Raw genomic sequence first — 72,089 nt, 5'->3', positions numbered from 1 at the left:
TCTCACCCCTTCTCTCCTCTCTCCTCCCTTCCCCTCTCATTCCCTCCTCTTCCCTATTCCCTCCCCTCCTCTTCCCTATTCCTCTCCTTTCTTCTCTGGTCTTCTCTCTTCTGCTCTCCTTTCCACTCTTCTGCTTTCCTTTCCTCTCTTTTCCTCTCCTTTCCTCTCGTCCTTTCTCTCTTTCTTGCTCACTTTTTGTTTATATATCTCTCAATTTCTTTCTCTTTCTTTGTCATCACATCACTGGGAGAGGAGAAGAATCAGGAAAAGTTTCTGATTAAAGATCCATCACAAATTAATGAACAAAAGTGCGATCCTAGCACTTCATGATAGAATGGAACATTTTAAGAAATCATGAAGTGAAACATAAGAACACTACAAAAGTTTGGATTGAGGTATAAAAATTATTTGGTAGACTGTGTGCTAATCAACAGCAAATGTAAGAATCAGGTTGATAGGGCAGTGTATGACTTGTATTTTTTATATTGGAGTTTTTCAATCAGCATTTTCTGAATGTAGTTCCTCATTATTATAATGATGAGATTAATTATTACCATGAGAACAAGTGATAACGGTACTTTGAACTGTATTTGTCACCATATGACACTATTACTTTTTTTTTTACATTCTCCAGGATGTATGTGAATTGAGAGATGCTGACTTTCTCACTGAACAATGGGCTAGCTGGGGAGGAGATGTAAAAGGAGGGCTAGCACTGACTGGGTAGCATGTCTGCCCTTTTACAGAGTTATGTGGTTGCATTAGGATATCACCAGGAAAATCATAGAAATTAGTTCTTGGGATTAACATTCAGCTGCAGCAAATACTTCAAACATGATATGTAAGTGAAACTACATGATTACCTTCTAAGAAATAATATCCATACATAGATCAGATTTCCAAAGGCCATTTACAAAGCAATTACCAAATTGAGAAAGTTTCTTCTAGCTCATATTGGAAGGGGAACATAAACCAAAGTGGTGGACAAAGTGAGGCAAAGTAATGTGGCTACAGCAAGAAAGTGCACCTTCTCATCACTGGGAATATATCCATGAGTCTCAGACTGTTTCTCTGCAGCAGAAGCAGTGTGGAATGGCCAGCATAGGAAAAGACAGGTTAAACCCTGGTTTTTTTGTGCTTGTGAGCTTCATCCAATGAACATCTTACAAAAGCATTTGAACAGAAAGTGAAAATACAGTAAACCACTAAGAGTGTTGGGAATTAGAAATGTGGGATGGGATGTCCAGCTTTATAACTAAACTGTTCTTAAGTCACAGTTATAAAATATAGATAATTCTGAAAAAAGCTAACTTCTGATTCTCCTATACATACCTAATGAGTTTACTGACAAAAAATAATAAAAAAAACCAACAACAAAAAAAAAACAACCAAACCCCCCTCCCCAAAAAAACCAAACCCAAACCCACAAACTTCTAAAACATACTTGAAATTTTTTCTGTGTAGTTTTATCCTACAGTATTCCTTATGTGAATTCCAGAAGCCATTTTTTTGTCTGAAGACCTTACTGTTTGTTACAATTTGTTTTTTCATGTGAATGATTACCCATACAGAATAATGTGCTCCTGAACTTCTTTCCTGGTAATTAAACTTATTCAAGGGATGTTTAAGCATCTTCTAGTGCTATTTAGTATCTCTTACTATACTAACTAATTAACGTATAACTGACATACATGTACTCTGCTTTCATAATGTTATCTGATTAATAAGCAATAACCACCTCAGTAAATCAAAATTAAGTGCCTACTTACAACAGTAAGTTTAGAATCTTCCTGCCTAGAGACTTTACATTGATTGATTCATTAAATATTGCATTGTCATATGAAGATCAGTGAAAAACCCTTGTGAGCGGCTTTGCTTTTTGGTTTATATGTAAAGTTTTACACCAATGTTTCACTGAAGAAGTAAGAGCTCTTGGGTAAGCAAAAGTGTCTTGAGGTACTGTCCACATCAGTTGTCTACCAGGAGCATGCCTGACAGCTGGCTGCAGGCAGGGATGGGCTGTCCTCCAGATACGGTTAGAGACGGAAGGAGGGATGTCAGAGTGATATATCATTTCCATGAATTTATGAGCCCATTTTGCAGCTAATTAATGCTCCTGATAGAACTATCCAAAATCCTTCTGGTGATTTCATAAAAGATGCTGGAAGCTTGATTAGGGGTGAAGAAATAAAATATCTTCAGGAGACTGGAAGAAAAGAAAGCCTTCTTTTGCAAAGCAAATGCCTCTGGAGGAGAAATTTAAGCACTTACTTCTCAAGAAGATTCATGAAGTCCTGATTTTCCCATGGACCTCCTAGGAAGCAGTGTCAGAATGATATGACAACCCTCAATTTTAGGTCACAGATGAAAAATCAATAAAAAAAGCAATTTTGAACCTATTCCTTTTAGTGTAAAGTGTTCTATTCCAGCTATACTAGACTATTTTGGCTACCTTCCTGATGTCTAATAAAAAATGTACTTGTTATTTATGTTTAATGAATATGTAGTTTTCTAGTGCAATGAAACTACCCTCTAGAGAGATACACATATTCAGTATTATATTAATTGTTTGAAATACATTTCTCCCAAACTTCCAGATGTACAGAAAGCTTCACCACATAAGCATTAAATTTGTTAGCTATTCCAGTATTTTTTGTATGTTCCAATTCACATTTTTTCTATTTTATACTCATTAAACTTTTGCAGACGTTGCACAGAATGCAACTTACACGAAAATACCTTGAACACTGAAGGCCAAATTTACAGGGTGATTAGTTCATGGAGATATAGGTGGGTAAGTGAAGGAATGTGAGGAAACGGGAAGTCAGACGATTAGCATAATATCTTACTTCAGTAATATAAATGGGTTTATGAAGAAAATGAGAAAGAATTACAGTGATAGGTATAGTTCTTTACCTTTCAAATGTAACAAGTTAAAAAATAAAAATGTTTTTTACTGCCTTGGTTTCTAATGTTTCTATATCTTGGCATTTATTTACAGTTTACTTTCTATCTTTAGTATTTTTATCTGGTATTGAAAGCTATTCCTTTTGAAATAGAATAAAAATTAGGGAAATAAAATATGTAAATTGCTTTCAGGTCATGGTAAGCCTCTGCTTATAGTAAACTTTTGTATAATAAAATGTGTTGGCCTTGAGCTTACTTCTACATTAATGAGGTTTTGGCTGTAAAAAAAAAAGCTATTCTAAGGACAAGAATCTAACACAATGATTATTCTTTTACTTTACTGCAAAACTATTTTTTGTCACTGTGTTAACCTGAAAAAGATGAAGATACATCTTGGTTTTCCTTTAAACTTTTCCCAGTCATTTCTTTTTAACTCATTCTTTTAATAGTCTGTTTTAAGCAACAACTCTGACAGCAAAACCTATGAGGGTTTTCAGATTCAATAACCAAGACTGGAGAGAAGGCATCCCTCATCTCAACTTTAGCTGAGTAACTGCAGATTCTTAACATTACCCTCTACACTGGAGGTCTTCAAAGTCATCAATCTGTTGGAAATATGCTGACAGCTCAGAGTGGTTCTGTAGTGTCTAAAATGTGCTGTGCTGCTCAAAGAGTGTTCTTAGATCACTTTGAAAGAGATGACTTATGAAGCAAAGGTTGAGCTGTCTGTTTCTGCAGCACCTTATGCATGTGTTTGGTAGCACTGTGTACACGGTTCCAATGTACCATGCTCTGACAGAATGGTTTGATTTTGGTCCATCCCTCCAAGGTTAGGAAATGCTAGGTGGGAGGATGGGACCATGCAAGTGCACTGGTCACCAGTAAGAAAACAGAAATATTTTTTAAAAATGTGTAAAATATAAACCTATATCCAAACCTGTGCCTCCTCTTTCTCATCCTCCTACACCTGCAAGAACACTTTCAGCATTCCCATTTTCCTTACATGGAATTACTTTGAGATGGTTTGAAACAATTACTGTGTGGATTGTCTCTGGGTCTTTTATTGGACAGACTGAGTTGCCTGTCTTCAGAATTATCGTTTCTGTTCAGCTCTGCCTTTCCCTTCCCGCTTAGAAGGATTTTGCCTAACTCACAGGGTACTTGTAAAGATACAGGGATTACTTTGGAATAAAATTTCTATATTTTTCAGTTGGAATGGTCTCTTTTTTGTTATTTTACAAAAATAGTTTTAAACAATGCTCTTAATTAAAATAACTTCCTCATGTAAGATAGTTATTTTTAACTATGCCAAAGGAAGTTGTGTACAGGTGCTCACAGTACGCATATTATATGAATATATTGCATTCTTCATATGTGAGTGAATTGAAAAGGTGCAGGATGTGTTCTGTAAAAGTGTATGTATCTCTTATTCCTTTGTGTCTCTAGCATATGGCATGGGTCCTTTCAGGGTAATAGGAAAAGGGATTTCACTTAAAGCTTATCTCTTTTCATACAGCCGAAGTATTTAATTTGTTTCGAGTTCTACTTGTAGAGGAATCTTCTAACAATTCTTGTCAGTGCCCATCTATAAAAATATTTGTTATGTATACACACAACATTATTTTTTTGTTTGTTACTTGCTAATCACTGTTTTTTTCTGTGGTACATTTTAGACTAAGCTGCCAGTTGTTTTCCCCAGTAATAATGAAAGACCTCTGGGTATTTACATTCTGGTAAGAGATACATTTTTTTTCAATGTATATGTGTATGTGTGCATTTAGGTAAAGACAATATTGCCTCTTCTTCAAAGTATTTGCTATAATAGGGAATAGACTGATATTTTTTTCATGAAATGAAATCTGACATTTTTTATTCTTTACATGTAAAAGGCCTACATCTGCCAGGAGGAGCATCATTTGGTGGTCTCTCTCATGACAACAGAAAGAGCAGACCTGCATGAACTTTCTGTCCATGATTTCTCCAGGTCAATGCAGTTGACAGCTTTAAAAGTCAATCCCATGTCAAAATTATTGCTTGGTTGAAATAGAGTTAGGTGAAACAGGGTTCTATCCTGAAGTAATATTTTGGCTCAAGGAGAAATGTTTCTGCCTGAAGTTCACCTCTTCCACCATGGTAGAGGGCCACACACATGCAAAATGCCGGGGGATATTTGAGGTAAGATGCTAGAGAGCTGTTTTCCTAAGCAGAAAGCTGATGAGCTGTGGTAACGGCTCCTTATCTCTAAATAGGATCACATCCTCATGACTGGGGCAGAAACTAGAAAATAATTCCAGCTCTTGAAAGGTTTGAGTTCTGCATGTTCCCCAGGGAATGTGTTGAATCTTGATAAGACTTCCAGATTAGTTTCCAGAGGAAGCTCTGGCTATTTGAGCTTGCTTCTTTCTTCTGTCAGCATCACCCAACGTGGGGGTTGTGTACATAGTTGGCAACTGATCTTCATTAACTTCACCTCCATTACATCTCTTCAGATTATTTGTGTGTGAATTTTTAGTCCTCACAATATCATCAGCTAATTGTCAGTTTTAAAGGAATGTTAAGATTCTTTATAAAAGTTATGATAAACAGGATGGCGATATTCTTTCCACGTGAAAATTCAAACGTACATTAGAATATTGCAAAAAAATGCCTTTAGAAAGCAAGATGAGGATTCACCATGGGAACTTAAGGTTGTTCCTTTCTGAATATTGCATTCATGATGTTGATCTTCACTGTAGTAAAGGATCACCTGCTCCTTTTCCATCAACAGAATATAATGATATTCATATTTAATTGTGTCCATTTTTAGCTTGAAAAACAATGGGTTCTCTGTACTTTAAAAAAAATCACAGGTGAAGAAAGAGCAATATAGATTAAGCATTATCAATCTCAAAGTGTACCATTTAGTCCTGGAGCTGATTAACATTTCTCTTGCAAATATCTGAAGGGGATGCATTCTGAATGTTTCTTACCTTGAAGAATAAAGCCAGAAGTCTAAAGCCATGTAAGTCAGTTAGATACCCAAGAAGTATCAAAATGTAGTGGGAATTGGGTCTTTAAAGCATGTCAATTTCATTTTTCATTTGAGGCTGCTTGGTAAATTCCACCACATATCAATACTTTCTGCCAAACAGGAATACTTCTTAGGCTCAATACTTTTATGATATTTCTCCTCCCCCCACCCCCCACCCCGTGTCTCCTTTGCCTTTGGTGTCTTTGTCTTTAGTTTGTCATTGGCCACCAAATGTAGTTTAATTTTAAGTTGCCTTATACCTGCATCCTGCTCCACAAAACACATATCTGCATTTTGGGCCAAATTCTGACTGCCCTAGGTTGAAAGTCAGTTTTCCTATGTGTAAGACAACTGTTATTTTATGTCCTCTGTGTAAGGTCATATGGATGATATGTTTACGATATGCTAATACTATTCTCCAAGTCAGTGGAGTTTCGCCACCAGAAGCTACAATACGTAAGTAAGTGACACACTGCTGAAATACTGGTTCTGACCCCAACTCTCCAGTATATTAGTTGCTTTGCTGCAATACCTTTGGGCAAAGCTATTCAACCATATCACAAACAACTTGCTTTAAGACGTGCACATACTGTTTACTGTATAATTCTCTCTAATGCTCCCTTTTTTTTCTTGAGAAAAGATTAAAGGACAGAATTACACTGGAACTGGTGGAGGCATGATCCATGCCCCCTTGATTATATGGAAACATTAAAATATCATCAGCATGTTAATTTTATCAACTGAACTGTGTGAGATTTATTCATATCTCTTATCTATTACATTATCTGGAAATACAATTTATTCTGATGGTGGGAATGTCAGAGAGACCAAAAACATCTGGACTTCTCAATATGAAACATATTTTCTAGATGTAGATTGCCACTTTAAAATTAATTCTGCTAATAAGGAGGCAGAAATTTCACAGCCTATTGATCTTTCAAAATAGGGCCCCAGCCCTTTATTGGTGTAAAACAGGTAGATGCAAAAGAAAGGTTCCTTTGAGGATCTCTAGTTCACATGTATTCTGGTACATATTTGAATATCAAATGCGATAGATTATTTTAGCATCCTAATATGAAATAGATAACAACATGTAAAACCTAGTCATTGCAAACTACAGGATTAATAAAAATCAATGAAAATTCTCTTAGAAAAACAACATATCTTAAATATTTTCCAGGTCTCAGTTGGTGTATTTCCTTTATAAACATGTAAAATCAATATTAATTAAAACCCACCATAATAAAAAACCCTTGGCCATTGAAAGACACTTTTCATTAAAGAAATATATTGCATTACATAACCTAGATTATCACAGAACCTTTTCAGCCATGGAGGAGGGTGAGTAACATTTCTCCTCTGATTACATGATACTTAGGGGTACTTGTGCTGGGAAGCACGTGGAAACAAAAGGCATACCTGCGGCTCTGTGCCTGACCAGCATGCTCTGATTCCCATTTTACTTAGGGCATTGAGGAAAAAGCAGAGCAGTGATCTGTAATTCAAAATATCCCTTTCAGACTGCTCTGGGATGGCTGCATTTATATGCAGCTTCCCTGGAAGTTCCAGGCTAGCCCATAGCAATAACTTGATAATTGTTCTGGGAAGAGACTCAGAAGAGTTATCTTACGCACAAGTAAACAGGCATCTATAAGATTAAGAATTATATGCCAGGGCTTTGACACAACAATCAGTTATGCCAGATGCAAATAATTTATTCTTTGTCAGTTCAAATATACAATCTTGTTTGGATGGCTTAAATTTATACTGGCATCAAAACGCAGTAAGCATTATTATTTGTGTGGTGTTGAAACCACAGATATGCATCTCAGATGACCCAGAAAGTGGAAGAAAAATGTTAGTTATATTTTCTGAGAGCAACTCATCATGGTTATGTAATAATAGCTGATGTAATAACTTACCCTTGTGGACTAATATGACATCAGATGTTGGGAGATGTATCCTCCTTGACATAAAATCATAGAATCCTTTAGGTTGGAAAAGACCTTTAAGCTCATCAAGTCCAACTGTTAACCGAGCATGGCAAAGTCCACTTTTAAACCATGCCCCCAGGTGCCACATCTATGTGTCTTTTAATTGCCTCTAGGGATGGTGACTCCACCACTTCCCTAAGCAGCCTTTTCCAATGCTTGATGACTGTTTCGGTGAAGGAATTTTTCCTAATATCCAGTCTAAACCTCCTTTGGTGCAACTTGAGGCCATTTCCTCTTGTCCTATCACTTGTTACTTGGGAGAAGAAACAGACTCCTACTGTGCTACAACCTCCTTTCAGGTAATTGTAGAGAGCAAGAAGTTCTCTAGAATGAAGCCTTCTTTTCCCCAGGCTGAGCAATCTCAGTTCCTTTCCTCAGATCTACAGACCTGCTTGGTCTCTAGACCCTTCATCAGCTTCACTGATCTTGTCTGTACCCACTCCAGCACCTCAGTGTCACTCACCTCACTGTTGTGTAGTGAGAAGTCCAAAGCTGAACACAGAATTGCCAAGGTCAGGTTGACAGGCCTGTAATTCCCCAAATCCTCCTTCTGGCCCTTCTCAAATTAGCATCACATTTGCTAACTTCCAGTCAACTGAGACCTCCCACGTTCTCCAGGACTGCTGATACGTGATGGAAAGCGGTTCGTTGAGTAGTTCCGTCAGCTCCCTCAGTACCCTTGGGTGTATCCGAACCTTCCCCATTGACTTGTGTGTGTCTATGTGGTGTTCATTCTGTTCTCCCCATCCCTGTCTTCCAGTTTAGGAGACCGGGTACTTAGGGTACTCAGAGAACAACTTCTCTTACTATTAAGGACTGAGGCAAAGAAGACATTAAATACCTCAGCCTTTTCCTCATACTCTGTTGCTATGTTTCCCTCACATTCAGTAAGGGATAGAGCTTGTCCTTAGCGCTCCTTTTGTTGCTAACATATTTATAGAAACATATTTATTGTCTTTTGTGGCAGTAGCAATGTTAGGTTCTAGTTGAGCTTTGGCCCCTCTAATTTTGTCCTTGCATGGCCTCACAAGATCCTTGTAGTCCTCCTGAGTTGCCTGCCCCTTCTTCCAAAGGTCATAAACTCTCATTTTCTTCCTGAGTTCCAGCCAAATCCCTCTGTTCAGCCAGGCTGGTCTTTCCATACATGAGGACAGCCTGCTCTTGCTCCATTTTCTTCTTGAAGAATGCCTGGCCTTTCTGGAGTCCTTTGAGTTTCAGGATTGCCTCCCTAGGGACTCTGTCAGCCACTCTTCTAAACAGGCCAAAGTCTACTCACCGGAATTCCGAGGCAGCAGTTCTGCTGACTCTGCTGCTTTCTTCTCTGAGAATCAAAACCTATCGTTTTGTGATAACTATGCCCAAGAGGGCCTCCAAAGTAAATGATAGCCAGGCATTATCAGGTGCTATTGCTACCACTGTGATGACTCAACAGCAAAAGGATTGCTTCTCTTCTGGCTTTATTTAAAATGCAAAGAAAGTGACAGTAACTGATAGACACACCTTTCTTCTTTTGACTTTACTAGTTTTATTTTGGGGTTTTGGTAGCTGTTGCATCAGAGCTTTTGGATATTGGGCATCATAAATCAAAGAGGCATTTACTTTTGGAATGCAAAATTGTCAGTTTAGGTTTTCCAAAGAAAAGCAAAGCATATAGAGAAAGAGCATGAAAGAAATTAAGGCAGTTGCTACTGAAGAGCTTTTTACAAGATGAAGCTGTGTTGGATACTCAGTTTGCTTGAAATGTGAAGAGGTTGCTCTGATGTTGCCTTAGCTTTGCAAAACAGGAGAACATAGAGATGTTCAGCAAAAGTATATGGAACCACTTAACATTATGCACAGTGAACAGTCTAGTGTGCAAAGTGAAAAATATCTTCAGAATTAAGGCCTTCAGCTTTAAGTAGTACCTAAACCATTTAGTTTATGTTTCGTGAGACAGTCAAAAAAAGTGTTCCTGTGGCATCAGCTGAAAGTTCTGCTAATTTTATAAGGTTTCAGCTTACATGGATTTACTGGACAACAAAATAAGTGAAATTTAAGACACACATCTTAAGCTGAGTTCATAACAGCCCACATTTCCAATAACAAAACTAGCAGTGACAGTGATATATGGCTTTTTTTATGAGACCTGATAACTGATGGATATGTGATCTTATAAATGCTTAGACAAACTAATGCACATAATTATATTTTCCATTTGAAGTCTATTGCTAGGCATTCTAATACAATATCATTAGTCGAAATGGCCACAATGATACAGCTTGGGCACTTTGTCACAGTAATTACGGGGTGATTATTTTTGACTGGAATAAAGATTTCAGTTTTAGTATGGTAGAAAGCATAATCACAAATTAGAAACAGTATCAGAATAAAAAAAATATCAGGGTGAGGGACTTTAAATATGGATTATAGTGCAATTTTAAAACAATTTCTTTTTAAAAGTGCACTCATTTGGCTGAATGTGTGACTTTTTTTTAGGTTTATACCAAGTTCCTGCCCAGAAGGATGACACTTAGCTAATTAACAGTTCCAGTGCGTAAGGTTTTTATAAAAGGAAAAATCTGTGCATCATGTGGAAGGCTTGTCTTATAATTTACGTAACAGCTAAAATAGGCTTTCTTTTTTCAATCGACAAAAAAATAGATCATTTGTCTTCACCATTTTCAGGATGGTTGATTAAAGTAGACAGTGTCCTAACATCTGTATTGAAAACTATATTAATCAATTGATTAATCACAAGGCATTAATCAAAATCTTCCTTAAGTGTTTTAGTTTTGGAGCAGCTCTTAGTATTTTCTATCAGATTCCTTTTAAGGTGTCCATTATAAAGATTAAATTTGGGTGGTAAATATTGAGGGGTTGAAGCACATGTGGCTTTCTACTTGAAGGTCATAGCCATTGCTCATTAGTGTTACTTTTAATGGGATAAGAAGCAAAAGTTTTTAATATGTGACTACATCAATTAATCAAATATGCATTTGATTTCCTTTCCAGTAAGCAGTCCATATTTTCAGCATATGTAAAGAAATTGCTAGTGATATAAAACCTTGAATACTTCAGGCTGTACTGGAGAATATTCCATGTATTTAAGGAACTTGAACATGCAAATACAATGAACCAATGCACTAAATATGATTTTGTAAATTATTCTATGCTTTACAGAAAAATCATTTGAAGGTATGCTGGTCAGTTTTCATTAAGGCTGTATTTAAATAGCCTCATTTTTCCCATACAATGAATGTAAAACTTCAGACTATTGTTACAAAGTAGAATGCGAAAGTTATTTTGAGTATTTAGTTGATTTGAGTGAACTGTAGAGGACCTATGCAATGAAGCTGATCATCTGAGAGTTTAAGTCTGAGTTGTTTTGTTTTGCGTTTTTTCTCATTCCTATTTGTTTTTCCAAGCTGAAACATTAAATACTGGTACTCAAGTAAATATTTTTGGGTTTGTTGGTTTTCTGTTTGATTTTTTTTTTTTAAAGCATCACTTACAGCACAAAAGAAAACCACTCATTACACATCTCATCGTGTCCATAAAAATGTTTCAGCTTGCAATCTCTCTGTAAGGGATTTTTAAAGAGAGATTTACTGAAGTCTCATTGTGGTTGCTCTTATGACAGACTAGAAATACTTAAACTTCTACTAAATGCTTTCTCCACAGGGGGAGGAATGGGAGGAAATACCAAGACCAAGCAAACGTTACTTATATTTATTTGGATTTTAAATTATACCAAAATAATGTGCATCTGGCATTCCCATCACCTTTGGCAAAAGTTTAAAGAAACAAGAAATCAAAGCACAGCAAATTAAATCCTTCAACCACTTTCCTGTGCCTGAAGAAGCTGCCTGAAAAAAATTCACACAAAAATGCTTTTCTAGGTAGTCCAGTTTTTGTTTCTGCCTGTAGATTACCAACTATTAATTTTATAGTGCTCCTAACTGTTCATTTTTAAGGTGATGTATTTAAGGTGATATATTCAAGTTGAACAAAGTACAGAGGTCTATTAAATCAACAGCTCTTTATTTATTTGAACAAGAGAGGCCCCTGAGGTTGTGCAGCCTCAGAGGCCCCTTTGTGCTGGTGACTCTAGCAGGAGACCCTGCCTGGCCTTGAATTTTGGTCTGCAGTGGTGATGGCAGGTGAAGATCCCAGCATGCCACTAGGAAGCTTGGCCAACCCAGAGATGTGCACCAACCAGAGGAGTGGGATTGGGAACCAGCTTTCACCCTCCTTAAGTGCTCTGGAGGCAGAGCATTTAAAGTAGCACTTCCAGTCAGATTAAGGAAGCCAATCACTACTGATTTGCACTACCTACTGATTATGTTATAATTCTTAAAAAACACTTCGATGTGTGTTTACCGGTTTCTATATACAGCAGTAGAGTTATGTATTTAAAGCCATTAAAATGCACGAAAATTTTTGTATGCCTTTAAAAATGATACTGGACTGCTTGTCATATAATTATGTAAAAAAGAAACATGTGTCTTAAAGTCTTGAAATAATCAACAATACACAATTGGAAATAAAATAAAACCTGTGTTGTTCTTCCACAGCTGAGTTCTGTTTTCGTTTTGCTATTGATGGTAAAGCTTGGTTGCCTTCAGCAGGAAAGGAAATACAATCTGCATAATTCCCATTAGTTCTTCATTGTGCAAATATATACTGATAATAATTCTGTAGTGGGTAACTTTGTGGCTAATCATGTTTATACTTAGCAGCAGGTCCTGTGGTGGCATTGGAAGAAGTATCATGCATTTTAGAAATTACTGCTGTACAATTTATCTATAATGTACCTTTCTTTTTAATAGAATTATGTTCAACAGTTCATCAGTTTAGCTCATGGAGAACACTACTGTGTTCTGCATGTGCCATGTAGGCTTTATCAGTAATTTATTACTGAATGCCACTGGAGTTTTCTGTGGGGTTTTGTTGGGTTTCTTTTAATTATTATTGTTTTTATTTTATATGGAAACATGGTCCACAGAAAGGAGTTATTGAAATATGTGAATAAAGTCAGTAGCACAGGCTATTCTGCATTTTAGATTACAAAGAAAGTATAAATGAAACAGTTTCAGATAAGACTAAGTATATGCATGAGAAATAACTTTGTTGTTTAAAGCCAACATGGTTTGCTCAGAAAAATCTTGGGAGGTGAATATAGGCTTATGGGGAAACAGACCTGATCACTCCACTGCTGTTGCTTGGAACAATTTGGAAAAGGGAATATTAGAGGAATTCTTTCATCAAAAGCCAGTGGAGTAGTTTAATAAAATCACAAAAGTCATATGTAAATTCCCCGTCCCAGCCCCACTCACCCTTCCAAAATTCTTGCAGTGCCTTCAATAATCACTCTGGAAAAATCTGGAAGCAGTGCAAGACAACTGAAACTTCTAATGTTGCCCTCGTTATGATTTACAACTCTCCTCCTAAAACACAAGCTGCCTTCATTTCTTCCTTGCTTTCTTCCCCAAGAAGACAGCAAGAGACAAGTTAAATTTAACCTGAGCACCAAAGTATATGACAAAGGGAAAAAATGCAAAAGAAAAAAAAGAAAGCTTGAGAAGCAAATAGGAAAGTGTGCATTAAAACATTTAAAATACTAGGAAATAGAAATATAAAATAAAATTGAAATAATAGTCAAAAGAAAATATGCAAAGGTTTTAGGTAATGAATAACGGTGCTGGCTAGAGGGGAAGCAGTAAAGATACAAAAAAGGAAAAGATAAAAGATTAATTAAAAGTGTCAAAAAAAGAGAAAGGTGGCAAAAGTAGTGGGCACAGTATGAGTTTAAAATTATTTTTAGCAGAGCTACCAGCAAAATATTTTTTGTAACATTAAAAACCTCCTTAGTCCTGTTGCACCCATATGCAAAAACACATGCTGAGTCTGCATAAAGCATGTACCCTTCAAAACTGAGAACCTGGAGTTAAATGGTTCCATTTTGTTTGATGAAAGCTGGACAAATGCAGTTGTATTCAGAAAAACTTTCCATAAAATCTAAACAGGTTAGAAAAATCTTATTGAACGTAAGTTGCTTGGTTTTAATTATCTGAGTAGAAAATTTCAGCTGCCATTAAAATACTGTTTATCTAAATTGAAAAACTAACACAAAAGTAAATAAAAAAAACTTTTATAAATTTTTTGTTTAAAAGGATTTTTGAATGAGAAAAAATATAAAGGAAAACAATATCATCTGCTCATTCTTAATCTTCATTTAAATACAGTTTTGTACAGAAAATAATTGTATCAGAAAATTATATCAGAAAGTACTGACTAGTCACTGTGTGCATTTAAAAATTATTTGATTTCTGAGATACTGTTCAATGATACCAGCTGCAGGTGGGGTTCTTGACATTTCTGAAATCCCAACTAGATAATTTGATAATGAAAATAGATAGAGAAGCCTACATTTTGGCACCAAAGTGGAAAATCTAGATTTTTTGTATAAGTTATAGATCAACTGGGACCAGTTTTATGAGAGATCTTTCTCTGAAGATTGAAAAAATATGTGTTTTTTTAAGAACATAATATTTATCTAAAATTTTATCCTGAATTGATTTTATTTTATTTTGTCATGCATTATACATTAATTCTCTTCTAATCTAATCTAATCTGATATGATCTATTCTTTCACATGGCTTTAAAAATATATAATTATTATTTAGACTTCATTCTTTTCAATTGCTTTTAAAATATTTCCTTCTAAAATACTTGCTTTTAAAATACGTGGCCATGTCTATTTGCAGAATGCTAATAAATGTACTCCTCACTTTATCTGACATAATTTTGAGCATTTTTTGTTAGTTCTTTGCACAAAGCAAGCAATCTGGTTAGGGTTGAGGGCCTGCATCAAACAACTGGTTGCGTGTTGCTTTGAATGTCTATCTCTCAGATTCTTTTTTTGCTCTACAGGTAATAAAGATATGTTCTTTAACAGCAGTGATATTTATTTAAGCCCTTGTTAGTTTTTTTTGTTGTTTTTTTTTAAGGATCAGAAACAATATGGATGCTTATGGTTGAGCTAGAAAATCTCAATGTAGACTGTAACTAATGTCATGCAGCTAATTTAGGTGTCTCTGTATTTAGGTCTCTTACTGAAAAGACCACAACAGCGGAGGTGGAGATGCTGTTTAGTGGTATTGATAGAACTACTGACATTTTGTGGGACAGACTGTTTAACTGGAATATTAAAATCAATTGCTATTACCCATTTCATTAACAGAAATAGGAGGAGAGGAAAAAAAAAAAAAAAGACAGGCATGGATGAAATGTGAAAATTCCCTCTCTGTGAGACAACATATGCTTAAACTGACTATTTCCATATTACCAGCTGACTTCCATTCAAGATTCTTAAAAGAAGCAGGTGAGGAACTCCATGAGATGCTGCGGACAGGGTGTTTCAAACATTTTTCAGTAAAGCCAAAATGAAGAAAATATGCCTGCAAGGAAATCAGGCAGTCTGGGACATTGCCCGGACTCTTTGACACAGGGACCTTGAGGCCTCCCAACCTGACCAACCAGCTGGTTCACATGAGCCCTCAGGAGAAACTTACTGGAATTCCTGAATTACAAAACGGGCTATCACCCAGAGACAGCAAGTGATGTTAAGAGGGCTGCAGGGCTGCTCTTTTATTTCTAGTGTCTGCACTTCCAGGAGGAGCATGAACTTGCACACAATGACTACAAATACAGTTTTGTTTGAAAATGAGCCTGACGATGTGAGGCTTAAGGAGGTCAGCCTTCATGTCACTGATGGTTTGGAGGTGACCTGTGTGCCTTCTGAGCTGCTTCGGAATAGAAAGATACTAGCTGCTCTTTGGAGGTTCTGTTTCTTGTTTTTTTTTTTACTTTGCAGACAGTATTGGAAGTTGACGTTAGGCCACCTCAACCTGGAATTGAGACTCAGCTTTCCTGTAGAAGGGGTGACTGAAGTCTGAATCAGATCACAGAGAGGTGGTGGACTACCCTTTCCTTCACATACTTAACAAGAGCTTAGTTGCTTGTTTTGGTTTTTTTTAATATAAATGTTTAGTTCAGTTTCTACAGAAAGCCCTAAGGCTGGTGTTTGCAGAAATCTAGTTGTCCTATCAGTTGGTTACTGTCATTGCTGTGGTATGTGGAGTAGGTATTTAATAAGTGAATCCAAGGTGGGATTAAGAAAAATGGGAAGTAAAAAAAAAATATGTTGTATTTATATTGGAAAACCTTTTTTTTTTTTGCATTGCCACTGCATATAGTGTTTATCAGGCCTTGTAAAGAGCTGTTGGGTTTATATTCTTTGTAACTCAAAAGAGAGAGATGAATTTCCTGGAAATGAGATGCTTTTGAGATGATTCTGTAACCATAAATTAACTGCCTGACCCAGACTGATGTTTAATCTGGTAACTGAACAATAGGGCTTGCCAAACTCATGCTGATGGAAGCTCAACCCACCTCAGTCCTCGGTTTTATCTCAATATATATTCATAGAACCATAGAATCATAGAATGGTTATATGAAAACTCATATTGTAGTATCAACACCTGGTTCCTGGTAGGCTGTGCCATCTCTTCCAAGTTAAGCATGGACTAGTGTACAGACCTGTATTTGCAGAATGGCTACAATATTGAAACCCCAAGCAAAAAGTAATTAGAACATATGTTCTGCGGAGAATATTTATTTCTTCTTGAAGTGGGTTATATGAAGATAGCAAAGGAACCTAGAAATGGGGCGAAGACCATCCACACCACAATTATAAGAAAGCCCCAAATATCCTAACAAATAAAATGTTTCATATGGCTGTGTTTATGGTTATTTTTATTCACAGTGTAACTCATAGGAACCATACCAGTGATACCAGCTAAGGACCCTTCCTGCCCCTGTGGTTCTCTTTCCTCCAACATCTGGATGAGCAGAAGCATTCCTCTGCATGCACTGAATGCTTGTGTGTTATTAGTTCTACTAGCGACTATTATTATTATTACTAATTAATTTAGAGTACTTCTATGGGATTATTTCAAAGTTTGATCTAGCTCAGCACCTTCTATGGCCAAAAGAATATACCAAGGGAAGAATCTATGAACAAGGCAACTGTATATGATACTATTTTTTACCCATTTTCAAAATCCAGAACAAACCAAAAAAAAAAGATTTTTTTTTTACTGCTTAAAAAAAAAGTCTAGGTGTGTGCCCTATTTCAGCTTGGAGTATCTTTAGAAAGCAAAATTATCAATCCTTAAAAATGAAGACTGCAAACGAAAAAAACCCACAGATACAACTTTAATAATAGCATTGAAAATGTCAGAGGAATGATAGAGCTACTGCACTTGCTATAGCTGCTCCTTGACTGCTCTTCTTTATTGGCATGTGTGCCTCAATTGTTCAAAATACAGAGTGTCTTAACATTGATGTCATATTTTTGTTATTTCAAAGAGCCTACATTTGACCTTTCTCTGTAACTGTGACACTAGTTGAATTCTGCTTCAGTTCATGGCAATTTACTAAATCCTTTGAGAGTTCACTAGTTAATTATTGCCAAGTGAATTTTTAATTTGCTCCTATGATTACATTGGTGAATACAGTCATTAGTGGGAAATTTATTTTAGAAATTGGCACTAGAGGGAGCTAAGTAATTGTATCATTTATGTATCTAGAAAGGAAAAAAAAGAACATTCATTAAAAACTTGCTTTTTTCTGAACCTGCTGATTTTACAAATATGGCAGCTATGCCTCAGCAAATTATAAGTGATAATGAATTAGTTAATTTTCCTTACTGAAAACTGCTATGGTAAGATTATTAAATTACTATATCTCTGTTTAGTGAAACTAGCTACCAGTCAGTAAATTAGGATTTCTAGGACTCTTTTGGGAGGGGGAATTTTTTTGTGACTATTATCCTTGTTTATCATTATTTTGATCTTAACAGAATTAAAATGCTCACAGATACCCTCCTGAAGTCTAAGTTTTTTTTCCCAAATGCACTGCAGGACGGATGGCCTTGTCAGATGCTGCAGCTCTGTAAAAAGGAGCTGGAGAAGGTGCCTGCAGTGCAGACACTGAAGACTTTCTGGACTGTGCCACAGCTGCGTCTGGACACAAAGTGCTGTATTTTCCAGCCCAATGTCCACTTAGATCAGTAATCACAGGAGTCCCATCTTTATTTAGTGACAGCTGGCTCAGTACATTTATCTTCATAGCTCACCTGGTGTACTCCCCAGAACTGCTGGGTGTGTAGGTTTTGCTGGAGTTCTGAAGATCCCACAATTACACCTAAATCTTCATGCTGCTCATGCTTCATAGCTCTGTCCATCTGAAGGAATTGTGACTTCTTAGCACTATATCAATCTTCTGGTTCCATGTGAAAAGTTGTTTATTTGAACTGTTTTAGGTCACCTGGAAGCCCCCTGCGCTTCTGGGTTACAGCTGAATGACTTCTTGCTCCCAGTTTTCTACACCTCTTAAAGGAAATAAAGCTCCTCTGTTTCTCTGTAGTGGGATGAAGGCCACCAGAAGACAATCACTTTTCTCTGCCTTTGAGGATCACATACCTACTTCTTGATTCCCTTCCATGAACCCATCCCTAGTATGGGAACACTGAACGTGCAAAGGAATGGTTTTCCTGGTAGCTCCCAGCTTGCTGACCTTTGTAATGTCTGTAAGTGTGAAAACATTGCAAGAATTGTCCATCTCCAAGAGCTGATGCTTTCTTTCTTTAAAAGAAAGTAAACTCAGTACCAAGTAGACAGATAGTAATGCAGACAGCTGACTAAAATAGATGAAAATACTGAATCTGAGATATAGCAACTGGCCTTCTTTGACAAGGGAGAGCAACATCTGGCCTTTCTGTGAAATATTGTGAAATATCATTAAAACAAATCTGAAACATAATGTCTTTCTGATCCCACATCTCTTTATTATTTATGCCATGTTTTTTTTTTCTTGTCATCCTTTATTCGAGCACTGAGAAGACATCACCCCCACTACCACCACCTGGAAGCAGTAATGGTTTCATCTGCTGAGCTAATCTAGCCCTGCCAGAGAAGCATTTGTGCTATTGCTTACAAGTTAGCCACAATACCCATGGTGTTTTGTTTCCATCAAGGTATAGAATTAGTATGCTGTCCAAGTTGCATTTAATGATATGTCCTCTTTCTTGTACTCACAGAAGCACGTATAATTGAGGTCATAAATGAGGAAAACATTGTCCTAATCTTTTTTATTATCATTTTTTCTTCTTTTTTTTTTTTTTCTTTCTTTCATGGAATCTTAAGAATGTTCTGCACCTGCAAAGCTGAGCGGGTATGGTTTGCCATTCCTTTTGTCATTTACAAAATCTGTTCTTAGGTACTGTGGATAATTTTGCCAAATTCCTTATGTTTGTTGTAGTTCATTTCACTGTGCATCATGCTTTCCTGATGTAGTGATATGAACTGAAGTTGCCTGAATGAAAACTCATCATGCTTTGGAAGTCACTTTTTGAGTATAACCTCCTGTGAAATCCTGTGAGAAGTAAACACCACATTTTATACTTTTGACACTAGAAGTGTTGTTCAGTAGTTTAAATTAATATAAGTAATAATATCACCAATCCAAGGCTTTTCTTTTTTTTTTTTTTTAGTGTCATACGTGTATTGTAGGAAATCAGGAACATGATTTGGGGTCCTATCGGTTTGGGTATCTTTCCCCAGTGATATTATTTTCATACTTGGCTAGACCAAGACATCTTGCCTTATGTTTTTCGGATGTGAACTATGGATTAGGTTTAGCAGTCTGATGTTATTGCACAATAACAGGGTCCCAGAACCAATGCAAATTATTTATAGCCCCAATAAACTAGTTAATGTTAGTAAATATCAAGCCATTTCTGTCTTTCTGCCTTTTCAAGCAAGTGCAGAAGCTGTGGCCTAAAATCTGTTTCAGGAAGGGTAGTGCTGAAGGCATCTGTACCATCTATGAAAGACTTTTATTTCTTAACTCCTTTGCTTTAGCTTTATTCTGTACTAAAGGTCTGTACTATGAAGGTGAGAGATTATAGGCAATACTACAAATAGAGGGAAGAATATTGTCCTTCTGGTTTCTTGGTAGTATCAATGGCTCTGGGAAAACTTTGTAGTGCTGTGTCCAGTTTGTGCACTTTTTCAAAATTTCACTTGGAAATGAGGGAATCTTGTAGCAGCATTTTCTTAATTTTTCATAAAGAGTATCTCCTGATAGACATAAATATGATATGCAAGTATGCGCATTCCTAGAAAAATTATCTTTATTTCCTGGCATTAATCAGGAACACGGGGAAGAGTTGTGGAAGCTTTTATGGGCTACGTATGTGCTTCGTACTTTGCATAACTATTATGAGCTACTCCAAAACCCAGAGGGCAGCTTTCAGGCAACCTAGAGATGGAAAACAAGTGCATTAAATCTAGGCTGGGTGCATGGACTGCCTGCCAGGTGGGTGTGAAACTGGCTGAATTGCTGAGCAAAAATCATAGCACATGACTGCTCAAGGTGTAACCAGCATCTGACGATTTACCAGTGGTGTTCCATAGGGCTGATGCCAAGGCCTGTGCAATTCTGTAGGCGTTGTCCCCCACCTGGATGATGACATCAGGTGCATGGAGGCTCTTCTCAGAGGTTGTCTACCCTTGCAGGCTTTCAAAAATCATCTGGTCTAGGTTCTCAGCATGGGGGATTTGGGGGAGTTTTAGGGGTTTTGGAGTGAAGAAGTTATGTGAGGTGGAAAGCATGCATGTACCTGTTCTTTACAGGGGGGACTTAAGCGGGAAAAAGGACGATTCTTGCAGTTTAGCTAAAAAAAAAAAAAAAAAAAAAAATCATAAGAGGTATAGATTTTATATAATTTCTGCCAGGACAGGAAATAGAAGGGTAGTATTTTAAGAGACAGGTAGAAGGAAGAAGAGGCAATAATGCTGTGGAGCCGTCTTTACTATTACTTGCATTACACAACTAGTCAGACTGATCATTAATGCTATATTGTAGCACTCTTGTCATGTTGCTGTTACTTTCCTCAAAACAGGACAGCTTGGTTTTTATTGTTCTACAGCATAAGAACACAAAGCCTGGTGGTGTTTCTGTACATAATAAATTAACTAGCACTCTGTGTGTCCTATCATGCTTGGAAGGAGCATTCCTTGACTTTCACAATCGTATTTCAATATTTTCCTTCACGTCCTTCCTTAAAGCGGTACTTTTCCTAGCTTTCAGAAATGGCTAGGGAAACTTAATAAAGGTTAAGTCTGTCACATGTATACTACTGATGCCTCAGTGTAGTTTACTGTCTCACATCCAGCTGTACACATCGCTCCCCTGTATTTTATGTTGTATTTCTACAGAACCCAAACTAATGGAGCACTAGTCCTCATGAAAAGCCTTGGGGGCCTTGGTCAGGAAAATTACCCATTAAATATGAAAGTTATTCAAAATAAGTAAACAGCTCTATTTGTTAACTGTTACCACAACCACTATTTAAATACATTAGGTGAATTTAGTGATTTTTTTTTTCAGTAGTTAAAGTTGAATAGTTTCTTCTTAGAAAAACAAATAAGGCACAAGTGACAGAACAGATATGACTTCTTAAAACATGATGGTGGGTGAAGAATTTTATGCTACAATAGTAATGTTGGCATAACGAATATGTTAGGAGTTGGAAAGCCAAGGTGAGTGTAAAGGGAAACGCATAATTAAAATAACTTTTGAATCTACTTGGCTGTGGATAAATGCTGAAATTTAAAGAAAGAAAAGCAGTTAAGTAACAGCAGAGCTGTGCTGAACTTTGCTTGGGAACTGAACTCGCCTGATTTCAGATGGAGCATCTCCTGCTGATTCCTCATGGTGGACTGCTCTTATCAATAGTTGAGTCAGACTGAATTTTATTAGCAATAAAAGCATTTAAAGATGGAAATATTGCAAGATAGCAACAAAAGTGTGACGCTATTTTAGATGAACTTCCCCTTTTCTGTAACATTGACTTGTTTCATAAGACTCTGAACTGTTGTTCCAACCTATCTGTAGGCACTGCCAAAACTTTTTTCTACCCTGTATGCCCTGCTTATATTTTGAAGGGTATTTTTACAGCTGTGTGGACCAAAGATATACAGGTGGTGGCTTGTTTGGTTTTTTACTTCCTTCACCCTTTTCCCCCCACTTTTTCTTTTTTCTGTTAAGGTATGCTTGGATTGTGTGGCACAAGATGGCAGCATAAGGAAAATTTGCTAATCTCAGAAATAGCTAACTTGTCTAAGCTGCAGAAGTGTGTGAGTACTAGTTAAGTTTTTAAAATGATTTCTGCAGATTTAGAAAGATTTAATGAAGCTTCTTACTAAGACAATCACTTGATCATCTCAAAAAAAATCCTCTTTCAAAGCCTCGGTGAACTCATATCTTATAAAAAATTTGCTTTCTTAACTCAAATGTCATTTTTAATAAACATTTTTCCTGGTTCCTCTTCCTCCCCCCAGTTATTGTCTGGAGTAAGATCAGCAGGAAACTTAGACTTTATAGACTTTACCAAACAGCATTTTTGTCATAAAATGTCCTCCATATTCCCCTTTAGTATGTACTTGTCATGGCACGGTGGTCTGTTTCAAACAGAAAGCTAAATTATGGGAAATTAAACACTTCCATGCTGAATTTAGCAATGTTAGTCTCTGACTTTGTTTCACAAAATATGCAGCTTTGGTAGAGCCTTTGACTTTTTCTGGGTAAAAAAAAATAATGTAGCTCTTTACTCTCAATTTGCTTCATTTCTTTTGTCTTCCTAGCTATGATCTAAAATATAGGGCTTTACTGTACCTTTTCATGCCTCCAATATCTGCAGCAATGTGTTAAGCAGCATTTTGTTTCACATAGAATATATTTGAGGAATAAAAAAACAAAATGAAAAACCCAAAGAAGGTGATCCATATTCCCATTGTTTATACAAGTGTCTATGTATGTATAATGCCATCTTCTGAAGATGGAATCTGTCCCATTAACAGGCTTGGGGTATTCCAGAGCATACTTTCGTTCACGTTGCTTTCTAGCTTGCTGACAGAAATATGTCATGCATATTCTTCATGTAGTAATGGAGAGCTTGAAAGGAAGCCAGATTCAGTTATCTATATATTTTGCTATAAAATTCTAAATATTTATATTTTGCACAGTCTGCAAAGATACAGGGAGATTGTACTGGTGTTTTCATGCACCACTGAAGCTTTTATTTACTGTCTTTTCATTAATCCAAATGATGCTGCTTTTTGTTTTTAAGAAATAAGTTTAGTGAAACATTGTTGGCCTCTCTTGATGACACTGCAAGTCTTCTGATGTCTGGTGTCTCTTAATTTCAGAGCTATCCAATGAACATGTATTTCATTATGAGTAATGTAAAAGAGCAAGGTTCCAACCAAAACCTGGAAATGTGGCTTAAATATATTTTAAATACTCAGAATGAAGAAAGAGGATCTAATTCTCACCCTTGATCCCTGCCTGTTTCCTTTATGTGCATGTTTTCTCACTTCACTGGTAAACAAGCTGTAACTTCATGTAGTGAGAGGACAATGGGAATGGCTTTAAACTGAGAGTGGATTCAGATTAGGTATTAGGAAGAAGTTCTTCCCTGTGAGGATGGTTAGGCACTGGCACAGGTTGCCCAGAGAAGCTGTGGCTGCCCCATCCCTGGCAGTGTTCAAGGCCTGGTTGGACGAGACCTTGAGCAACCTTATCGGGTGGAAGGTGGGGTTGGAACTAGATGAGCTTTAAGGCCCCTTCCAACCCAAACCATTCTATGTTTCTATGATTCTAGGCTCTACCCCACTTCATTACAACACAGGCAGCTCAGCACCTTTGTCTGATCCACATTTCAAAGAAACAGAGCATATATGCTTAAGATGAATGCATTTATTCCGAACGCTTTGATTAACAGAATTGCTTAATTTGAACAATCTCCATACTTTATGATCTATATGTATAGAATGCAATAAAATGATACAGGAGCATCAATATTTCATGTAGAATACTTACACCCGCCTGTCATCTTGCAGCAACTTTTGTCCCCTTGTCTTATTTGTATCACTTCTATGGATGCAGAACCCATAGTTCACTTTCATACTTGTAGAGATGATAAAAAAAGGAGTTTCCCTGATGTCCTTTGCTTTGCTCCTTGTATACAAGCTCAGAAGCACACCACAATCTTAGATGTAATTTCAGAGGTAAACAGAGGTGGCTTCTTTTTTATGAAGCAGTTCACTACAGTCCTGTTCCTTCTCACCTGCAACTTAGACCTGTTAAAATAAGAACCTGACAATGTTCTTTAGATTTAATGTGTAATACTGCAGATATCTGCACATATTTATGGACGATATACATAGTAATAGCAAAACTTTATTTCCTTTTTAATTAAGCATATCCCACCCCAATTTTTTTCTTGTTTTCTTTTCTCCCCAACTTTAAGGCACAAACTGGGCACTTCTCATGGATTTAGCTGGGTGTCGGCAGCATAGCCAGTGAAAGAGCTGTAACAGTGATGAGAATGTACGTAGATCAGAGATGAAACTATGCAGCTATCTGTCTCATTTAGTATTTACACTTCATGTCCTAACAGTTTTTCTTTATCTACCTATGTGTCCAAAAAAGAAATGTGTGTGTCTGTGCATTTACACAAATACAAATGATACTCCTCCAAATCCAAAAACTCTAAAATTTTTTTTAGGGTTGGGGAAAGCTGAGCTGCTGTGAGGAGTTCACTGAAACCAGAACCAAGCTGAGCATAGTGCAGAACTTGATATGGTTTGGGTGAATTAAGGAATTAATTAATTCCCATGCTGATATGCATTTCCTGTGTTGAGATATCTTGATTTTTTGCTATGTTTGGTAAAGCTGGGTGTAGGTATCACCAGAATTTCAGAGAAATCTCTTTGATGTGATAATGAGCGATGACTCTAATAAGTGACTGTCCATCTCACACTATTGACCTGAAGGTGTCTATCTATAGCAAAATTGCACCAGATACGTTGTTTTTGTTTTTTTTTTTTTTTATATTGGTTCCTTTTATGACCTATACAGCAAAAAATAACTTTGGTCTTTCATGTACTAACTTTCAGCATGATGTGAAACGTAGATACTGATTTCATATGATGGAATTATGCAATTTTTAATTTTTGTACAATGCATTTTTTTATTTTTAAATTTTTTCAGATACTTCGTATGTTTCTCCCTTCACACTAAATGATAGTATTTATTTTTGTGGTAAGCAACCACAGCTGCTTAACTGTGTTCTTTCAACTTGGACAATCATCCAAAGTTTAGAGTCTTATTCAAAACCATCATTACTAGAGAGGGTGATTTGAACATGGAATAGAAGACTTGCACGAGTTTTTCAGTAGATAGTAGTAAATAACAGTTACCCTCAAAATATTAGGAGATCAGACTTACTTTTGAAATAAGTTTAATTTGTTGTGCCGTTATTATTCCCAATTTCATTGTTTTGTGAAATGTGCCTTGATTACGAATCCTTTAAATAGCAATGAGGGAAGGGCATACAACTTAAATACTTTCTTAATCAAGTACTTTTTTTTTTTTTTTAATGTTCAATAGATTATTGAATGCTTTGGTAGCTCTTTTAGCTGATACAGAAGAATTTGTATCTTTGGGCAAATTAAAAAAGCTGCTGCCAGCAATGAATCACAGCTGAACTAATGTTAGGGCAAAAACCATCCCTGTGGCTCCGGTTTATTCCTGTCTACTGCTAGAGTGGTTTATTCCTCTCTGTACCTTCTCTGACTTTCAGGGTGAATGAAGCACCCTGCAATATGAGACCTTTCCATTGGGGCTGGCAATACATTCTTCCCCTTTTAATTAAGAACTGTACCCCACTACTCTGCAGAAATTAAGAATGTTGACATGATGAACCATGCGCTGGGGCATTTTGTCAAATGAACTAAACCCTAGCATGTTTGGTATCACTTTAATGAGCATTAGTCCTGTGGGTACTTGAGGCTCCATCTACATCTTTGGCATTTTCAGATTAATTTGGGGTTTTTTGGATATTCAGGTGAGAGTTGTGGTTGCTGCTGCTCAATGGATGTGCTTCAACCACCTCCAAAAATGTAGGATAAGCTGTGAAAATGGGTGTTGCAGATGCTTAGCAGGGATGGGTGAAAGAGAAAAGTTTACAAGTCTCAAAGAGGCAATTGCTGGTGTTTCTTTAGAGCCTCCTGTTAGAGGATTTTATTAATAGAGGCAAAAATACCTTCTTCTATTCAAAGCTCTGTTGAATGGAGGCTTAGTAAAATCCTGCTTTGATGTGTGGAGACCAAACTCCCAAGTCTCAGTGTAAATAATGACTTCAGTGCAGCTAGACTGGTACTTACCCATTCAGTCAGACAGCTGTGATGGTCTTTTATAATTGTTTTAGTGTATCCAGCATATATGGGCACCATGACTATAGAATGATTGTAGCCAGTAATTTCCTCACATGTGAGTGGGTTTGTGTTCATGGTGTGTGTTCAAATTCACCCCATTTTCATTTCTGTTGAAATGCACCATCATTAGAACTGCTTTATTTGAAAGTGGTAAAACAGTAATCTCATAATGTAATCAACACCTTTAACCAGCAAGTTAATTGTAATTTATCTTCAAGGTTCAGAGAGTAATGCATTATTAAATACCTGCATGTTCTTATCAGCCTCGATTTTTTTAGCAGCTAATTACTGCAGAGATTAACTCTGGATTTCATGTTAAAATTTGTATGTAAAATACATATGAAATTTGGACATGAGTTAGCTTCCGATATATTTCAATTTAAAGCTAAAGACTGAAGGTCCTTTCCTTAGAGTGACTAAATATACTGTCTGCTCACAAAATCTGCATAGCAAGGTTTTTAATCTCCCTTTTTCTTTCTCGCTTTTTTTTTTTTTTGAAAAAAAGAAATAGAAAGAGCTCTCTTAGACTCTTTCCAGTTGATGCTCCATGTTGTGACATGTCATGTAAAACTGCATCTGTTATGTTGAAATGAGAACATAAGAAAGACACTTTGACATGACGAATCACAACACAACTTAACAGCAGGAACATTAAAAACGTAACACGGTTGTGTTGTCAGTAACCTCAGCCCTGATAGAGATGAGGTATTTAGCTGAGCTTCCAGCTTCACTGAATATCTGTTTCTTCCCTAATGAATTTCCTTGTAAAGTCAGGCCCAAGCCAGCCATTCTCATAGGCAGAAACTCCTGGTAACTTTTAAGTATTGAAGTTAAGGAAAGTTTTGCCCGAGTGGAGACATCAGGATAGGGCCCAGGAGTTTTTACTGCCTGTGAAGTATAAAATAGACTCAGATTAAGCTAACAGACTTGTTATTTGACAGTTTAGAAAATATTTTAGTATCTTTTTGGCAGTAGCAGTTTGAATGTTGGCAAATGTACACATTGCTTGCAGTTACAAAACCTTGTAATGAGTATTTTCCACTGTAATAGCAGTGAGTTGAAATTTGGATAAACCACTTAGACTTGTGAACTCTGACATGCATAGTAACTATGTCTTTGCAAAAGAATTTTGTCAAGTATTGGAGCTCCTACTAATAGCACATCCATCTTTCTGCACACTATAAATCTTAAGAAAATTTCTATTACTCTGCAATTTGTCTGGCTTATGCTATTTATTAGCCATTTTATTCTGCTGCTTTAAGAAGTAATGTGATGTTCATTTTATTGCTGGTTCAATAAATTGTTAATTATAATGCAGTGATTGCTGCTGACGTGATTTAAAAGCCACATTAGCACTATAGCATTAAGTTTTAACTATTTTACCCTTCAATTCCCTGTTTATACAACAGTAAAAGGAAAATAGCCTTAGACTAATTTAAAAAATGAAAGTACTTGTATCTATTGATCACATGATATGCTAGAAACTTTTGTTGATTTTTTGTGGTTTTTTTTTTTAAAGGTTACATGCAGGTCTAAAAATGAGAAAATGCATCCACTGAGTGTGGTCTTCAGCAAAAAGTGTTCTTAAAGCAAGATTAACCCCAAAGTTAAATTAGCAGAATTACTTAGTTGAATCAGGACAATTGGCATAATATATTAAAGGAACAAAATACCCAGATAAATCATAATCATTTTATAGTTATGCATAGCTTCTGGGGCCCATTTTGTATAATAATGGAGCGTAAGGGAGAATAAGATTGGAAAGCATACCTATTTTCTTCAAGAATATTGTAAATGGGATTGGGAGAAATCTCCATTCTGCTGATTTACAGTCAAATCTAATTGCTACAAGTATAATATATCCTTGGTTGAGCAAGTAGAGGCACTAGAATTGACTGTACCAAAAACCACACACGAGTATTGTGCAGGATGGACAGAACCATGGAAATACTGAACCTGGAGTGAATGGGAACACTAATTGCCTGTTGGAAACGTGTATTAGTATTAGTGCAGTACATCCAGACTTACGGACTGTAGTTGAAACTTTTGAACTTCTTTAGTTAAATCATATGATTTTTTTCCTTAGTTGAGCAAAATATACTTGTAGAAAAATGGGGCAGAAATTGAACAATGGAAACTAGTACAGAGAGAATTTATATTTGCACATACACATACATGTATTTTTTAATATATATAAATATGCATAAATGGAATTATTGGAGCTGAGTGTCCCATTATTGGAGATGAGTGTCCCTGTAATGTTCCTGTGCTTTTGCACTTCCACAAACACACCACCACCAAAACTAACGTGCATCTCTCAAACCCTGGAAGCTAGAAATCATTAATTAAACCAAAGGATTTAAATACATAGAAAAATGAAAATTTTAACTGCTCATTCCATATAAATTTTCTGACCCTGCCATAAAGCCATTTTTTTCTGTAGATGGTCACCATCACCTGCTGTCAAATGGTCAGACTTTAAGGATACAGCATCTCCAGTGGTGTTAAAGCATCATGTGATCCTGGGCTCTTGGATAAATAAGGGCAGGTTTAATATGTAATTAATAATACAAGGCAGGAAAAAACCCAGTAAGATGTGGTTTAGAAAATATACCTGGTTTGAGGTTCCCAGCTTGTTCCTCCCCTGGCCTTTATTGTGAGCTGCCATGATTTGGTGATAGACAAACCAGAAAATCACAACAAAAAGGCTTTTTTTACTGCTAGTTAGAGATTTGTTGAAAGAAAGAAAAAACCTAAACCTGTTAGAGAGTCCTAGGAGAGAGAAATCTTATCTTTAGATACCTAATTGCATTTAAAGATCTGTTTACAAGGGATCTTCCTGCTCCTTGACTATGTTAGAAATAGTTATAAACTTGATGATACCAGTTTTCAAAGGTGGACTCCTTTGAAACTGAGAGTGGGTTTGTCATAAGAAAGGAGTTTAAATTATCTTCTTGAAAAAGGGGTATTTTTCCAAGAGGGAATAGTTTCTGTGAGGACAGTTTTATTTAAAAAACACCAAATAATAAAAGCACAATGAAAAAGAAAAATATAAAAAAGGCAAACCAGCAGTACACCCCACATCTGAATTCTAATAAAGCTTAACTTATTTTATTTAATTGCCCCTCATTTGATTTGTATATAAGACACAGTGTGAACTGTTTTCAGCTAACGATGAGTCTTGGCACTGATCATGGTAAAAATTGCAGATACATGTAAAAGTTTGGCAGGCAACTAGCTCTAGGATTTCAGGCCTTGGGAGCAAAGATCTGAGCTAAAGAGACTGATAAAGCTTACTGAGCTGTCATAATATACTTAAAATCATATACTTGACTTAGTACAGCATGGCATTTTGATACAATAAAAAATTAGTGTACCCCATATTAAACAGATTTAAAACTGGTAAACTAATTGCAAAAAGTAATTGGGATGTTTTCAGCAACACCTCATAAGGATCTAGTCATGGCGTAATGCGTTTTCACTATGTGAATAATGACCTTGCAGATCATGGAAGAATTAGGGGAGTGTTAAATAAAGGGAATAGTTATTTATATAATAAACTAGATATTTTTGGAAGAAAGAGCCTTGTGATCAGATAGAGCTTCAAAGCTGACTTTGTGCTCCATCATTGCACACCGAGAAACCACTGGGGAAGGCAATAGTGCTATGAAACCAAGCCAAAATCATGTTCCGAAGCCTTCTTATGGAGGAAGAATTTACCCATCTCTGTTTTCCAGAGTGACGAGAAGCTCAGGGCTAGGGCAGCAGCATGGCCACTGCTCTGGAGCTTCAGATTTGGAATGCTCAGGGACTTGGCACTAATGCCAAGCTGATCTAGGTCCTCAGAATCTCCTCATCTGCCTGAATAGACCAGGCTCCCTGGCAACCTGCCGTGTGGGTTTTTTTTGCTTCAAGCTGGTTTGTGTTAAAGCCTTGTTGAAAACCCACACACTTGCAGAGGCTGTTTTGAATTTGTTTGAAGAATTCAGATCAATTCTACCTCTACCAGAGTCAAATAGGAGGTTGTGGGGTGGGAGGTGGCGTGGCAAGCTTGAGGTTTACAGTGAATGTAAATTCCAGTCTGGAATTAATCCCCACTACAGTTAATTAATGTTGTATTAAATGAGTGACTGGGTAACTGGGAGACAACATATCACTCCTGTGATCAGCACCAAAAAACTGATGAGCCCTGTTGTCTGCATTTGCAAGGTGGTGGTTGTGTTTGCAGAGTGACAGAGAGAGCTGCTAACAAAGGATTCATAAAACTTGATTAACAATCAGGAAGACCTTTTGCTAAAAGCGTCAAGACTAGACAAAACATAGCATACCTAAGAGCTAAGGGATAAATCAGATCTATCCCTAAGGTTAGGGATTCCCTACATCATTTATCCCTAAATAAAGGTGACAAAGCAGGCCTGAACTCATGAAACTCCAGAAATGAATAGCTCACTCATCTGTATAAGTAGTGTTGCCCAATACAGGAACGTGAACAGCCTGTAATGGAGAACATAAAAGAAGTGGTTAAAAATGTGAACTGAAAAGCAACCATTTAAGTTTACTGAAAACATCAGTTTCTTGCATGCAGGAAACTATCAGGAGAACAAGGAGAGTGGGACATAAGGTGACAAAGCCAAAACAACGTGTGTCTGCCGTAGTTTTTGAAAAGTGTTCAAACTGTGACGTTGGAAATGCCAATTTACTGTTGGCTCTAAATAGCATGTATAAAGTTATCCACAAAGCCATAAGAGAAAAAGAAACTTCTAATGAACTGTGAAACCAGATGCTTTATGCTGGAGAAGCACATTCTGCAGTCTGCATATTATTATTTTGTTTTGGGGAATGCTGCAATGTGCTAGGTAATTTCAAATATAGATGCAGGCACAGTTTGTACCCTAAAGAGTTTATGCTGGGAGGAATATTCCTATTCATGGCTGAGGGGGTGAGATGGGTATACATTCAACAGAAACAGACTTATGAAAAATAAGTCTATTTTTCAGACTGGTACAGCAGTTTTGTTTAGAAACCTCATACGGGATATTTTTGCATGTTAACAGTCAGCCACCATCTACTAGAAATGATGTGAGTCTCTACAGATGCTGTAAGGGGTTTGGGTATAAACAAGGTTCTGATGGTAGCAATAAGGAAAATGTCTGTATGGCCAGCACAGACCACTGGCTGGGCTGGACTGGAATCAGGGTCTTTTTATTCCTAGAAATGTTTAGGATAAATAATGCGCTCACATGGTCAGCTGTAGTAGTCATTATTATGAGAGGTTGAAGTAAAGTAATACTGGCAATGATGTAATAAGTTCTGTACATAAACATGAAGTAAATTTTGTTCACGACAAACATTATGATCCACAAGAATTTTGAGCAAAATGGGAAGAAAGTAAAAAAAAATCTGTGTCTTCAGTATATATGATTGAAATATCATTACGCCACAACTGAAATTTCTTGTGAGTTCTTGGAATTAGTTATGACCCAATCACACACTTAAAACAGGCAAATAAGGGCAATAAGGCTAAAGAAATACATTTATTTAAACAAGGAAAACCAATTTTATGCTGAATATGTTGATGAGCTGATAGGTAGTGAAAACCTGAAGTCAAGATGAATCAAGAATTACAAAAAGGGCTACATGAATTAACTGTAGAGTAGAAAAAGTGTGATACAGAAATATGTTCTGATTAATAAGACAAAGGGGAATAGTGTGAAACTGATACATGGCATCCCATTTTACCTTATTATGTATGATGTCATTACGAAACATTGGGATTTTTGTATTAGGTGATTAGAAATCAAATCTTAACTTTTTCTAAACTTCAGCTTAAACTGTATAATTTTAAATACTGTGTATAGTAGCCTCCAACGAGCAGTTCCTGGAGCAAATTCTGCAGTGGGAATATTAGTAGGAAGAGGAACTAAAATGGAAACATAAGGCATTTTTCTGATGTATCCCTTCTATTCTAATTTTTCAAGTCACTTCTGATGTGTAACTTCTGTTGTAGACTGTTTCAAAAATTAGGAGAAATACATTTTGTTGATTTATTGCTTATGTTCCAATACATTGGAGTATTTGCAGTAGCAAGCTAATTTGAGGAAGGATGAGGTAGGTACAAAGAAGGTAGATTATATAGTATATAGAAATAACAATGGAAATCTAAATATAATGGTGTGTATAGAAAAAAACAATTCTAAAAATTATTATTTTTACATTGGTGGAAAAAATGAGGAAGGAGAAAATGTTCAGCTCTAAATGCAAAATGGAATATGTTTGTCAAGCAGAAAAAAATCTGAATGTGAGACAGGCTTTGAAAAGCCTAGAAAGGAAGGATGGAGAGCTTGATTTGAAGTAGTTCCAGCTGAAGGAGGTCTGTGTGGCTAGGACTGAATCATTAAAGTGCCATTAATTTTATTTTATGCCAACACTTTGGGTAGATTGGAGGAGCACAGACTGAGAATTCACACAGGCAAGAGGGACAAGGTTAAAGAAATGATGATAGGAGCTTTTGAAAGCTCTGTGACTATTTTTGATTTTGCTGCAGTAGGAATATTTGCTTTCTTTGCTGTACTTGAGAATTGGGCACTTCTATTTCTGGAAATGCCCCGAGAATGTAATTCAAACTATTTCAAAATTCAGGAAAATTTCGTATGTAGTTTTTGATTTGCATTGCACTTTCATTTGTCTCTCACTTCCAAGACTGGTTTACCCATCTCTGGTCAATGCAGTATCATGTAGATAAATTCATGGGCACTCTTCACGGAAATTAATAGTTTGTCCTTTGAACAAAACCACTTCATCTATATCTTTGCATCTTCATTTTAATCTTTAGTTTAAATTAGGACCTTAGCAAGATTTCCACATCCCCACAGACCCCCCTGCATCATCTGAAAAATCTGAAAAAGATTGTCTGATGCCAGTTTCATTTTGTGTTTTAGTGCTTCTGGCATGTGTTATTTACTCATTCCATTCAGGTTTTATTCAGTTTTAATTTGTCATTTGTATGTCTCATTGAAAAATGTTTATTTTAACATGGGTGTTATTTGCTAAATGAAATATATATGCTTTACTGGAGACTGTACTTTTTTAAAAATACATACTTATTTCCTTGATGCTGAAGTGTTAAGAAAACAATATGAAGAACAGGAATATTTTTTTTGTGTACAGGTTTAAAAATACAAAACTATTCTCAGTTTAGTCATGGTAAAAGCAAAGTATGAATTAACAATACAAGTAGAGAGGGAAGAGCTTAGATATTATAGGAAATAGAGCTAGGAGGCAGGATCAACAATACCTAAATCGTTCATGGCAGATACTTGTCTAACTTACTCTTCATATCTTCGGTGATGGAGTTTTCACAGTCTCTATAGGCTCTTTCTGCTAATACCTAATCAAAATCTCCTTCTCAGCAGTTCAAGCCTGTTACTAGTTATTATTTTTGAAGTGGACAAACAAAATGTCTTTGCGGCTACCAACTAACTATGTGCAAATTTACCACTGCTTATTCTTCCCTTTAGGTTTAACCATCTCAATTATGAGTTTTTATACAGACCATGTTTTCCAGGTCAAACCAGCCTTCTGTTTCTTATCTCAAGAGTTAAGACAGAGGAAGAATTAATGGATGAAAAATTATGTAAAAATGAGCAATGTTTGAGCCAAGTAAATATATAAGCCACAAACAATCAATTACAATAATTTGAAATGAGTGCTGATATTTGGAGTTATTTCTGTGAGTGTATTTACTAGCTTTTGCTCTGAATATGTAGGGTCCAATATCATACCCCATTCTATCCTATAGTTATGTGGGACAGGGATGGAATAATTTGAAACTAGGGATAGTCTTTTATCTTTAAACCCATTGCTTTTACTGTGACAATGGCACTTGGCACAGGTTGTCCAAGGAAGTTGAGAATGCCTCATCCCTGGAAGTGTTCAGGGCCAGGCTGGATGGGACCTTGAGCAACTTGAGCTACTGGGAGGTATCCCTGCCCATGGCAGGGGGCTTGTAACTAGATGATCTAAAGGTCCTTTCCACCCCTAACTATTCTATGATTCATCGGCAAACTCAATGAGTCAGGCAGCAATGAAATTATATCTCTAAAACCATTTTGAAACAATTGCTTTTAATGTAAACTGGTTTTGCAGAAGTCAAAAGGATCTTTGCAGCAAAGCTGGAAGAGTAGAGTGCAGCACACTAGTCCTTTTTCTCCTGCTTTCCCCTCTCTTGCACTTTGTATAGGAAACCATTGCTAATGGCTGAGACCCGTGTTCTAAAGACTATAGAAGCCCATAATTTTAGGATTTGACAACTTTGTTTAAAATGGAAAACAGAGAAGTTCATGGCAGAAAATACCTTTTGTACCTTCATATATATGACACAGACCATAAACGTAAAAAACAACAACAACTTATCCATTTTTGGATCTTAAGGAAAAATAACAGACAATGATTATTGTACCCATATTAATCCCAGAAAAAATAGTTTGTGAGAGAAAAGCAAATTAATGTACAGTACTAGAAAGAAAATAAGATCTATTATTTTTTGTTTATGTAACACACACATATTTGAGTTACCAGATAAGCACTTAGATGTTGAGACGACCTTTGTTAAATTATTTTATTTAAAATAGGGGTTTGTGTAGGGTTTGTTGTTTGTTGTTTTTTTTAAAGTTCCCCATTCCATTCACCATCTATTTTTGACCACTGTTTTCTATTTAAATTTAGGTTTTGTTGTTTTTATTGAATATAAGATTTGTATTGCTGCCTCTTGTACAAAAAGTGTGGGTGTCTAAGACTGACAGTGTTCCATTTTGGAAAATCCTGAGCAATTAGCAGCATTGCATTTACCAAAAGTACATGTAAGAAACTGGAAAGTTATTCTAATTTATTTTGTAACTTCAGAATTATGTCTTTCAAGGCAAGTGCCACTTCAGTAAGGAAACCCAGCTCCTGGGACACAAAGGCCCTGCAGCATGCTCCTGGGCTGGCAGGGAGCAGACTTTGACTTTCCAGCTGTGGGCAAATTCATCTCCTGATGCAAGAGGCTGGTCTCCCCACCACCACATTCAGCACAGCTTAAAATTGTGTCCTCAAAAATCTGTTTACTCATCACTTTAGTCTTCCTAGAGCAAGCAAAAATAGATTATCCCCAGGATAGGATTTGCCTTATCTGACTTCTGGTATTTGCAACACAGACTTGTACAGCCAAGCTAATCACCCAGCTGCCCTCCTAGTCGGGCAGAGAAATGGGCAGTCCCTGAGCACGCTTCCAATCAGCTTTGCTGACTTTTCCTCTTAGACTCCTAGCTATGGTTACAATATGAGGAGATAAGTTTGGATTTTTGCTTACTTGATTTAAAGCAGATTTGCAGACAGGTGCTGACCTCATCTAGTTCATCTGACTTAATCAACATATGAACCTAAACATTGTTGTTGAATACATATGCAGAACAAAAATTTGGAACAACACTTCCTTGGTCCAGGGGTCAATGGCTGTATTTTGGAGTTCTCCCACAAGAAAAGAGAGTGCAATATTCCATTTCCCATGTTCTTGTATATAGCAGGTAGTCTTTAACCACAAATGCCACTGAAATGCATTAATAAGCAAAGTTCAATGGAGTTCCAATTGTAGATATGATTTCTAGTAGGGTGCAAAACCTAAGGTTGGAACCTAAGGACTACCTATAACCTAACCTAACCTAACCTAGGAACCTAAGGTTCCTAAGATTGCTTTACCTTAGAAAAAGCAACCATAAACCCAGGCTGAAGATAAAGTAACTACCCTCTTGCAGTGCTAAATCTTTTTGGACATTATGTGGTCCTCTGTTCTGCTCTTCAGGACAGTAATACAGTTAGTGAATGGGATGAATCCCTTTGCCATTGTAGGCATATTACCCTCTTATTTCAGTCCTCTTGCCTTCAGGATAGATGGGTTTATTTGCTTATTCCCAGTTATTAAAATATTTTGTTATTGGTCAAAATGCAGCTACTTCATTTGGGTGGTAGTAATGGACCGAAAACATTACAGACAAAAACACCTATATAAAACTTTTCTAAGTGTTGTTGACCCTCAAAGGTTTGTCCATTTATCATAAATGGCTTTGTCAATATATGTCATCACCAGCACTTAACTTGCATTTGCTTTAATGCTTTGTTCAAGGCTGTAGCCCAACAATAACAATAGGATATAAATACTTTATAAGACATCTATTGTCATCTATTGTCATCTATTTATCATTTATAACGCACAGCAAAAGCGTTATAAAACATTTACTATGCATTTGTAGGTAGAATTTTGTCAGTAGCACCATGCATTCAGGATGCAGCGCTCCTCTTTGACACACTGGCAGGTAACCTGCCTGCTGCAGAGGGACTGGAGGAAGAAGGAGAAGATGGAGAGCCCAACTGCAACAGGGTAGCATTGCAAGGCAGTGCCATGGAGGGGAGAAGTGGGAGGCTCTGGGTCCATCTTAAAACATTATGTAGATAGGAGGAGAGGTGTCTGTGAGAGAGAAGATTTTTATAGAGTAATTTTCAGCATGAAGCACACTTTCGTTTTGAATACTGTTATGGCAATGATCCTGCTCTGTGCAGGATGCCATCCCAGCACTCCTGCTTGTGCAGTGGCTGCTGGACTTTGCTCTGGCTGTGCACTGGACACTGCTGTCACAGAAATGCACTCAGGAGCTTTGGGAAGCAAAACTCAGGGGCCATTTGGTCAGGAGAGACAAATAACATTTGACTGCTCTTTCTTACTTACACTGCAGCTGTTTCTTCTGTGAGACATGGTACCAAAGCACTCCTTCAGAGGAAAAAAATCCCTACTATTATAATTTTTTCATTACAGCTTAAACATTTTCAGTTAAAAAAAAAGATAATATGCTTGATCTGATTTCTGATGCATTTTGTTCTGTGTTATGTAGCCACATTTTTCTGTAGGAAATTTGATACATTACTTTAAGTTAACTACATACAAGAGAATACTAAATAAATTCACTTTATGTGCTTTCCTAATTAGTTTTCAGTCATGTAATTCTCTTCAATATAGAGTTGAGAAATCCCCAAGTCTACCTTGATGTAGTTAGTGTCACATACACTGATCATGTGAAATTGAATTTGAATTTACTACTAATATTTAAACACTAAAGCTGACTTGAACCATATTTCCCCCTTGGATAGAGATGTCACTGCTCTCTGTAATGAGTAGCATTATGTTGAATACTTAAGCCAAGAACAACCAAGTTACAGGAGCAGGACATTAATCTTAGGAGAACTGTAGAATTTCATGCCTTAGACAACACAGTGTCTTAGCATTACTGCTTACACTTTAATTACTCAAGACAACTATTTTCCAGTATGTATTGCTTGAATGTACATTATGGAGTGGGAATATGGAGAGTGAATATACAATCGAGTGGGAATATAGATATCACCAGGATCTCCTGGATAACTGCATAGACTGTATCCACAGAACTACAGGATTTGTTGCCTGTAACCATCAGCTGTTGATGTACGAAGCCTAGAAAGTTTTTGTAAGAACTCCCTGATTTTGCCTCAGATCTGTAGGTGTGGGGTGTGTTCATGCATGTCAGACCCACGTTTAGGGTGAAAGGGAGATGTTGAGGTCTTGCTCCCTGCAGGGCCTCGTGCCTGCTGCTCCAGTGTCTTTCTTGCAGTCCTTCTGTATTACTCAAATAATTGCATGCTTTAAAATCTGAAGCTCATTTTCACCCCTGGGCCTCTCCCCAGGCTGGTGTGTGGGGAGCAACTGAGGCTTTAGGGAGTCCATCAGAAACCATCTGCAAAGACTCTGACTAAAACAAACTTCTTCTGGAGTTTCTTTCTGCAGCCTTGGGGGTGCTGTATTTGGAGAGATCGGATGGGCACTTGGCACTTGTTGCCTGATTCATGCTGCTGCTTGATTAATTCCTTAACTGAGTGGATATGAAATACCTGGATGACTTTAAAATACTTTGCAGTACAGAATTTCTCAGCTGTGTTGGTCTCAAGGGCAGATCAGAGCACCAATAGGTAAACTGCTGCATGCTTCAGCTGCTCAGAAAATTTCCCTCTGACTTCAGCAGAGGATAAACGAAGGAGCTGGATAGGCTGTTTGCTGTGGAGATCTTTACACTTCTCCCTGCACTGATCAAATAGGAAAGAAAGAAAGACACAGAGGAAATGCTCAAAGAACTATAAAATGAAGAAAAAAACTTTTCACTGTATGTGTAAAAGGAAAGTCAGGAGATGGGTCTTTTATTCTTTATGTTTTTTTCTGTAATGTGTCTTTAGAAAAGAAGACCATATGTTTATGCATATAAAATATACAAGGTATTGCATCTTTGTGGGAAATATGTATGTTTCTTTTTCCCACATGTGGTTGTGAAACTGATGATTTTTTCTAAATCTCCAACAACAGGCTGGTGCTGATTGCATTAACTCCTTGCTTAGAAACTGCTCTTACAGAATCACAGAGTAGTTTGGTTTGGAAGGGACCTTTATGATGATCTAGTTCTAATCTCTCTGTCATGGGGAAGGACACCTTCCACCTGACCAGGTTGCTCAAATCCCTGTCCCACCTTGAGCATTTCCAGGATGTCCACAACTTCTCTGGATAACCTGTTTCAGTGCCTCACCACCCTCATTGTAAAAAGTATTTCCCCTTACAAGTGAAACAGGGGAAACTCATCTGGCCCCAGCCAGCAGAAGGCATAGCATGTCTTGCTAAGATCCTCACCCTGTATTTTCTGTCCCTGAGAATGCCAGGGCTGGCCCAGGCTGGAGCCAGGTTTCCCCTCCAAGCATGTCCTGCTGCTGGGCTAAAGAGCTGGCTTTTGTTGTCCCTTCAGTGCAGCAAAAGGAAGGCTTAGGTGCAGCGAAACAGCTTGGGATGTTCACTTTCTTAGTAGCCCAAACCCCTCAAATTTGTTCCACTCTGAATATCATTACCAGACTAATGGTACTACTAAGAGTACTACTGTAGGTAGGACTAATGAGAAAGGTAATTAATTATTCCTTCAGTCATATCTGGGAATAAAACTCAATGTACCACAGTGGAATAATTCTTTTGAGAAACTAATGCAGAGTACACATACAGAGGCTTAATGAAAACAGACAATATATTTGTGTGGTTTACCAGTCATTTCTCTGTCCATCCAGATTCCCCCCTTTTCTTTTGTTTCTTTTTTTTTTTTTTTTAATGGGGCATGATAGATTTGTTCCTAAATGCCTTGAGTTTGCTTACCTACTTAAAAAGTTTTAAGATGTTGTTTACAAACTAATTTACTGAACCTGCATAAGATTAATAGCATAGCCTCTTTGCATGACAAATCATTAACAAGTGACAAAAAGTAACTGCTAAACAAGTGGATTGTGACATGTTCATGGAACCCCCCATCTATATATTGATGTAGATTTTGTTGGACTTGGCTTCAGTGGCTGAAGTAATAATGGCCCTTTGTCTCACACTTTAAGGAAGGAGTTTGTCTGAAATCAGGGAATGAAAGAAATTTAGCTGTTTTCTAAAGCGGAGTGAACTCTGAATGCAGGAAGTTGTGTTTTTCTATATTAGGGCTGCATGACTGCCTTCCAGGGTAACCCAAGAAGTTGGTTGGTGAAGTTGGCTTTTACCACTTTTGAATGGATGAACTTCTCTTGCTCCTGTTTTCTCAACAACAGCTGTGCTGTGGTGTCTGCAGGAGGAGGATTACACTGCATCTGGCAAAGGAAATTATGGATTAACATGTGTTTTAAGTAGGGGAAACATTACAGGAAAACTGTGATTTGTATTTTACAAGGAAATAATCCTTTAAGTCCCTTAGGGCTGAAATAACTCCTTAGTTTTCCTACCCTTTTTGGAATACCCTGTGAATCCTCAGGTCAGAATTAGTAAAATACAAAAAAAAGATCAGAAGAATCTGAAACTCTTTTAACCAGAAAAAACAATTCTAGAAAAGAGATTGCAGAAATATTCTAGCAGTGACCAAAAAAAGCCCCACACAGTTGGATGCTGGGCTGCTGGGCTGCCTCCCTCCCTCTCTGGCTAAGGGGCTTGGATTCTGGGAAGTTATACTCCAGGTGCTGAGTACAGTCTGGGTATATCAGGATGCCTTTCTCCTTTACCATAATGAAAGCATGGAGTAATGACAGAGGAGTTATATTGGTTGCATAAAACCTGAAAGAAACTGGCTTATATCCCACAGGTTCAATCTATAATTTTGATCGTTAATGCTGCCTAAGAGGAGTGCTGCTTGGAGGTCAGGAAATATTTTAGAGCTAGATGTACTGAAATATCCACTCTCTGTTGTTCTCCTTAGCTCCTGAGGCAGTTTTCTATTTCCAAATCATTGGATGCTGCTGCCCGTAACTGCTCAGGTTTGCAGAGAGAAGATCTTGCTTTCATCACCCAATTTCTTAGATTTGCTCAAAGCACCTCTTCTGTATTTGCTTCCCCTACATGTGGAATAACGTTTTTAAAACTGCAGTCATTGAGTAGCAGTGGGAAGTGCTGCTGAAAAGAGTCATGGACAGTTGCTCTATTCAGTCCTTGCTGTGCAACTGTCCAACATCAGTTGAGTCATTGCTCTGAAACGGCTTGTCCCTATGGAAGTGGGATGTTGTACCCTGATGCAGAGCATCCTTGGGAGAGCCATTCTCTCTGTGGTGTTGTGCCTTTGCTCTTCAGCAAAGATGTCTCTGTAACATTTTCCCTCTCCAGGCTGGGCATTACAAGGAATGGTCAAACTTACAGCTGTACAGTGCTTGCTGTTCTCACCTATGTGCCATGTTGTGGGATCTGTGAAAAGTTGAGAATTAAGAAAATAATCTTTAACAATCCTCAGAAGTGGCAATATGGCCTCATTCTCTAATGGGGACCCCACGGACCAAATAAATATTTTAACATTAAATCCAAATCTCTGCCCAGCTCATTGGTGAGGTTAGGTTTACACGCACTTACTGCAGCTGCTGTCTTTGCCCTCATGCTTGAGGCTGCCAGCTTGAGGCTGCCACCTCCTTCCAAGCAAAGCACAAAGCTGAAAGGTAGTTCTCAGAGAATACCAGTTGTCAGATTGGGCCACAGATCTAAATTTCAGTATGTAAGGTAGAAAGCTGACTGGCAATGCTGGTCTGACTAAAACAGAACATGACACCAAAGGATGTTATTTTCACAAGTGCACCTTTAAGCAAGAATTTTTATTTTTTTAACAAACTCTACTTTGACATTAATTTTGGGGGGTTTGCCTTTTTTTTTTTTTTTCTTTTCCTAAATTTATTCCTTGGCATCTGTTTTCCAGCCTAACAAGAAACAGTTAAATGACTGAATCTCAAAGGCTTGAGTACTTCATAGGGAGGAAAATTAACGGTTCTCTGTTAATGACTCATATTAGTCCTCTTTGGTGGTCCAAAGCGATGGATTATATTTCCCCTCCTCCCCCCCATTTCTTCCATATGCCTGTCATGGGGCTGCTTTTCTGATTGCTGGTTTTGTTGTTAAAAATGTCACTCTCTTTATTCGCCCTTCTCCCCATAGAATCTTTAAAACTAAAGGCAGAAAAAGTGGAATATACCTGTCATTTAGACCAGCTAGAACAAAGGTTGATAGAAAATACATTCCTAGTTTGAAGAGGCTTCCCTGCTGATTTTGTTTATCAGAAAATGGCAAGTTTTGTTCCTAATGGACTGAAATTTAAATAAAATCTGACTCTGAAAATAAAAGCAGCCATTATAACAAAATAAAATTATATATTTTATAGGAGAAATTGAATTAAAATGCTAGTTTCCTTTGGTTAAATTCTTTTACATAAGGAAATGAATAAAGGCTAGAGTGAAATAGAATGAGATAGAAAGCTGATTGTTGAAGTAAGCTTTTTAAAAATCAATAATCTCTTGTAATTTATATTTTTGAAAAAACTTTGAACAGACTTCCATACGATATCTTGAATTATAGCTGCATTTTTATGTTTCCTTTTATTAGAAGTTGAACTAGGGGTTAAACAGTGTTTTCTCACTGGGATTTCAGGTTCTTATCAGGCTGTAGCTTTGGGCTGCAACCTTCTACAAAAGAAAAGTCTCTCCAGAACCTGGGTTAATTGCACAATTTTATTCGTTAATATTTAACAAATAATTAATTAAAAAAACAGGTTATTTTGACTGCCAGAATGGGAATATAACTATTATGGGAGATGATGGAGCCAAGTCAGGGCCAGTGAAGGTGATGGTTGCAGGCAATCTACCTGTTTGAGACTTGGCTTCTAGGGAGGCAGTTCATCTGGTTTCAATTGATTTGAGATTCAGATCCAAAGAAATAATAATTAGAACTAAAACCAACCTATATATACACAAGGTAACTTAGTTCATTGCTGTATGCACCCACAGCCAATTTTGCTAACCTCACATTAGCACAGCATGCTTTGAAGACATCGTTGCACTCCTTGCAGATAAAGAGATTGTCGAGATTTTGAACACTGGTGTGGTTTTCCTTAAAAATACATGGCTGGGTTTTTTGGTATGCAAAACCTAAACTACTAATTAAATTTAAAGGGAAGACTGGAGTTGTATGAAACAGTAGTAAACTTGGTGGAAGTATGTTCAAAGGCAGGTCATGACTCTAATTTGCAGACTTCTCACAAGAAGCAGGAGGTGTTTCAGGCCCAGAGGTAAAGAGGTTATGGCTGGTAGTGAAGATTTTTCTGTCCCCTTGATATCCCGCTTGGCTCCTAGGTGAGAGTGCATGGGAAATAAAATCCTTGGGTACTGCAAATCCTACCTCAGATTTGAAGAAGCATTAGAAATCCCAAAACACAGATTCTTGAATTTTCCACTGTCCCCTCGACAACCCCCTTACCCCCCAAATTATGCCTCTTTACCAAGTGTAGCGTTTCCCAGTGGGAGGAGGAGAGAGACCTGAGAGCACCAAAATGTCGGTTCCCATGCAGCTACTTGGAACAATGGGGTGAACCACCTGTTTTCATTGCACCTTGGTTTTCACCATGGTAGCAACACGGCTTGTCTGTGATGAGAATGGCATTGTTAATCCCCACAGAAATCTCTACCACCCCTGAGTGTGAGCAGGGTTATAATTATTGTCTTCTTTAAACAGCGGCTGGGGCAACCTGTTAGCAGATGTTTTAAAAGTGCTTTGAAGGTGAAAATATCTAAATATTCTTACTACTATTATTATTACAGCTGTCTACAGTGATTACTGTGATTACACCGTGCCTTTCTGACATGTCCGTAATGACAAAATATCTTGTGGGCTGTGAAGGATTGAAAGTAATTCTTCTGCCCCACAGGAACATGCATATGGGACCTGGTTTGGGGCAAATCAAGCCATGGTGCAGGGCTGGTGGTGCTGGATGGCCTCAGCCTTGTTTCCCCCCTGTGATATTTGGGAGAATGGATATCTGTGTGTTTTTTATCCCGTCAATTTTCCATCCAGTGAGTCTGTGGGATGCCATGGCTGAATTTCTGCTGTGGCATGGCAAGACTGTTGGCTGGCACTAGTCATGCCATTGCACCAGTTGCTGCCCAAGAATTCCTCCAGCAGTGCAGAAATACAGAGTGCATCAAAGAAACTGCTAAAAGCACACTGATTTCTGTAATGAGGAGTAATATAATAGCACCTTACAGGACTTTACTTTAATTTTCTATTTATTTTTTTTTTTTATTATTTCATCTGACCATGGATGCAGTTTAATAACTGGCTTAAGTATTTCATTTCCAGATGAAGTCTAGGGCAAAATTTAAGGCCTCAAATCTAAATTTAGGTTCCCGGGCCTATATTTAGGCCTTTGAACTGAAGTGGTATGGTGCCCCACCCTGGCACCCTGGTGAGCTGCACACAGCACCCATCAAAATGAGCAGATGTGCAAGTGCAGCACACCTTTCCAGCTCATGTCTTCCATTAAGAATATAGGGGTTTAAGCCTAGTTTTTGTTTGCAAGAGATGGATATGTGACATAGGTTGGTGTATTCATGAGTTATTTCCTGGATGCAGTATTTCAGAGCTCCTGGTAGTAATGTCAAGATGGACGGGGTAGGGGCTAGGGGTGTGGGGTGGTGTTGCAACAGCTATTACAGCTGTTTTTATGCTCTGTCAGATGCTGAAAAATGTTCCTTTTATAAGCGGCAGAGGGTACTATCATGGTTGGTCCTTCTCCATCTCAGTTAGAGCAGGACAAGGTCTGCTGCAAAGAATGAAGAGTAGTGGCATTGTGTAGACCTGCTTTCCTAACATGGCACATTTTGCTCAGGACATGAGTAGGAGTGAGAAAATAGGACAGCTGTGTACCTGGAGAGGGAGATCCAATTATGGCACCTTGTATTCCATTTGGGGTAGGATTGATTTTGCCAAGTGGACCAAAAGAGAGACAAGGATTCTGGTTTGCACATCTGTGTATTTTCACCAGATGTATAGGATCCACTGGGGCACTTCTAATGTTATTCTAAAGGATAACTGCTGAAAGTCAGATTTTACAGGGACAAGCCAGCTTCCAATGATGTTACTCAATTTGCAGGATGTTGCTTGTACATGGGTGGGAATATTTCTGCAAAAAGCTCTATGCTTAGTGGAGGACAGGAAGGTCCTTGCCTGCTGTGCCTGAGCTCCAGGAGTTGCATGCTTCCCTCTGAAGCTCTAAATCTTTTGAAACACTTCAAATATATTCTGTGGTCTCTCCCTCATCCAAGGATAATCAAAGCTGGATGAGTTGTTTACATGCTCCCTTTTAGAAAGGTTCATTTCCTCCTTGAAGATGAAAAACTCCGAATAACTAATAGCTGCCATGTAAGCAAGTCGTAAGTGTGTGTTTGTGTGTGCACAGCATTCATCAAACACATCTGGGTGGTGATCAGAAGATACAAAACTCCCTGTATGTTTGTGGGTGAAGTCCAAGTGCAAACAAGGGCCCTGACAGTGTTTGCAGAAAATAAATTGCTCATGATAATCCTATTAATTCATCTGCCCATTTTCCTCTTTCTAAACAACCCTGCACAACTGAAATCACTTGTATGTAACACAGCCAGTTAATATGCTGGTTGTATTTTAAATCTTTCGTTGAGTAGGGATCAGTTTCTTCTTTCCCATTTGGCTTTTCTGTTGTTATTATTTTATATTTGATTACATCTTCTTGTATCTGATACTTACCAGAATTAAGCTCTCCTTGCCATAATGAAACCTCAGTAAGCCTAGAGTGCTTTGGCAATAGTAACCTCAAGCTTGTTTGCTGAGCCAGTTTTGCCAAGCCCACACAGCTCTAATTACATCTTTTCAGTGGCCTGTTTTAAACTGTCCCCTCTTTCCAAAGTCTTTTGTGTATTCAGAAATACATTGTTACAATGAATGCAGTATGTTTAGAATAAGTTTAATTGGATTTGGTAGCCAAGAAATTGTACGTTTTTATTAGAGGTACTGAAGACTTCCAATGGAGATAATATTTATACAGTGGTCCAGAATTGTTTGCATTTAGAAGAATAAATAAAATGAATAATATCCAAACTAGATAATTAAAATGTCAGTTACAAAGTACCTTTAATTTGTTTTGGCTTTTGATTTGGATATTCCTTCCTTTACTTTGAAGACAAAGAAATACACTTGATACCAGATCTCCAACTCTATAATATATCATGTAGTAGACAAGTAGCTCCCTTTTGGACTGTATTTACAATAAGATTGTAAAAGTGAAACCAAATTTGCATTTTTGGCCAGTGTTTTTCAGTGCACAAACATTTTCTGCTTGGATTTATCAGATGATAACTTCCATTTTTGTTAAATCACAGTGGATGTTCAGAAAATAAAAAACAAACCAGCTCAAAAAACCCCTAAATAAACACACAAACTCTTGATGTTTTATGTGGTGCTTGTTAAAAGCTGTGAGGATAGATAGTTGTGGGGAACAGTATTCATTTGCCACTGAAGTGTCTTTCTTTAGGGACCCATATTTCATTAAACAAACCCAAATATACAAGACAAAACAACCCCCTGTTGTTACATATAAGATACTTAAAAGTATCACAGACACAGGTAGTTGGGTATGTATGTATGTACGTGTACATAGAGAAGGGGGGGAGAGAGAGAGTAATCTGTTAACCATAGATATTTAAGGCCTCTTGACTTATTAGCTATTGAAAATTTCCTGAAGAAGTGGACTTTGTGAAAATATAACACTGTTTAAAGTATGTGTTTGTAGCTTACTGGCAAGAACAAAATGTCAGAAATCAGAAATTACAATCAAAATGTTTTGAACCTGTTGCTTATTCCATACCTGAAATTTTGTCTTTGTTTACTACATCTTCAGCACTTATTTTCAAAATGTGTTAAGCTTGCAATACCTGGGAATATGTTTGTGGTTTGAAGTAGCAAATTTTTTCTCATATTTCATAAAAATGGCTATTTTTAAACAAGCTGAACATTTTTATGTCCCTGTTATTTTTTTAAACTCCTTTTTTTTCTAACTGCACTGCCTATGTTATGAATTAGTTGTAACTATTAATTATTGTTCTCTATTTTGATCTTACTGATGGGTATCTTGCAAATCTGTTGGGATTACTCGAGGTGAAAGGGTTGCTATGTAAATATGAAATCTTACTCCCTAGTATTTGTCACTAGTTGCAAAGCACAGGTTTTAAATGAACAATTGCACAGCATTCTAAATAAATCAAGTCGGTGGCTAACACAGCCTTTGTGTCTCTGAGACAAGTAGAGAAAGCAAGTTAAGCTTTCTGTTTTTATATGTTACTTCTATTCTCATTTTTTTTCTGGCATGCTTTGTTAAGTAGATCTTTATTTCCAGAGACTGAAACATAACTCCTCTTTTTTTTTTTTTTCCTTGAAAATTAAAAGCTTCTACCTTAAAGAGTTGAATGATACATTATCTCCTATCTCTAAATTGAACCCATTTGGAGCTATTTGCATCCTGTAGAAACCTACAGCTGAGTGCTATGCTCAGAGGTGTAATGACTGGTTGTCACAACACGCTGGAGGTGGCCCCATAACAAAATGATCCCCTGTCAATCCCCTTGCAGGAAATGCATTGGCAACCTGTAATTCAGCATCAGTATTAACATCCTGCCTGAGTTTAGTTAAATAGCACTTTCTAGGAAGTAGATCTGCTGAACTTCTGCTTAATAATGTTTTAAGGGGAATATATGATGGAAGTTTTAGAAAGCATCATATGGGGTTAACAGTGATTTGTCATTTGTTTCCAATTAAAGGACTTAATCTCTTATCACTAGAACAGCCTATTTTTTTAATACTAAAGGCACAGATGTGAATGGAAACATATTAATGAGATGTCATACTACACAGTCATTTAGTGTTTTGTTTAACTTAAACATAGCAGAAAATGTGCATCTAAGTAGACACATGTAATGACATTGAGATAGAATTATAATTTTCTACATTTGCATAACCTTTGGCAGCATCCACTTTAGATCTACCTTGCAGTGGTTATTCTATATTCAAAAATTGATATTAGTTATAGTAGTAAAAAGGTCTAAAATCACACAATTATTTTGTTTCCTGTCAAATAGCCTGTTGTTTTCCTTCATCTACAGATATGTCTGTTTGACTTTGTTGGCTCTTTTTGTGAGAGAAACAAAATCTGTCTAGTCTGACAGTCATGGCTATTGTTCTTGCAAAGTGATGAAAAGCAAAGGCTAACTGCCTCTGCAGGTACCATAGCAGTTCCTGTCAGGTACATAACATCCACTTAGTTTTTAAATATTTCAGCAGTAAAAGTGGCTTGAATCAGTATGATATTTAAGGCCCAAGGAGACCATTTTGTTCACATGGTCTGGCACAGACTGTGATACACCACTCGCTCTCCATCAAGCTCAGATGACCTGTGGATGACCTAGAGAGGGCAGTCATCGCCAAGAAGCCACTTTCTCAGTGTCATAAAACAAGTTGGGTTTAGAGCAAGGATGAATGAGACATTTAATGCATTGAAATACACTAATGAACAAATTTTGAGCCTAAGTATTCAGTATGCATATTACTGGGAAAACGTCATGAGATATGGAAGGTTTCAATCAGACTCAATTATAACACAGTTCCCCAATAAATGTAACCAGTGAAGAATTCACCAAAGCTATACATTATACCTTTTTTTCACTCAAATAGATGTATTTAACTGCTGCTGTCACCAGGCTTCCCCAACAGCCTTGTGTGGCAGGATAAGTGTCATCACTAACATCAGGAACCAGCACTAGATGTGGAAAATACCAGTCCGACTTCATTTAAAACACCTGGGCTTTATTTGGCTGAGCTGTCTTGCAGTACAACTTAAGACATAATTGCTTAAAGCCAAATTATGGACCACTGTAGTGTGTGTCAACATGTCTTTCCACTAAATCAGAATTTCTGCTGTAATTCTGTATGTCAGACCATTAGCTAACTTATGCAGGTATCATAATGTGAATTCGAGACTGATGCCTCTCTGTGGTTTTGGGGTTGTTTTTTTTTTTAGATGACTAAAGAACGATAAAAGTGATCATTACCCCACCTGCCTTAATAGCTATAGCAAAAATGTCTAGCATTGCTGTTGTCTATTGTGGCAATTACTCTGAGAAAGATGCTCTTTACTTTTTACTGGCCTTTTCATATACTTAACAGTAACCAGAAGAAAAGACAATCTGCTCCAGTTTTCACTTAAATAATGTATAGTTATCTCGTGTTCAGAAAAGACTACTTGGTTCTCAGGCTGGAAGTAGTGTCAGATGGAGCAGTACTTGGGTGCAGGTAGTCGTTTTTCCCTCAAATGCTTTCTTTCCCCATCCTGAAACTACCATGGCAGGCAGCTCTGCTTTTCTTTCTGGTGCCAGGATTGTGGTTTCCAAGTCTATTTTAATGCTTTTCTCTTTCCTACATACTAATTTTCCAGCTTAGTTTTCTCACAGCTTTCTCTTTATATCTTCTCTTCCTCCACCGTGCCTGTCATGGCCATTAGCTACCTTGATTACTGTAATCTTTTCTTTTTAAGCTTTTCATTCCCCTTCTTTATTCTTTCCAGAGAGCAGTTTCTGAAATACCTTGCTCTCCATCCCTATCAGCACCTTGCTTCTCTTTCCTTTCTTCCTTTCTTGTACGCTAACCTTCAATTCTCATTACAACCTGGTAGTCAAGAAGGGGCTGTCCATAATCCTTGCTTCAACTACATTTCAGTAATTTCATTTTACTTCCTCTCTTTAGCTATTTATCTTTTTTTCTCAACACATTTTTTTTTTTTTAATGTCTCGTAGCCTTTCATTTTTCAGTCACTGAGCTTTTTCTGTTCCTCTGAACTACTTCAGAAACATCTTTTCCTGAAAGCCTTTCTACCAAGATCTCTCTGATAACTTACTTTATTCTTTTTGGTAGCCTCTTTCAATTGCCATCTGCATCTCTCTTGTATTCTATTTTCACTGGCTTGGTCAGAAAGTATTCGGCTATGTCTTTGCAACAGCATGTGGTCTAGGGAGGAGATGCTCATGTAAAGAGGTAGTGTCGTGGTTTAAAACCAGGCAGAGGGCTCGTTCACTCACTCCCTCCCTTCTTTTCCTCCCCCTACTTCCGGAGGGAGGGAGAGGAGAATCGAAAAGAATGCAACTCCCACGGGTTGAGATAAGAACAGTTTAGTAACTAAGGTATAACACAGATCACTACTGCTACCACCAATAATAATAATGATAAAGGAAATAACAAGGGAAGAGAATACAACACCTCAGCACCAGCCGACCGATAACTCGCTCCCCCCCCAGCCCGACCAAGCACCGACCCATACCTCCTCCAACCCTGCAGACACCCAGCCCTTCCGGCTAACTCCCAGTTATATCCTGGGCATGATGTTCTGTGGTATGGAATATCTCTTTGGTCAGCTTGGGTCAGGTGTCCTGTCTCTGCCTCCTCCTGGCTTCCCCTCCTCCCTGGCAGAGCATGAGGCTCACAAAGTCCTTGGCCAAACCAAAACATTCTTGTTATCAGCTCTGTTCCCAAGCCGAAAGTCAAAACACTGCACTGCACCAGCTACCAAGAAGGAGAAAAATGACTGTTACTGCTGAACCCAGGACATTATCCACCCCTTATTCCATACCTTCACGTCATGCACAGATCCCACATTTTCAATATACTCTTATCTTAGTGCATGGACCAGTCCCTATAAAGCTGCTGAGTCCATCTGGTCCATGATGGCAGGCTCCATCTCTTGTAACAGTCAGAGCAGGAGAGACTGTGTGCAGTGTTCACACTTGTGAATAATCTGGGCAATAGTGTCCATTGCTAAATCCACCCCTCGATCTTGAGTCCATCTCTGTGTTGCATCTCTGCTCTGATGGCCTGAAGTGCCACGGGCCCACCAGGCTTAAAATAATTCACTGTCCCCTTCAGCAGTTTCTGCAGCTTGCTGCTGGGGACTCCATGCAGCTGCCTTCTATCTCCGACGCTTCCAAAGCACTGGAGGGGCCCAGTGGACTAGATACTTGCCCATACTATCCCACACACCCTGCCACTCATGACTGTCCAGCCTTGGAGAAAACCTCTTGGTCCCCCTATATTGTTGTCTAACCCCAGACAAGACCCAAACCTGACTCTGCTTAACTTTTGAGATCAGACAAAATGGTTGTGGGTAGAACACAGCCTGTGTGTGTGCCAACATGCTGATCCCCATCACAATCAGCAGGCAGGTCCCAAGGATACCCAAAGGCCATTCAAAACCTCCAGAACTCTCAGTTGATGCTGCTGTACTTGTCACTGGGGCTGGTGTAGCTGCTGTGCTTGCCGGCTCTCCCACCGCCAGCTTCTCTTTTCCGGAGTCCAGCTCTTCCTCCTCTGCCTTGCTGGGAAATGCTGCGTGGTCTCCTGCATCCTCCTGGGGCTCGGCGGGCGGCTTCCGGGGGATGCTCTCGGCCGTCGCGGGGCTCGGCTCGGCCGCGGGGCTCGGCTCCTCCGCCGCCTTCTCCCGCTGCTCAGCAGCCGCCTCCTTCCTCTCCTCAACCACCTCCACCGGCAGCCGTCCCCTGGCGGCCTCCGGCCCCGCTCCCGCCGCCGCTTGGTCCCCGGGGCCGCTCTCCCGGGCCGCTTCAGCAGCCGCCGGCTCCCGGGGCCGCTCCCCCTCGGCTCCCCGCGGCCTGACGAAGATAGAGGCGAGGGCGAGGGCCAGGACGGTGAAGAGCAGCCGGACGGCCAGGTACAAGTCCACGGCCACGTCCGTCCCGCCCTGCTGCTGGAGCCCACCCGTATTACAAGTCATCACCATGAAGTACAGTGAGACAAGAACCTTAGCCCAAGCCCCACACTTGATAAACACTAACACAGCGAATACCGTCTCTAAGTAATGTACTGCATTCTGAAACTGTGAGATCAAGAGGAACAACTCTGAGAGCCAATAAATCAGCATTGTGACGAGTGACTATTAATCCTGTCAGATCTGTCGTTATCTCAACCCCTTGTGCCCCACGTTGGGCGCCAAAAAGAACTGTCGTGGTTTAAACCCAGTCAGGTAACTCGTTCACTCACCCCCCCCTTCTTTCCCTCCCCCTACTTCCGGAGGGACGGAGAGGAGAATCAAAAAGAATGCAACTCCCACGGGCTGAGATAAGAACAGTTTAGTAACTAAGGTATAACACAAATCACTACTGCTACCACCAATGATAATAATGATAAAGGAAATAACAAGGGAACAGAATACAACACCTCAGCACCAGCCGACCGATAACTCGCCCCCCCCAGCCCGACCAAGCACCGACCCATACCTCCTCCAACCCTGCAGTCTCCCAGCCCTTCCAGCTAACTCCCAGTTACATCCTGGGCATGCCGTGCTGTGTTATGGAATACCTCTTTGGTCAGTTTGGGTCAGGTGTCCTGTCTCTGCTTCCTCCTGGCTTCCCCTCCCCCCTGGCAGAGCATGAGGCTCACAAAGTCCTTGGCCAGACCAAAACATCCTTGTTATCAGCTCTGTTCCCAAGCTGAAAGTCAAAACACAGCACTGCACCAGTTACAAAGGAGGAGAAAAATGACTGCTACTGCTGAGCCCAGGACAGGTAGTTAAAATGGACTGTAAGAATGAAGTTTGTTCAAGGCCAGAGAAAGAATGTCCAGAACCAAAGCAGGTGTCCATGAGAGTCAGTGCACTTTACAAAGTACCATGTGAACTTATATCCTGAAAGGTTGCCATCAACGTACCTGTTTATGAGTGCTCTTTGAACATTACATATTTTTTGGCTGGCCTGAGTAGTTCCTAGAGAGCTGATGAAATAGTTCAGGAATGCTGTATGAAGCGTGTCTATAAAATTGAGGCAGAATAAGTAATAGTAGTAGTAGTGGACCTGTGAAATATCATAGCTTGAACAATTATCTTTGTTAGGTGTCAGGGCAAACCATAAAATAGGTCCCTGAGAAAGCAAAAGCTGAAAAATATTTTTACAGTCACTACGGTTGTCTTTTACTGTCTTCTACTTACTTCATTGCTAATGCTTCTAAAAGAAAAGCTTTTCAGACAAATGTCTAGAAGACAATGGTTTCCTAACCAAATACTTATTGTTGACAATGGCAATGGGTAGAAAATGGTTATTTTTTGGTAGCAATATAGATTGTGTAGTCTAGACAGCACTTTTGCTAGAAAGGATTGCAGGTTAATCATGTATAGCAAAGGAGAATCAGCTAGTTAAGTCCTTGGCCAGAGGTTTTCTTAGCTTTCTGCCAGTTGTGTTTTGAATAATTATTTTTCTTTCAGAAACTGTTGATTGGATATGAAGAGAAGTAGTAGCTTGGCATTTACATTGCTGTTGTAAATGCTATGCAGAAAATTAAGATTATTCATAAGACAACAGCAGTAGAATTTAGATAGCTATGAAAATCAATTGCCAGAAATCGTGAAAACTATAAAAGTTAAAATTTGGTTTGAAAAAGAGCTTGTAATGTTGAGATCAGCTTGATGTATTTGCCACCAGAGACTTCTTTTAATGTCAGCTCTAGCAAATAACCCACAATTTTAATGATTTTTTTTTGTGGAATATATATATATGTATTTATATGCTAGTAATGAGTAAAACAAATTATTAAATTAGTCTACATTTTAACAGAAATTCCCATATTTTTCCTCTATACTGGTTTATAGAGATTATGAAGTAACCATGCTTTTGTGGCAGACTTTATCAAAATGTAGCAGTTGAAAGTAAATAAGGATTACTTATATCAGTATTCGTTTGCTTTTAGTACAGTCCCTCCATCTATCTGTTTGATACATTTCACTTTTTTTCAAAGGATTTCTCAGTCAGTCAAAGAAAAAATATTCGTTAAACTATTTAAGGTAGAAATACAGTAGACCAGTCGCCATTACCTTGGAATAACATTCTGCACACCAAGTTGCATGAGTAAATCTTTTCACATGGGTAGGAAATGTCCCTTTGCTCTAGAGACTTTAACCATGAATGAATATAAAACCACATTTTTCCATACAGAATATTTGTACCACAGTGCTTGTTTCCCTTAGTGCTTTCCTTTGTATTTTTAGTGAAAGACACTTATAGTGGGTGACTTTCCTTCTTTTATAATAAATTGTTTCTTTTGGCTGGTGTTGTTATGATAATTAAAGCTGTTCCTTCACAATTTCAAATTTTATTCTTTCTTCACTTGTATTACAAGTTTTCCTTAAAATGAAAGTAAGAAAAAAAAAAAAAAAAATCCAAAGCCAGGTCTATATAGTAACTGCTAAGAACAACTATAGAGTAGAATTAGGTTATTTCAACATGCAGTGTTTTTTTTTTCTCATGTGACTCTGACCTTTGGTTTTGCTGATAGTCAAGAACAGGTCATTATTAGAGGACTACATAAATACCTTTCCTGGCATTATGAAACATCCTTTTAGGCAAAAGGACAGAAATGTGTCACTTTTATTTAGACAAATACTCTCTTTTCATTAAAGTATTCTCCTTTGCTTAATGGAAAGATTGTGATACAAGTAAGAATATTTCAGGTTTTTTCACTAGCTATCAAATATAACAGCACAAGATGGCCTTAAAAGAAAATAAGAAATTAAATGAAAATTTAAGTGTTATGTACACTGGCTAAAATGAAATATTAGATTTAGATTTGGAGATGATACCTATTGTTTTTTACACTTTGGGGGTTTTATTTGAGTCACTCACAGGTTTTAATGTTGAGTAAAACTCAAAGGCTGCACCACTGTTGTGGCTTAAGCCCAGGCTGTTAGTCAGCCACACAGCCCTCTCACTCCCTCCCCCCCTTTCTTCCCCAACCCTGCTCCCAGAGGGACAGGGAAGAGAATCAAAAGAAGGTAACTCCCCCGGGTTGAGATAAGAACAGCCCAGTAACTAAGGTATAACACAAACCCACTACTGCTACCACCAATAATAATAATGATAGGGGAAATAACAAGGGAAGAGAATACAATACCATCCCTCGATACCCAGCCCAACTGAGCAGTGAGTCAGCCCTTCCACATAACTCTCACTTACATCCTGGACATGACGTGCTGTGGTATGGAATACTTCTTTGGCTAGTTTGGGTCAGGTGTCTTATCTCTGCTTCTTCCCAGCATCCCCTCCTCCCTGGCAGAGCATGAGACTCAGAAAGTCCTTGGTCAGACTAAACATTTGAGCAGTAACTAAAAACATCGGTGTTACCAGTGCTGTTCCCAGGCAGAAAGTCAAAAAAACAGCACTGCACCAGCTACTAAGAAGGAGAAAAAGAAAGACTGCTACTGCTGAACCCAGGACAACCACAAACTGCAAAATCTTAGAATCATAGAGTGGTTTGGTTTGGAAAGGACCTTAAGATCATCTAGTTCCAAGCCCCCTGTTATGGGCAGGGGTGCCTCACACTAGGCCATGCTGCCCAAGGCTCTGTCCAACCTGGCCTTGTACACTGCCAGGGATGGAGCATTTATCACTTCTTTGGGGAACCCATTCCAGTGCCTCACCACTCTCACAGTAAAGAACTTCTTTATATCCAAGCTGAAATTCCCCTGTTTAAAACCGTTACCCCTTGTCCTATAAGAAATAAACCTGATGGTCAATTTATCTATAATTCTGTACCTCTCTCTGTGACAAGAGCAAAGACTGAAATACTTTTCCATTTTACCTGTGCATATGAGTGGTCAGGCATGCTACAATAGCGAAAACCTTTATTATCAGGGCTGTATACATATCTAGAAAGTCAAATGTATAATTTTAGTATTGCAATAACAAGAATGTTGGGTCACATAAATTTCATGTCCAGAGGAAAAAAAAAATACTGCCAGCTAGAAAGAAAATCATTGAACCTATTTCTTACATTTTTCTCATAAAGCAGCAGTGTAAAACCCAGATAGGACAAATGTGTACAAAGTTGCCCCAACCTCTCCGTGCAGCCTGAGATCTATGTCTGACCAAGAGACTCCTGATCATTTCAAATGTGCAGAGAAAGTTGTCAGCCCAGAGTTTAGTAAGCATTTTTGTTCCCCTTTCTGCCCTCTGTAAAAGTTTGAAAAGGCTCATAAATGGCAAAGAAGCAGTTGTATACAGGAAATGTAATTTGGCAATAAAAGTCTGTTTTGAAGTGAACCATCGTTTCTGAATAAATATTTCTTTAATGCATGTAATTACTGGATCAGCAAAATAAATGTGGTCATGTCCTTGTAATTAATACATTGTCAAAAGTTCATTTAAGTGTAATGATTTCACAGGAAAAATGCTGTCTATGTAGTTTGTGCAACAATTCGTTAAAGTAAGTGCACTACATATACAATTATTGATAGATATATATTTTAAAGTTCTTATTCATTTCTACATGCTATCTAATACTCCTAAATGGATTTTTTTCATAAAAGTAAAAGATGCTAAAAGTGCTGTAACAATATATTTTTTTTTTTTGCTGAAGGAATTTTCAAGCAGCACTGCTTAGTATGGCAGCTGCAGTTGGCAAATATTTAGTTAAGAATTGTGTAATCATACTTGGCAAAGGCTTGAAAATCCAGTGAGGAATGCACAGAGAAGGATGCCTGTTTATCCACTGTAGAAAAACAAAATGCTTATCCCAGGATTTGGTGTCATACTTCAATTCTACCCAGAGCTGATTACAGGGCTGGGTTAAAGGTTACAGCTGTATGGAGTTTATAGATGGGAACAGTGTAATTCTTGATATTCAGAGCTTATTTAAAATAATTCTTCAGAAAAAAAGTATTCTGATTTTTCATGGCCAGTATCAAAATGCTGGCTTTTGTTTCATGACTTGCTTTGTTATGACTGGGAAAGCGGAGGCTGTGGAGCAGAGATGTGACCAGGAGTTCTACAGGTGGCCATGGCCAGGTTGCCTAGAAATACTGATTTGTTCTCAGTCAGCATCTACACATTATTGAATCCTTGTAAGCTGTATAGTTCAGAGAAATTTCTGTTGGTTTTATGCTGGTTGGAGGAAGGCTGATGGTGCCTGGTCTAGTACAAAATTTGTTAAGGGGCTATTATCCACTTCTGGTGATACATGTGGGTGCTAGTGATATAGATAGTGGTAGCCTGGGGAACATAAAGAAGGACTACAGAGCCCTGGGGGAGATGGTTAGGGGCTCTGGAGCTCAGATAGTCTTTTCATCAATTCTCCAGGATATAGGGGAGGACCTAAAAAAAGCTAGGAGGATTGAACAGGTTAATAAATGGTTAAAAGGGTGCTGTCATAGTCAGGGGTTTGGGTTTCTTGAACACGGGACCCAAGTTTGTAGGCCAGGTCTACTGGGGGCTGGTGGAGCTGGTCTAAAGCAGGGAAAGAGCAGTTTTGGTAGGAGGCTTGCCAGACTAGTTGTGCTGGGGGAGGGGGGCATCATTCCATTCCAACACTCCCAGTCAGTTGCCAGCACCTATAATAAATGCTCGGAGCAATGTAGAGATATCCCAGCCACTCCAGCCAATGAGCCGGCTTCATTTGGAGCTCGGCTCAGATGCCTCTATACAAATGCCCGTAGCATGGGGAACAAACAAGAGGTATTAGAGATTTGTGCACGTCTACGGGGGTATGATATAATAGGCATCACTGAAACATGGTGGGATGGCTTCTATGACTGGAGTGTTGGAATGGAAGGTTACAGGCTCTTTGGAAAAGACAGGCCTGGCAGGCGGGGAGTGGAAGTTGCCCTTTATGTTAGGGATAGGCTGGAGAGTATGGAACTCTGTCTGGGGACAGGTGAGCAGTCCACAGAGAGTTTGTGGGTCAGGGTTAAAGGGAATATAGCTATGGGAGACATTACTGTGGGTATCTGTTACAGGCCGCCTGATCAAGGAGACCCTGTGGATGAAGCACTCCATAGACAGGTAGGAAAAAACTCAGGCTCACAGGCCCTTGTTCTCATGGGTGACTTCAACCACCCTGACATCTGTTGGAAGGACGGTATGGCCTGGCACAAGAAATCCAGGAGGTTCCTCGATTGTGTGGAAGACAACTTCCTTCTGCAAGTAATAGAGGAGCCAACAAAGAGAGGTGCCATGCTTGACCTCATGCTCACCAACAGGGGAGGGCTCGTTGGAAATGTGATGCTCCAGGGCAGCCTTGGATGCAGCGATCACGAGATGGTCGAATTTGAGATCCTCAGGACAGTGAGAAGAGCGTGCAGCAAGCTCATGGCCCTGGACTTCAAAAGAGCAGACTTTGGCCTCTTCAGGAACCTGCTTAGTAAGGTTCCATGGGATACAGCCCTAGAGGGCAGGGGAGCCCAAGACTCTTGGTTGATATTGAAGGATCACCTGCTACAAGCTCAGGAGTGTTGCATCCCAATTAGTAGGAAATGCAGCAGGAGGGCCAGGAGACCTCCTTGGATGGATAAGGAGCTCCTGAGGAAAATTCCAATAAAAAAAGAGTCTTATAATAAGTGGAAGCAAGGACAGGTGGCCTAGGAAGAGTACAGGGATGTTGTCCGGGAAGCTAGGGACCAGGTTAGGAAAGCTAAGGCCCAGTTAGAATTAAACTTGGCTAGGGGTATTAAGGATAACAGGAAGGGATTCTACAGGTACATAGCAAATAAAAAACAGGCTAGGGAGAATGTAGGCCCCCTCAGGAAGCTCTCGGAAGAACTGGCTACACAGGATTTGGAGAAGGCTGAGGTTCTGAATGACTTCTTTGCCTCAGTCTTCACTGGCAAAGGCTCTGACCAAGTCTTGGAAGGCAGACGCAGGGACTGTGAGAATAAAGACCTTGCACCCACTGTAGGAGAGGATCTGGTTCGAGACCATCTTAAAAATCTGAATGTGCACAAGTCCATGGGTCCTGATGAGATCCATCTGCGGGTCCTGAAGGAGCTGGCGAATGAAGTTGCAAAGCCGCTGGCCATCATATTTGAAAAATCATGTCAGTCAGGTGAAGTTCCCAATGACTGGAAAAAGGGAAATATAACTCCCATTTTCAAGAAGGGGAAAATGGATGACCCGGGGAATTACAGACCTGTCAGTCTCACCTCTGTGCCTGGCAAAATCTTGGAGCAGATTCTCCTAGATGGCGTGCTAAGGCACATGAAAAACAACAAGGTGCTTGGTGACAGCCAGCATGGCTTCACTAAGGGGAAATCCTGCCTGACCAATTAGGTGGCCTTCTATGATGGGGCTACAGAACTGAGGGACAGGGGTAAAGCAGTTGATGTCATCGACCTAGACTTGTGTAAAGCATTCGACACTGTCCCACATGACATCCTTGCCTCTAAATTGGAGGGACATCAATTTGATGGATGGACCACTCAGTGGATAAAGAACTGGCTGGATGGCTGCATGCAAAGAGTTGTGGTCAATGGCTCAATGTCCAGCGGGAGACCAGTAATGAGAGGTGTCCCTCAGGGATCGGTGTTGGGACCAGTCTTGTTCAACATCTTCATCGCTGACATGGACAGAGGGATTGAGTGCACCCTCAGCAAGTTTGCTGATGACACCAAGCTGTGTGGTTTGGTTGATACGCTGGAGGGAAGGAATGCCATCCAGAGGGACCTTGACATGCTTGTGAGGTGGGCTGATGCCAACCTCATGAAGTTTAACCGTGCCAAGTACAAGGTCCTACACGTGGGTCGGAGCAATCCCAGGCACAGCTACAGGTTGGGCAGAGAAGAGATTCAGAGCAGCCCTGCGGAGAAGGACTTGGGGGTGTTGGTTGATGAGAAAACGAACATGAGCCAGCTTCAGTGTGCGCTTGCAGCCCAGAAAGCCAACCGTATCCTGGGCTGCATCAAAAGGAGTGTGACCAGCAGGTTGAAGGAGGTGATCCTGCCCCTTGACTCTGCTCTTGTGAGACCTCACCTGGAGTATTGTGTGCAGTTCTGGTGTCCTCAACATAAGAAGGACATGGAACTGTTGGAACAAGTCCAGAGAAGGGCCACGAGGATGATCAGGGGCCTGGAGCACCTCCCGTATGAAGACAGGCTGAGGAAGTTGGGGCTGTTCAGCCTGGAGAAGAGAAGGCTACGTGGAGACTTCATAGCAGCCTTCCAGTATCTGAAGGGGGCCTTAGGGATCCTGGGGAGGGACTTTTTATTAGGGACTGTAGTGAAAGGACAAGGGAAGTTTAGATTGGATATAAGGAGGAATTTCTTTCCTGTTAGGGTGGTGAGGCACTGGAATAGGTTGCCCAGGGAGGTTGTGAATGCTCCATCCCTGGCAGTGTTCAAGACCAGGTTGGATGAGGCCTTGGGTGATGTGATTTAGTGTGAGGTGTCCCTGCCCATGGCAAGGGGGTTGAAACTAGATGATCTTAAGGTCCTTTCCAACCCTAACCATTCTATGATTCTATGATTCTATGACCCCTTGCCACATTTGAACCGTTTTCAAGTGGCAGAATGATATTTTACCGGATTAGGACTTTTTGCTGTATAGTCATGACGCTTCTCATTTGGCACTACAGCTCCTTAAGTCTCTGTATTATATTCTTGAAACCTGATCAGAGATTATTTTTTCACTTGATCAGGCATACGGAAAACCAAATCATATCTGACATCTGTCAGATGTCCAGTATATAACTCATCAAATACTGCATTTCAATCCTAAAAGTTATATTTGCTCAAGTGAGATATAAATGTTGCTTAACTTCAGAAACAGGTCATGAAACACTTACAACATCTTGCAATTAAGCTACAAGATTCATTGACAAGCATCATTCAAGTAGTACCATTTAGATGGTTACAAGAAACCATAAAAATGTTGTGATATTGTAGGGAAATTGGATCCAATGGGTCTATATTATATCTTGGCACTGAGACATTGTATGCAGTAAGAATAAAGCAATGCTGCTCATAAACAGAGGAACATTAATTATATGCATTAATTTTATGTAACATCACACTTGTGGAAAACATAAGCAAGTTCATATATTGTAAATGTCATTTTTTTCCTAAAGAAATTTTCCATTATTATTTTATAATGATAAAATAAGGTGTACTGATGTATTTCCAAAATAATTTTATATTTATTTTTACGTTTTTCAATATTATCGAGTCAATAAAGATGATATCAGTAAATCTATGAACTATAATGAATATTATTTACATTTTTATTGTAGCACTAACTTCACATCATTCCCTTCAAGTGTATATTTGAAAAATGTGCATATCATTTCTTTTTAGCAAAACTACCCAAAACATCTCAATCACTGTTGTAATGAAATTTTTATTGCAGTGTTTGAAAATATTTACATCAGCAAGAAAAAATGTTCATCAAATGAGGCCTTATTCTGGGACAACAGGGAAAATGGAGTAATGTAAGTGAAATATTACATGGTCAGAACTGGCTCTTGACTCAATAGCCTTTTTCCAGAAAATGATAGTATTAATATAGTAAGATGAATACCTCAGCATAAAGAGAAATTCCAGAACTTGTTGTGTAGCACAGTATCAGTAGACAAATCCCTTTCTCTTGAATGTTGTACTTCAGGTTTGTTATGAGTATATTAAATGGGATTGACAGTGGTTCTCTGATTGTACTCCAAAGACATAGTCATCTAGATGTTTTAAGAACAGTCAGAATCTGTCAACTGTGTCTTCAGAAGGTTTTAACTAAATTTCTCATGACTCGAGTGTTTTGTCATCTGAGAGAGGCTTTGAGAGTAGACAACAGTCAGCTGGCATAACAGTTTTGGAATTTGATGGTCCAAAGCAATAAATGCAATGATTGTGTATTGGAACCCAGGAGAGAAAAGGTGTTTCTGGCAGGGAGGACTGAAAGGTCTTAGCCATCTCTAAACTGGTGTCTCTTCATTTGGAAGTGTTAACGGCATAACTGATGGAATCTGTCTAAGGCAGCCATCTGGTAAACATGAGAATATAATGCACCATATTCCATTCCCAATAACATTTTAAACTGTTTGCAATCTCAATAAACTTTTAACTTTTAAAACAATTGCACAAAGGTCAGTTCCTTGCTTCTGTTGGAGGGAATATTCAATTTGCATAGTGTCTGTGTAGTTCCATTTCCAAAAGCCACAAAGTTGACAGCCAAAAATAAAGAAGCAGGCCAAGAGTATCAAAAACTCATGAAAACAGCCTCTACCTGCTGTTTTTCATTTCAGTTTTATTCATTTTACCACTACAGCTTGGTGTTGGGCTTATGGATTAGACCACTGGGGACTACAAGGTGTGGACATCACTTTATTTTTGCCACAGGAGGAAATGGCGGGTGTTCTTGTTCAAACTTTGGTGTTGCAAGTGTGCAGAAGTGCCTCCAACCAGTAACTGCCCCAAGTTGTAAGCAAATATGCAACTTTACAGATGCACCAGGCATCTGCATTGAATGGACACTTTGCAACTATGTAGTTCCTCCTGCCTTCCAGAGAGAAATGTACTGAGTTTTACCTGCTGCCATCTCTGTTGTACTGCTACCATAAATCATGCTACTCAGACAGGTTAGCAACAGATAGTTGCCCTATTCCTTTCCATATAGTCCATCATGTTTTTGTCTGGATGTTTTGGCAACGAGCCATCTCTTTTAGGATGGTACCCCATTATTATAATGCCAGATACTTGTATGTCAAGGCATTGATATATGTCATTAACACAATAGAAATAAATTCAAATTCGTAAGTTGTATTTCACACACTGAGTTTTATCTTGACCTCCTAAGGTGAGAGGCAGATGTTTTCCATTGGCAATGCTTTGGTTATTTGTTTATTTTTGTAAAATGCACATCTGAAGCCCACCTATATAAAACTGGAATATGGGCTGCATTTTAAGTGAAACTAGGGAAAAATATGCAGATTTTGAGAGATGAGGAGGAAAAAAAGCCTGAAACAAGCACCAGGATATGTGAGTGAGTAAGCATACTAGATCAGAATAAGGCCCTAAATCAATTTAATTTTCACAGTTCTAGCATAATAAAAAGTTGGTGGCAGTAAACCAATTATTATGCAACTTAATGAACTAATTAGGAAAATCAGAGCAATAATGGTACTGGTACTGACTGATCTGAATATAAAAAGTAGCATTAAGTTCTCAGTATTGAATTTTTCAACACAAAGGATTATATAATAATTTTTAAAGCATTTTGAACTTGAGGTGAAGGAGGACTGCATCTGTAGTTGCTGTGGGTACGCAAATGATCTGCTATCTATCTCATGTACTGAACTGCGTAAGCACACTTGTGTACTGGTTAAGAATTTAAAAAAAAAACAAAACAAAAAAACTAATCAGGAAAAAATCAGCAAACCCCAAGAAGTAAGGACAAGATAATGACAAGCCTCATTTGAATTTGTGTGCTGCTAAATACGGTTGAAATACTATATCTGTGGTCAGTAGGTACTTAAATACCTTGAGCACACGGCTTAGGCGGCTGATCCCACAGACTGGTGACATGAAACCTTGCACACTGGTGTTGCTGTATAAACCCAAACACTGCTTGGTTTAAGCTTTTGTATGAGTGGGATTTACACCAAAATGAATACACAAGAATAGAAGAAAGTAATCACAAAAGCACAGCTTCTTTTCCATAACATTAGTATCATAGAACATGCTATGTTTTAAACTATTTAAAGAACCTCACATAATATTGTACATGTTGACAGAAATTATGTTGCTATCAGACCTGTATTTCTCATTATGCAGCTGAGATGATGTATGAGTGTTTCAAGGCATTCAATAGTTTGTTGATTTTCTTTCTTTACAACATTTTTGCCTTTACATATGTTGATAATATGATGTGTGATTATGGGCCTAAACCTTTTCTCTTTAACATCAGTGACAAGGTTCTTTGCCTTTGGTGCTGAAATTGAAATGAACCCTCATAAATTTCTCCATCATTTCCTTACTATTGTGAAATGTACTATAGTGCTTTCATTGCTTTATAATATATTTCTTTATCATACAATTATAAAATAGAGTTTCTTTACTAGTTTTCACACGATTCCACAAATGCTTCATATGTATTTGGCAAATTTAACAGCTATAATATTTGCACATGGCACATGTTTGCATTTTAATGGTCTTTATGATATTTGGATATGGAATTTTTGCTTGAGAATGAGCATTGCTTCAAAGATCAAGTCCTACATGTGTCAGGGCAGTTTCTGACTTGAAATACAAGCCTTGCATTCTCAAAAGGAGAATTCTCATGTGTGCATACCCAGAGACAGGACTTGAGTATATCAGTATCTGGAGAATTGTGCTGTTTCAGATAGTGTATTTTTTTCCAGGAAGGTAGCTGTTTGGTCCACAAGTGTTTCATTGCAACACAAAGGTGAAAGTAATTCCTTAAATAGCTTCCTGGAAAAACACAAGTAAGAAGAAAAACAATTTCTGCTTTCCATGATAAAAAACAATCGATGTGAATAGTTTTGTTTATTTTCCTGGTCAAAAAGTCACTGTCAGTGTATATTTAAAACAAATGGGGAGATGGGAGGGGCAAATGGCCTTAAAGCAAATGTATCACATACAATACTTTTTTAAAAAGAGAAGGAACCCAGGCCAGCATGTTAAAAATGAACATTTCCAATACAATTTGTCACCCATGCATAAATCTTGCTGACATTTTCAGTCAGTTTAATAGCCTTCCCATTTTATAAATCAGTATGAACTTGCACAGTTGCAAAAAGTGTGTGTTTTGAACATTTCATTTGCATACTTTACCAAAAGCCAATGAGGCAGTGGAAGCAACACTGGTGATCATAATAAGTGTTTGGGAAAAGGCAGAAAGATCACTAATGGTTTGCCTTTAGGGATTTCTGTACTCCATAGGGGACGAAAATGAGAAATATTTTTCAAACAGCAGGGGTAAAGGTTTTAAAACTAGAAACACATGGAGTGATAAAAATGTTAGTGCCACAGGGCGCATAGCAGGAAAAATTTACAATGTAAAAACTGTAATTTCAGCATTAGGAAGTAATAATCGTGTTTCATCATTGTTATTAAAGCATGACCCTTAAAGTCACATAAATTAGATATAACTTTCTAGAGAAGTGTATTAATCTTCAATGGAAAATATTAGGAAAGTTTATTATCATATAAAGATCAGAAGAAACTGTTTTTTATTAAAAAATATTAAGTTTGGTAGTGTTGTGGTTTTTTTTTGGGGGGGGAGAAAGAAATCTCTAGCATTTTGAAACAGCAGATAGACTTCTGTTTACTCAGTGCAAAATGCAGTGACCAGCTTTGCTTTCAAAACCAATAATAGTTACATGAGATGAAACAAACATGCAAAAATTAAAGAATGATCTCAGCAAATCTTGGAAGTTCTATTCATAGGCATTAATGACTTATATTAAGGTCAACCTAGTATTTCTATTGTGTTGATGTCAAATGCATCCAAATGATTAATGAAGACTGTTAGAGTCATCAGAAAAAAAATATTTAAGTAAAATTGTAACCTGAGGTACCACAAGAATATCCACTGGGAGGCTTGAAATAGAACCAGTTATCTGAGGTATGTAATTAATGACTGAGGGATAGTTTCCATCCTACCTGTAGAGTCCAATTTTATGAGGGCTTCCATCTCTCCTAGATTAGGCAATGAAAAAGTGGTACAATGTGATGGCAGTGGACTTGCTGGGAGAAGCACCTGCTGCTGGGGACAATACCATACCACACTGTACCACTAGAATGAACTCATTCAGAATGAATATGACTTCTGTTGCCATCCTGCCTCCAAAATCCTACAGTTTCCTGAAATAAAGGGCTCAGGGTATGGTTTCAGCACCTTTTGCTATAGCCCACAGGAGCTTTGTAGGTGACAACTAGAATAAGAGCCTGATCTTCACATTCCTGTTTTCATAGTTTTAGCTTGAAGTTTCCCTTTTCAATTTCAATTTAAAAAAAAATAATTACTAGCATTTTGAAATGGTACACTGCATAAAAGAGAACTCAGGTGAACCTGACAGACTGCATATACTTTTAATTTTTTTGAGGTAAAGAAGGGATAGCACTATGTTATTGGTATCTCTTGACTTCCTGCAAGACAAACAAGATTTGACCTGCTAGGGTTTACAATGCTTGAATGCATCTTGTGTCAGAGTACTGAGGATGTGCCTCCTAGAGTATGATTTTGGTAGTTCTCTGTTGCTCAGTCACCAGAGTGAAACCATTGATAACAGAATACATTGATAACAGTACTGTTATCAATACATCAATAATAGTACAGAAAAAACCCTTTACCCACCCTGCCACATTGAGTGCTCTCACCCTTAAGATGCAAAGCTTGACTTCCTCTTGTGTACTCTACTTCTTGCACTGTCAGTTTACTTTTTCTTTATCCACATTTCTTCATTTGCAAGGGGGAGAGGTCCATAGTTCATTTGGAAGAGTAGACAACCCCTTCCCAACTTAATCTGTAGCTTGACTTTGTGCATAGTCTCCAGAGAAGCAATAAACTTGTTCCCAAGTGCTCCAAACACAGAAATACTATGCATAAGGAGGGCATCATTACTGTCTTTCCTTCCAGCTGTGTTCTTATGTGAAAATGGTTGTCACTGCTGTTTTTTTCTGTCCCTTTCTGCCAGTCCCTCAGGCAGTTTATGAAGCTCATGCATAGTGAAAGATTAGACATCGTACTTCTCTGTGCCATTGGAACTAACAAGGTAAATGTACCCAAATGTGACTTTTATTTTTTTTTTCCAAGATGCTTTTCCTATTTGCATTAGACACAATTTAAGATTTCTGTCACTAGCCTCGGTGGCAAAACTTGTCATTTTCCAAAGCAGAGAATTTCAAATTTTTTTCACTTTGTAAAAAATTGCCAGTTTTCTAATCCAGAAAGTTCATATTATGAGTCAACATGCGCACTGCAGTAGACACAATGGAAAGAGACTTCATCATTTTCTAACAGAAAATGAAAAGATATTAGATATTTGTCAGTTTAAAATGGTGCAGCCAAAGTAAGATAATGACATAAAGAAAGTAGTGAATAAGTGGTGAATTTGTTGGCTTTATAGCTTTATGGTGTATTTCGTGAAAATTCTGCTGTTTTCAGATATTCTTTTACCATGAAGAAAAGTAATAGCTTTCATAAGGTGAAATGAATAGAACTAATGACTTGCTTCTCAGTATTATTAGCCATCTGCTTTATGTTGGTCTACATTGATTTAGAAAAGAATTTGACAAGTGTTGAGCAGTCTATACAATGTTAGACACTAAAGCTTTCAATTTCCAAATATAGAATCCTGCTTTAGCTGGAGCTCTGCTCATAAGGTCACAACTTCATTAGTTGGCAGTCTGCTTCTATAATAGTGACCTGTAGAATGAAAAAAAAAATCACGTCAGTGTATGATCGATTTATGTTTATATTTAGCTTTCCAGAATTTGAAGAGTAAACTGGTGGCAAGCAGTATGACAATGAATTTAATGATCTTAAGAATTATTAATGACATTCATACCATAACAGTATCCATGGTTGGGACCAAAATACGGCCAGTATGGAAAACAGTGGTTTCAGTGTACCAGCTGGTACTGGCTCTACCTGTTGTAGTGTGAAAATTTCCATTATATAAGGGTCTGAGACCAAAAGTTAACTTAGGTGGCCAAATTGCAGACTGTTTTTTATTGTAGGGTTACTTGTATTTAGCAGGAGTTACTAGTTACTATTGTAGGGCGATGCAAGCTAAACACAGTCATGGAACTCCTCTGTCTCTTTGTAGATGGTAATCAAAAATTGAGCCTTGTTTGGAAGTTCAGCCTTTGAAGCTGGAACCCCTAACTGATGAAACAAATTATTAGGTTTAGTTTTGGAGATCAAGAGTGTTCTTAAAATCTCTAAATATAAACTACAGCAATCAGAATTCAGAAGAGTTGTACACATTTAACACTAGTTTTTAACTGATGAGTGAAATGTTTATAACAGAAAGTTCAGTGTAGTTCCACGCCTTTTGCAGGTTGGCCCAAAGAAATTTCAATCTTCGCCTCTGTGAATTGAGTAATCTTTTTAAAAATTCTCATTACATTAATTCAGATGTTAATTTGGTAAAATTTAATATATTTGGTTTTATCTATTAATTTTATTTACAGTGTAAATAATCTGTAGTCTGGACTTTGTAGTTTAACAGTTATTTTTTTCAGGATCTGTTCCCTAAACCTTTTCATCTGTGGTTCTTAGGTACTTTGGTCTGAGAGATGACAGGAGTCATAAAGGCTCAGCTCTAATGACCTGTTTAAGACTGTTGTTTCAACAACCAAAATACTAAATGACCAGAAAAATGTGACAGTACTTGCCTAATATATATGAATAACCAAACAGAAAATAGTAGTATTTCTCAGACCAAACTTAATATATGCAACTTGAACCATTTCAGTGAATAATTTGAGGTGGTAGTATTTGGAAGAATTTTTTTCTTTATAAAGGCTGTGAATTTCTCGGTTTATTGTCTTAGAAAAAGTCACAGTAATTTTGTTTTTCCAAAGTCAGTTAGTCAGTAGTTGCCAGTAAACATCCACGGAAAACCCTACAATAATAACATTTATCCTATAAATAACAAACCGTTTCATATGCCTGATAGTAGGAAATAAATTTTGAGGGTGATTTCAGTATCAGGTGATTGAGAGGTTTGTTGTATAAACCAGAAGTGAAACGTATTATTAAAAGTTATAAAAGGTATTGTCTTAATAATTGTAGAATGCCAGTTAAAACATGGTATTTTGTTATGCTACCTAAATTCAGCAGCCTTTTCCCCATGAAATATATTTTCCCCATGAGTTTTTAAGTAAATATTATTTGTTTGAAATTATGGAGTGCATATATTGCTTAGGAAAATCTAGTCTTGACTAAAATGTTTTTGGCTACACCATTAGTATGTTAGATAGGGTGCAGTAATAATCCTTATTGACCCAAAACATATGCAAATGTATTGGGTTTTTGCCAAGTTACCAGTTTTCACAGCTTTGATACTAAAATGGAGAAATATTATTTAATTTTACTTGGGTCTGATACAACATTCACACCCTTCATATTTAAAGGTCTGTGCTTCCTACAAGCCACGAGAAACATTCACAGAAAAAGAACTGCTCTGGGGCTCAGAAAGTAACAAAGCAGATTGCAGGAAGGTACTTCATAATTGGAGGTAGAGCAGTGTGGTTGAAATCATGCAATGTGCAAATACTTTCAGCTGAGAAGAAAATATAATAGTCAGTTTCAGTCACAATATTAGAAGGTAGAATTCAATTCTGTTCTTTGCTGGTATGACCAGTTTCCTATTGTCTATGGATACAGATATCAAGACGTAGAGTACCACGCAGAGCAGTTGTAGACGGACTGTTCTGTTTCTCTTGTTGACTCTGCTATTGTGTTTGACCAATAAATGTTCATTGTAATAGGTTAGTGTTTCAGCTTTTAGGTTTTAAATTATTTGCCATATTGGTCTTTGGTGCCATCAGCATCAACCTTTTGACATAAATGCTCCAACAGGTCACTAGGATCTTTCCTGAAGCTTAGAAGAGTATATTATAAAACACACTGAATAAAGCAAGAATTAAAACCCTGGGTTTGGTAACTGAATCTCGCTTTTTGGTGTTGGCCAAATGAGAAAGGTGTTCCACTTCCTAATGCGTTGAAAGTGAAAAGAGTAAACACATCAGATTCAGTTACTGTCCAGAAGAAAAATAATTTTTGATAAATGTGGGCTCTATTAGCAAGTCAGATAAACACATAGTGAACCAGTTATTGATCTTATTTTTCTCCAGGTTTTAGATACAGTGACTCATATTCCATCAAAGTTATGAATTATTGGTAGTTGATTTCATTCTTCATTCATTCATACATTCATATATACATTTCTTTCATTCATTGTGTTCCCAGTCAAACCCCACAGTTCTGGTAAAATATTAATGTGAAAATATCTAGGCTGATTTTCTGTAACATACAAGTTTTGGAGCTCAGCCACTTCTACACTATACATGTATCTATCTTCTGCTGAGCTAGAGCATAATCTCTTACAGAAAAATTGTGAGCCAATTTAAAAGTCTTGATTGAAGGTGATCCATATGAATTGCTCCTGTGATTAACTGAGATCTGTGTTTCTAGTCTAGATTTGAGTGTCTGTAGTTGCATCTGCAAGTATTTTGGAGCAGTGTTCAAGGCCAGGTTGGACGAGGCCTTGGGTGATATGATTTAGCGTAAGGTGTCCCTGCCCATGGCAGGGGGGTTGGAACTAGATGATCTTAAGGTCCTTTCCAACCCTAACTATTCTATGATTCTATGACTCTATATATGACATTTTCTGTAATAGTGACTGAACTTTTTATTTTCCTTCTTGTCAAGGTACAGTTTAATCTTTACTGGGTTAACTAAGAAGGATTTAGCTTAGTAAGTCTCTTCAAGAAGAAATATCATCAAAAAATTTCAGAAACCTTTTTTAAAACACTTTCCAGGTTTGTGACATCAAAATAGCAGATAAATGATGATGAATATTTTCCTGTCTGATTCTTCCAAAGATGGAATAATCATGGAAGTAAACTACCTGTACAGCAAGGTAAGACCTGGGCTAGACAAAAAGGCGTGAGAATAATTTGTTAACCTGCAAGTGGTTAATATGAGCTACGTTAACATTTCTGTACCTAAATGCTGCTATTTCATGTGCTGAAAGTTGCAATATTCAGCTGGTAGTTCTTCTTTATGTGTTGTCTGAGCTGGTGCTTTAAGTACTAAAATCCAGAATGTTTACAGAATGACGATTATATTGGCTACTTGAGGTCTAGACTTTGGAGTACAGTCAATGCAAAAGTGACAAAAGTACAACCTTTGACAAACAGCATTCATGGAGGGTGCAATAGCATTACTGGCACAATGGGGTAATCACTTTTTGTCAGTATTAAGAATGATTCCAGTAAGTAAGGCAAATTCTTTGGCATACCAAAGAGCAATGAGCATGCAGAAGAAAAGACAACTGCTGATGTCCCTCTTTGCCCAGCATTTGGTATGCATGGGCGTAGGTATCCAGTGAGCAGCAGACAGCACTAAACAAGGACAACCTCACTGCAGAGAGAGACACGCAAAGTGAGAGCAGCTGTGAATGCTGGCATATTTAGCTGCTAAGAGCTGCCGACCCTCACAGATGAGGCTGGCACGAGCCTGCAGGAATGAGGATGGGGTAATACTAACAAGGCTGAATTGATCTGCATATATTACAAAGGAAGACCAGAATACTTGCATAATCACAAATTTGTAAAGTAGGTCCAGGGGAACACCTTGACTTTCCCAGGAAATGAGAAGGCAGCTGTGAATGTTTTTGGCAGAAAAGTGCTTCTGCTTTTGAGAGCTGTGAGCGCACTGTTCTCGCTCTTCTCGGTTTGGGCTCAGTTTAAGCGTTACCAAAACTCAGTCCGCATCATCCCAAAATAAGATTTAGTGTTCTGCATCATGGATCTGGAAGAAACAAAAATAAGCCTCCTGCCTAAAGAGTTGCATTATAATACAAACACTGTAAATACATTAGGGAAAGTCATATATAATGTTCTGAAGGAATAAAAAAAAAAAAAAAAGAAAGGAGCATTTATTTTATAAATAAGGAATGATATCTCTTTCCCTAATATAAAATGAGATTGCTGAATAAGAAGGGTTGTAGAGATTTTAAATATTTTAAATATATTTCTTATGAAAACATGAATACATTCTGGGCACATTTGGTCAGTACTTTGAATTACAGTGTTGAGGTTGTGGAAAGCTTAAATGCGAAAACAGGAGCAGAAAGAGACAAGGAAATCTATCAGCCCATTTCTATAATAAAGAGAAAAACATAATTATGACTTGCTGATAAGCTGTAAAATTTTGCATGCTGCATTTCCTTAGGCAACCACAGTTGTCCTCCACAAGGATTATTTCAGCAAATCATGCTATTTGAATAGGCATAGAAGAAAATTTTAGCAGTCTCAAGAACTGCAAGCTCAGTTTTGCACTTGGTGAAGTGCATAATGTAAAGTGATGCCTTTAGAGAAAGTACCCTATAATGCAAGAAGACAAATCACTGATTTGGAATTGATATGTTCCTTGTACTTGATATGTTCATTTATATGCAAGAAATTTATTTGATCCCAAATTCAGGAATTTAACCAAACATGCAGATAATTAAATGGCTATCAAGTGAAGAAATGAAAAAAAAAAAAATCAAAACCCATCAAGATCCCTGTTGCAGAAAACAAGTATATAAATTAGGGAACAAGTGACGAATCTTGAAGAGGAAAGCAATATACTATATAAAGTACTATTTCATGCATGCAACTTGTGTATCATTAAGGTTATGCTTATACAACGAGAAGTAAGGAAATTGGAACTAAAGAGAGAAAAGTCAGTATTAATGCTGAACCTTTCCCTTCTAATTTTTAAAAGGGATTTTTTTTTTTTTTTTGCAAGTTCACAATGCATTTGCCAATATAAATCACAGTGCATTATTAACACAAA

The 72,089-nt window shown here is 38.0% G+C and overlaps 1 long non-coding RNA gene across 1 annotated transcript; it reads left to right on the top strand.

Annotated features, from left to right (window-relative positions):
* The first annotated feature begins 18,928 nt into the window (after positions 1–18,928).
* On the top strand, positions 18,929–61,859 carry LOC130594404 (uncharacterized). Its single transcript, XR_008971078.1, has 4 exons — positions 18,929–18,991; positions 19,276–19,398; positions 60,906–60,987; positions 61,795–61,859. It is a non-coding gene; the product is annotated as an uncharacterized LOC130594404 (long non-coding RNA).
* The last annotated feature ends 10,230 nt before the right edge of the window (positions 61,860–72,089 follow it).

Source organism: Pezoporus wallicus, unplaced genomic scaffold (genome assembly GCF_028554395.1).
Source record: "Pezoporus wallicus isolate ANWC-B61680 ecotype Strahan unplaced genomic scaffold, APGP_CSIRO_Pwel_v1 contig_6807, whole genome shotgun sequence".
Taxonomy (NCBI): domain Eukaryota; kingdom Metazoa; phylum Chordata; class Aves; order Psittaciformes; family Psittacidae; genus Pezoporus; species Pezoporus wallicus.
This window is presented reverse-complemented; position numbering and strand designations above follow the sequence as displayed.